Source organism: Loxodonta africana, chromosome 3 (assembly GCF_030014295.1).
Source record: "Loxodonta africana isolate mLoxAfr1 chromosome 3, mLoxAfr1.hap2, whole genome shotgun sequence".
Lineage (NCBI taxonomy): Eukaryota > Metazoa > Chordata > Mammalia > Proboscidea > Elephantidae > Loxodonta > Loxodonta africana.
Window position 1 is genome coordinate 168030024 of NC_087344.1, and position 71787 is coordinate 168101810.

Consider the following 71787-nt stretch of genomic DNA (forward strand, 5'->3'; position numbering starts at 1 on the left):
GACTGCCAGAAAAACGAACAAATCTTTCTTGGACGAAGTACAACCAGAATGCTCCTTGGAAGCAAGGATAGTGCAAATACATCGTACATACTTTGGACGTGTTATCAGGAGGGACCAGTCCTTGCAGGAGGACATCATGCTTGGTGGAGTGAAGGGTCAATAAAAAAGAGGAAGACCCTCAAAGTGATGGACTGACACAGTGGCTGCAACAATGGGCTCAGGCATGACAACAATTGTGAGTATGGTGCAGCAATGGGCAGTGTTTTGTTCTGTTATACACAGGATTGCTATGAGCCAGAATCGACTCGATGGCACCTAACAACAACAGTGTGTCTATAAGCATAGAAAGAAGTCAGGGAAAATGTAACAAAATGTTTACAGTGATTTTAACCAGGTATAGAATTGTGTTGTTGGAATCATAGGTGAATTTTATTGTCTTTTTTTTCATTCTAAATTTCTGGAACTTTTAGGATAATAATATATCATTGTTACAAAAATCATAAAAGCTATTTACAAATACTATTCAATAGGCCAAAAGGGAATAAGGCAATATAGGGTTATGTAGCATTCCAAAAGCAATGCTTTGTATGTTTTGCCCTGAGTATGACGCTTCAGTACCGCACTGTGATTTTCTTGCTGTATTCCAGAAGTAGTGACCCATAGCAACAGATACAGTGATGAAAAATTGTCAGATGCCGTCTTTTCAGCAGTTGCTGGAAGCATATGAAAGATCCTGTGGTATACTGCAAAAATGGCAACAAATTCTTTCCATCCCTATATGAATGCCCTTTGCAACGCGACTTTGTGGGGCCTCCCATCAAAAGGTGGCGTCTATGTCACAGCCTGGTCATGTGACTTGCATTGGCCAATAGAACATTAGCAAACATGAGATGAGCCGAGGCTGGAAAAGAGCTTGCACATTTGGGGCTTGTTCTCACACTGCACTTGGAACTCTGAGACCATCACATAAATGAGTCTAAACTGGCTCGTTGGAGAATGAGAGGCTGATGAAAGAGAACCTGGGTGCCCCAACCAACAGTCTGCCAACTGTCAGACATTTAAGTGAGGCCATCCTAGATCATCTGTCTTGCAATCAACCTACCAGCTGACCACAGTCACATATGAGAGCTAAGCAGAGATCAGCCAATTTGTCTCAAACCAGCAAAACCACTCAGTCAACCTACAGGATTCTGGGCTAAAAAAATAGTTGTTTTAATCCATTGAGTTTTGGGGTGATTTGTGACACAGCAAAAGCTCACCAGTACAGATGATTTTTTTATTGAATGGTTATTCAGGCAGGAGAAATCATTCTGGATTAACATTGTAAGGTTCTCTAGTTAGCAATCCTGTTTAAAATAAGGAGGCAAAGACAAAGAGGGCCTCCATTATTTGACCATCAGAGTGTGAACAAAATCCATTTCCAGAAATTACCTAAATTTCATAGGGCTAAACACCTCCTGGTACTACCCGTTTTTCAGAAGTTAGCCCCTCCAGTGGCTGAGGCAGCAGCGTTGTTGTTGTTAGGTGCTATTTCAACTCACAGCAACCCCAAGTGACAGAGTAGAATTGCCCCATAGTGTTTTCTAGGCTGTAATCCCTATGGGAGCAGACCGCCAGGTCTTTCTCCCACGGAACTGCTGGGTGGGTTTGAATTGCCAACCTTTTGGTTGCACCACCAGGACTCCTTAAGGCAGCATTAAACCCCTTCTTTTTAGGATTCATCCTGAAGATAAAGAGAAACTCTATGAAGTGTAACTGAATACACCAAATCTAGGTATGGGGGGTAGAAGTATCCACAGGGCATTTCCCTGAGAGCTGGTACAATAACTCAGACTCCTCTCAGGTGGAAAGCAGTAGCCATCTCCTATCTAGTGACACTCCTATCCTACCCTAAAATGATACCTGGAAACCTTAATATGCTACCAATTTCAGAGGAAGCCCACCCTGGAAGTTGCTTTCACCCAGACTCTATTTAGTGAGTGATCTGAGTGTTGTCCAGCTTCCAGAATAGAAGAAAACTTGTCCAGCCTTAGTCTCATCAGGTTACAAATCACTGAAAACTGAAGAGAGCTATAAAACTCTAGGTAAACATGACCCCCTGGAGCTCTGAAGAAATGACACTAGATGCAAAGGGAGACTGGCCCATAAAAAAAACTAAAGTTAAGCCCTAACTTGGTATGTCTGGGACTAAAGTGACTATGAGTCAGACTGGATGGCAATGGGTAAAGTGACTAAGGTCCTTCATGGAATTTCAGTCTCTGGAGTTGTTGGAGAATAAGTTATGATTAGCTCACTGGCTCAGAAAACAATTTGACCTTCTCTCATAAAGCTGAATCTTCGCACACGGCACTTCTTGGCTTATACCTTTAAGAAATTTGACCCTGTGCACCAGGAGACAGGTCCAACAATGTCCATAGTAGCATTATTTGAAATAGCAAAGCACTAGTAATCCAACTGTCAACATCAACCAAAATCAAGCCCAACACCAACAGGAGAATGAATTTAAAATGTGGAATATTCGCAGGAAGCAATGCTTCACGGCACTGAAAGTGAATGAAATGCAGTAATGTACAACATGGATGAGCTTAGAAACACAACCTTGAGTTAAAAAAGCAAATCATAGAAGACCATAAAACAGTACATTTTTATAAAGGTCAAAAATAAGCAAAACTAAATGAGATTTTTGTTTGAGCAGACATATGTACGTGGAAAAAAGGAAAAAAAGGTAAGGGAATAAAAAAAAATTTTTTATTTTATTTTTTTTATTATTTATTTATTTTCCAGGACAGCAGTTACCTCTGGGGCTGGGACCAGGACTGGGGCTGAGCCCCCAGGAAGTTTTGTCAGCATTGCGTATATTCTAGTTCTTAAATTGGTGGTGGGTTAATAATTTACATAGATGCTTATGTATATTTAGTATGTGACGATATTGCATAATTAATAAGTTTAAATAATGATTGGGAGTGAGTAGAAAAATGAATGTTATGTTACGAAAGCTGGGGGGTGGGGATTTGGGGATTTTGCCAGTGGGTATGGGGTTTCTTTTTGGGGTGATGACAATGTCTTGTAATTAGGCAGTGGTGATGGTTGCACGACCTGTGAATATAATAAAAACCACTGAATGGTACACTTTAAAGGGGTGAATTTTGTACCATGTGAATTATATCTCAATAAAGCTGTTACTACAACAGAAAAAAGTAATGAAATAAATACTAAAATAGCGGTGAAATGATTTTTATGCTATAAAGTTGGCAAAGATGAAAACAATTCTGGTTTGTCATAGTGGTAGAGAAAAAATTCATACGTTACTCGTAAGAGATTACACTAATTTACAAACAAACAGAAAACCTCTGGAAAGCAGTTTAGAAATGATATGAGAAGCCCGAAAATTATTGTCATGGACTGAATTGTGTCCTCCCAAGATATCTGTGAACTCAGTTAGGCCATGATTCCCAGTATTGTGTGATTGTCCACCATTTTGTCATCTGATGTGACTTTCCTGTGTGTTGTAAATTCTATCTCTATGATATAAACGGGGTGGGATTAGCGGCAGCTATGTTCATGAGGCAGGACTCAAACTACAAGATTAGGTTGTGTTTTAAAACAATCTCTACTGAGATATAAAAGGGAGAAGCGAGCAGAGAGACATGGGGACCTCATACCACCGAGAAACAGGAGCCAGGAGAATAGCACGTCCTTTGGACCCAGGGTCGCTGAGCTGAGAAGCACCTAGTCCAGGGCAAGATTGACGACAAAGACCTTCCTCCAGAGCCTACAGAGAGAGAAAGTCTTCCCCGGGAGCTGGCACCCGGAATTGGGCCTTCTAGCCTCCTAGCCATTAAGAGAATAAATTTCTTTTTGTTAAAGCCATCCATTTATGGTATTTCTATTACAGCAGCATTAGATAACTAAGACAATTATCTTACCCTTTCAACCAGCAATTCAGTTTTTTAGGAATTTATTTCAAGGAAGTAATGACAAATGTGCTGAAATATGTATGTAAAAAGAGGTTCATCTTAGAATTGTTTGTATTAGCCAAAATCTGGAAACCTACAAATTCAATAACAAGGGATTGGCTAAATAATTTCCATTAATGGAATACTATTTATCCGTTTCACTCACACATCCTACTGATACTTACTGAGGGCCCAATATTTTGGGTGTGGTTGATACAACATTAAACAAAACACAAAAATCCCTGCCTTCACAGAGCTTATGTAATAGTGGGGAAAGACAGAAATAAGAAAAATATAGTGTTTTAGGGAGTTACAGGCTTTCTGGAGAAACTAAAACAGAAAATGGGATACTGAGTGGGAAGACATTTCAACAAAGGTCAGAAGAAAGTTAGGGACTAAGCCACTCAATCTGGGGGAAGAACCTTCTAGGCAGAGATAACAGCAATTGCCAATGGCGAGGCACGAGGTAGCCTGGTAGGTCTGAAAAAAAACAAGGAGGCTGGTGAGGATGGAGACGATGGGGAGGCGCACACTGTGTGTTGGAACTTGTAGTCCATTGTAAGTTGTTGGTTTTCACCCTGAGACAGGAAGACCTTGGAAGGTTTTGAGTAGTTGTTGTATGCAATAAGAGTTGATTCCAACTCATAGCACCCCTATAGAACAGAATAGAACTGCTCTACAGGGTTTCCTAGGCTGAAATCTTTACAGGAGCAGATCAACAGGTCTTTTCTCCTGCGGAGCCACTGGTGGGTTGGAACTGACGACCTTTCAGTTAGCGGCACAGCGCCTAACCATTGAGCAATCAGGACTACCTGTTTCTAGCAGAGGAAGGGCAAAATCTGTCTTATCTTTCGTACGTTTTCTTTGCTGTTATGCTGAGAAGAGATGATAAGTGAGTATGGTGGAAACAATGAAACCAGTTAGTAGGCTTTTGCTGTCTTCCAGTTGAGAGGTGATGGTGCTTCGGATGAGGGTGGGTAGCAGTGGAGGTGTAAGAAGTGGTCAAATTCAGGATGTATTTTGAAAGTAGGACTAACATGATTTCTGATGAATTGAACATAGGGAGTAGGAGAAAGTGAGGAGTCAGGATAACTCCAAGGTTTGGGGATTAAGCAAAGGGCGGGGTTGCCATTAGCTGAGATAAGGAAGATTCTGGAAAGCACGGGGTCAACGGTAGTGGGGAGATCAGGAGTTTTGGACATGGTAAATCTGAGATGCCAATCAAATATGTACACAAAGAGGCCATGTATGCAGCTAGATGTACAAGTCTTGAAGTTCATGGGAAATGTCCTGACTGGATATATGAAATCTGTGAGTCATCAGTGTACAGGTGGTGCTTAAAGCCATGAGACTGGATGAAATCATCAAGAGAATGAAAACAGAGGTTCAAGGACTGAGTCCTGGGGAACTGCTAGATTTAGAGTTGGAGGAGATGAGGAAAACCAGCCAAGGAGGCAAAAGAAGAGAAGTAGGAAAAAACCCAGGAGAGTTGGGTGTCCTGCAAGCCAAGAGAATAATGTGTTTCTAGGAGGTGAGAGTGATCACAGCTCAACCAAATGCTGGTAGATAGGGCCTGATTAGGACCAAGATGCTACCACTGGATTGAGTAAGAGTAGTTTTGGTGGAGTCCTGGAGATGAAAAGTGGCTCAGAGAGGATTTGAGAAAGAAAGGGAAAGAGAGGATTTAGAGGCAGTGATTATAGACAAGATTTTCAAGGGGTTTTGCTGTAAAGGGGAGGAATAAAATAGGGTGACAGCTAGAGGGGGAAGTGGCAGCTGGAGGGGGAAGTGGCAACCAATAAAAGTGTTTTGTTTATTTTTTGTTGTTTTTGTTTTCCTATTTTTTAAAATAGGAGAAATAATAGCATGTATGAATGTTGATTGGAGTGATCCAGTAGAGTGGAAAAATTGATGACTCCAGAGAGAAGAAAGAATTGCTGACCTACATTAAGAATTGAGAAGGGATGGGTCTAATGCAGGTGGCCCACGAGTGAAGCCTTCAAGATTAGCAGAGTAGTTCATCATTAAAATGATGTCATTCAAGACATCCTGACATACTGTTAAGTTTTTTAAAAGCAGATCATAAAATAGTAACAAGCTCTAACATATCGAGCACTTACTATATGCTATGCATTTTGCAAAGTACTTTTTAAGCATTATCTCGTTTAATCCTCCCAACGACCCATAAAAGGCATTCCCACTGCTGTTGAGTTAATTCCAACTCATAGCAACCCTATAGGACAGAGTAGAACTGCCCCAAAGGGTTTCTAAGGCTGTAAATCTTTACAGAGGCAGACAGCCACATCTTTCTCCCATGGAGTGTGTAAAAATGGTGGTGTGGGGTCATTGGACCTCCTCCTCTAACTTCACATGGTGAAGGAGAGAGAATCATTACCAGTATCAATATCCCATTGCTATGAGGAGGGGGTCAGACATATGTGCTCTCTACAAATTTTTTTACCAATTCTGACACCAGCCATCCCTTCCCCGGCCCCCACCACAGCACTCTCCACTTCTTCGATGGGTTCTATAAGTCATTGCAACAGCTACGCAGAATTCCCAGACAATACTCATGATTATGGGGTTTATTAGGGAAGTAACAGGTTACAACTCAGGATCAGAAATGACTCAGGATACAGTGCTTCGATCAGGACAGCTTATTTTCAGCCGTGACTACAGGCAGGCCTCTCTCTGGTCTATCAGTCTTTGGCCCCTCGGTCCAGCCTCTGCCCTGTTTGGGTAAGTGTCACAAAGTTCTTTAGCTCCACCAACAAGTGCCCAAAGGCACCCCCCTACACCAGTAAGCCTGAGCCTGAAGGGCTCAGCTCTCTTGCTCTGTGGTTCAGGAAGCCCATCACACTGTCTCCTGCTGGTCTTCTACCAGTTTCCTGGTTCTGCTGCCTCTGTTGCTGCAGGTTCTCTGCCACTGTTTCTTGCCTTCTCTTGCTGTCTTCAGCATTACAGCTCTCTGTCTCCTGGGTCTAGGAGGTTCTCAGTGCAGGTATCCTGGGTCCAAAGGATGCGTTCCACTCCCAGCTCTTCTTTCTTGGTAGTGAGGTCCCCTCTTCTCACATCTGGGATGGCTCATTTTAAGCTTAGCGGGATGGCACAACCGACCAATCCCCTCATTAGGGTTCCATATACCTTATATGCATGGTCCCACCCCCACAAGGGTGCCATGCACTTTATTTGCATCATTAGCAAGCTGCCCAATCCCGTTGGTGGGCCATAAGCACCTTATTGCATAGTCCCACCCAACTGCTATATAAAAGGGATCCATCACACTGCAGAATGGCTGGTAGGTTTGAACTGCCAACCTTTCAGTTAGCAGCCAAGTGCTTAACAACTGTACCACCAGAGCTCCTTTATAGAAGGCAAGAACTACATCATCCCCATTTTCCAGATTAAAAAATGGAGGCTAAGAGAGGTGAGTATCTTGTCCAAGGTAATACAGGTGAAAATAGTGGAACTAGGATTCATTTGCAGGTGCCAGACTTGTACGGCCAGCACTCCAGACCAGCACTGTCCCATAGAAACACAGAACAGCCATATATGGGAGTTTAAATTTTCCAGTAGCCACATTTAAAATAGTAAAAGAAACAAGTGAAGTTAATTTTAATAATATATTTAACTAAATGACCTAAAATCATTTCAACATGTAACCAATATAAAATATTAATGAGATACTTTACATTCTTTTTTGTCCTAAATCTTTAAAATCCAGCAGTTATTTACACTTGACAGAACATCTCAGTTTGGACTCTAAATTTTCATCTAGAAATATTTGATCCCTATTTATATTTCACAAAACTGACAGCTGAAGAAGCAGATTCATATACTCAAGTTGTTCCAAGCACATGTAGAAGTTTTTCAATAACTAAGTGGAGTACCCGTTTTCAATTTTAACTTAATTAAAATAAAATTTAAAATTCATTTCCTCAGCTGCACTAACCACGTTTCAAGTGCATAATAGCCACTTGTGGTGTAGCTACCATATTGGACAGCACAGCTTCAGACTCTTAACCTCTGGCTTCTCTTTGCCAAGTTCTATCAGCTTTTCACTCAGACTATCTTTCACGTCTACTCGTCTTCCTTTTCAATTCAGCACACTTCTATCACCCTTAAATTCTTATTAATGTTTACCATTATAAAGCAATGTTAATTATACCTCCATTAGAATATAGTTATGATTGCTAACATATATTAAGTACTTTCTATGCACCAAGAACTGTTCTAAGCACGTTATGTATTAACTCAATTGTCATATTAGATTAATGAAGTCGAATCTATTAATATCCCCATTTTACAGGTGAAGAAACTGAGTCATGAAGAAATTAAATAACTTCCCCAAGATCATACAGTACTAAGTGGGGGAGCTGGAAGTTGAACTCAGCCCATCCAGTTTTATCCAGACCCTGGGCTCTGTATCATTATTCTGCCTCTCTCAAAGTATACACATAAAAATGATGGCTTGACTCATGAGATTATAGTGGTTTTTATTATCTCCTTTCTATTTACCTACGTATTTCCAATTCGCAAATGAAAACTGTTACTTCTGTAATTAAAAAAAATTTTTTTTTTAAGTAAGTCAGCTAATTATCAGCCTGGTTTGGTTTTAGTATACCTTGAGACAGGAGAATGGATAAAATGACTTCTTAAATGTTTTTAGATGCCGAGAATCTATTTTTTTTCAGCCCCCTCTGGTACCAAATGAAAATAATACATCTTGTTACCCTATGAGAACTTTATGATAAATGGAGAATATTAATTTTTTTTTTCCCTTCACCAAACATGGCAGGGTGTTTTAAGCATTCAATCTCAGTGGTTTCCAACCAAAGGAGCCATTTTAAATCTCACACTTCTGTGAAATATTTCCAGAAAGCTCAGGGATCCTGAATGTTTTCTAGATCTACCCACTTTCCTGAAGTGTCCAATCCTCAAGTAACATATTAGAACCAAATATGGGAGGTAATGTAAGAGCCTAGAAACTATGGTGGTACCACAAAGCTGTGAGCCAGAGCCTCAGAACTTCTCCCCACCTCGTACAGGGCCTGATCATGCAAAAGTAGGAGCTGAGAAAGGCTATCACTCTGCTCCTTAAAGCTGCTCTTTCTGCTTTTGGCTAGTGGCTCCCACCATTCTCCCACTCTAAAATCTTAATAAAATTCTTGACCCGGCCTTCTCCTTCACCCTATACCCAATCAGTTGCAAAATCTTCTGAGCTCTATCTTCAGCATATTTTTCATATTGATGCCTTTCCGTTTATCCCACTACCACCAGCTCAGTGCAGTCCCTTTAACTTCCTCCTTGATCTCAGTAAGATCTTCTGAACTGGCCTCCTTGCCCCCATCTCTCTGCTCTCACCTTTTGTTCTATCTCAACCATGTTTTTTTACGTTCTTGTTAATCCACTCTGAGCAGGCTGCTGTCTCTGCTGGAAATCCTCCAGGGATTTCCCACTTATTTTCTAACTATTCTACTTTATCTGTTATGGTATCCCACACCGACTCCGAATTTCAGCCAACTGGTCTACTTGCAATTCCCAGGCCCACTTGAATTTTTCCACATGTGGACTTCTTCTCAGGTTCCTCTATTTTTCTGGGAAAAGCACCCTTCCTCCATTTCTGCCCATTGAAATTCTACTGATTATTTCAGGTCAAATGCCTACTGTTCAAATAAGTTTTCCTCCCTCTTTTCCTATCAACCTCTATACTGCCATTCCTGCCTTGTTTACCATATGCTTATCATTTCTATGCCATTTTTTGTGTACTTACCTTTTCCGCCTGTCAACATTTCTTAAGCTCCCATGCTATGTCAAGTGTTATAGACACTTTATAAGTGTTATCTGATTTAATCCTCACAACAGCCCTGTGAGTAAGGTAGTACGAGCTTCATTTTAGAAGCCCCGGTGGTGCAGTGGTTAAGTGATACAGCTGCTAACCAAAAGGTCAGCAGTTCAGATCCACCAGCTGCTCCTTGGAAACCCTATGGGGCAGTTCCACCCTGTCCTCTAGGGTTGCTATGGATTGGAATCGACTAGATGGCAATTTTTTTTTTTAATCTCCATTTTATAGATCAGAAATCTGAGGCTGTCAGAGGGTAATTAACTTGCTCGAAGTAGCACCGTTACTAAGTGGCAGAGTCATCATTCATTCAATAAATTTTATTCCAATCCATGTCTGTCAGATTCCAAAGCCCTGAGGACTTTTTAACATAGACTGAAAGGTCCCTTTGGGGGCAATTAGCACTGGAGTTGCAGGGCAGGGCAGATTGTGTTAAAGGCAGTTTTCTGCTCCTCTCTCATTTGATTTAGATTCATTGTGCCATGGAAAAGACTCCTTTGGCTTTCAGTGAGCACTTAAACTGGGCTAGTACAGGGCTAAAGAAATGATTCATGAAGACAAACACCATAAGGACATTTAGCTCTACTAGCGACGCTAATTATTGTAAGACTGTGAAAGGAATTCCAAACCCCAGCACATACCCAGTGATCTAACCCCAAGTTCTCTACCACCTCAGTTTAAGCTTCAGACTAAATCGCTCTTTCATGGTTGGATCAAGCAGGATGCCTCCGCTTTCAGAAACAAGGCAAAGCCCATCAGTAATGGACACCAGGCTGTTACAGCATTGTTGGCATTAGGATCAGCCTTGGCCTGAGCAGAGTCCCTGCCCTTAATACCCAGCATAGGCTCCTAAGAAATTCACGTGAAGATTTAAGAACAGAGAAGGGCCAGTCTGCCCTGAACTGGTTTTCACCATTAAAATTTAGAGTTGGAAGCCCCCCAACTGACCAGATCAGTTCAAACTGCCAAACGAGGAATATTATAATAAATGGGTTTATTCTCTTCCTTATTGTTTTGGAGTTCAAGGGTGTTAGTGGCCACTGTTTGTTCAAGGAAAGTGTAAACAGGACTTGCTGACGCCTGTGGCCAATGATCATGCCTCCTAAGTCATTTTCCCACTGGTGTGGATCAAATGGCAAAGAAGCTGAAGAGGAAAGGGGGTTAGGTAACTCTGTTTTGTGTTTTCTCTTTATTTTCTTTTTCAATCCTCAAAGTGATCCTTTTAGGGTAAGTATTACCATAATACCCATTTGAGGTAAGTGCTCTGCTGGTAACTGAAAGATTGACAGTTGGAACCCGCCCAGGGGCTCTGTAGGAGAAAGGCCTGGCGATATGCGTCCATAAAGATTACAGGCAAGAAAACCCTATGGGCAATCTACTCTGTCACATGGGGTCACTATGATTCAGAATTGACTCGACAGTACCCAACAGCAATAACGTTACTGTAGTACTCATCCTACAGATCCAAAAACTGCCAGAGATGACACATCTGCTAAGGAGCAGGCAGGGACCACCACCCTGGTTTATTGGTCTCCACAGCTTTCCGCTGCCCTCAGCTCACGCTTCATGGCAAGACCTTTTGTTTAGGCAAATATTGGCCATTTAAATAGGACAAACAGCAAAATTTGTATAGAGTTTGAGTTCTCAAATATTAAAATACTTTCCTCTTTCCAAACTAATATAAAGTGTTTTATTTCTTAAATACCTCATATTTTCCATAGTTGACAAAGATTCTCAAGAAGAATTAGTGGTTGAACAATGATATCCTTACCTTCCACTCAGGAGACTTCCATATTTGGTTCTTAGGCAAGCGGACTTGCTTGGACTGGTTATCTCAGTTGGTCAGACCACAGGCCACCAAAGCCACTGAGCCTCAGTCACTGACAAAATCATTCTGTTCCTAGCCATTTCTAAGGCTGGTCATAAAGTGTCTGGGTGGAAATGTAGATGACCCAGGGCAGGTCATCACTGAGACTTATGAAAGTTATCAAATACCCAGTGACTGGGGGCCGCTTGTGTCATATTCATGAATTAAGTCAAACATATTCATTCATACAAAAATTCTCTTCCTCTCCCTCCTCCTTCATGATCTTATGTTGTAGTCTAATGGGTAGAACACCTTCAAAATAATATATCTCCATATGGGATGGGGTGTTGTAGCTAATCAGTTAACGCTGACAACCTATTAAAAATATTTCAACCTCTCAAAACCTTACAGCAAGTTTGACATTTGGGATTACTTCCACAGTTCCAAATTCTTGACGTATTATGAAGTCTTTCACATTTTACAGAGGTAAGAAAACAACTTCTATTTTGCCTTCCCCAATGTAGTTCTTATAAATATGTTATTGCTGCCATATGGTTAAAAAGAAGTTATCCAGAGCGCAACCAAAAGCAACATTTGTTATTTCAATAATATAGAAACTACAGAGATTTGTTACTCATAATACCTTTTTTGTCCCTCCAAAAAAGAATTTTCAAAAGCTTTTTTTTTTGAAGCTATTCACTTCCTATTGTCTGAATTATATTGCCAATATTTTAGAAACACCTTGAAAAGAACTTACAGCATATGTCAGCCACAAGTCCAGAGAAGGTAAGCGGAGAATGGCAAAAAGTAGATATTAAAGAAAAGTCTGGACAAAGGTGGGTCATGTGCCATCAGGTACACTAAGCAAAGTGCATGGGAGGGAGGAAAAGCTATAAAGAGGATCCACATATAGCAGCCTGCAAGGTAACTGAATGTTTAATACGGAAGGGAGAGAGTTGATCGGATCCTCTCTCTCACCCCTCCTACCCTGACACTCCCCTCTCTGAAGCCATGATAAGACCACAAAGCTTCCCATTTTTCTCCACTACTTTTCTGTGGCCTTCCTAACTCCTTTCTCATCCGAGTTCTCCCCTCTCCCACTTTGTATTTTGGACCCTCTGTACCTAGTCTTTTGTATTCAACCAATTTTAAGGTCATTTCAGCCCCCCCCCCCCCCCCCCGCCGCTGGAAAACAGCCCACGTCTTCTTCCTCCCTCTCTCCCAAGCCCAGGTCTCTCCTCTCCTTGGAGCTAGACCTCTCCCCCTGAGCTTAGCAGCCCAAGCTGTCAGGATGATCTATTTCTCGAGTCCTACAGTGGGTTGGCCTCTCCATGACGCCAGCCTGCTCCTCTGCCCTCCCCCCATGCGTCACCCCCAAAGAAACCCAAACTCCTTGGTCTCTGTAACTGTCTGTGCCTGGGTACTCCAGGTCTCCGCCTGGGTTCCTTATTTTTCTGACCCAAGCGGAGCTGGGTCGTGGGGGACATACCTCTTTGCAGGCGTGAAGCTCCTGTCCCGTTCCCTGGGTCACCTGGAAGGCGGTTCCAGCCCAGAGCAGCAGCCGCAGAAGCCGGGGTGCGCGCGGTTCAGTTCTTCCCCTGCCTCTGGCAGAGGGATAGAGGCTGAGCCCGGGCTCAGCCATAACGCTGTCCTGAGCGAGCGGCAGCAGCTGCTCAGGTGCTGCGGCTGCCACTGCTGCGAGCCCGCAGAAGGCGGAAAAAAGGGGGAGGGAGGTACACAGCGGGAGGATGCAAGGGGCTGGGCTCAATCCAGTCACCTCCCTGCGGCTACGCCAAGGCCGCCCATCCTTCCTCCTCCCTCCTTCTCCTCCTCCTACCCACGTCGCCTTGGCAACCGCCTCCTCTTTCCCTTGGTTCTGGTGGGGCAGGGACCACGCGCGCCTCTGCCGCTCACCTGCCGGTCGCCATGGCAGCCGCCGCAGCTGGCGCGCGCGGATGGGAGTGCACGAGCCCAGGGCTCAACCGGCCCAACAGGCGGGCGCAGGGCTCGTGTACAGAACGCGGGAGCAACATCCTCCAAGCCATCGCCGCCAAATCCATGTTCATTACTGCCCTTTCGGGCCATGGGCTACTTACGAGCATCTCTCGTTTTGCAAAAGGAGCCCTGGCAATACAAAGGTTAAGCGCAGGCTGCCAACCAAAAGGTTAGCGATTTGAACACACCCAGCGGCTCTACGGGAGAAAGACCTGGCAATCCGCTTCTGTAGAGATTTCTGAAAACCAAAAACCAAATCCGTTGCCATCATTAGATTCGGATTCATAGCGACTCTATAGGATGGAATAGAACTGCCACATAGGATTTCCGAGGATCGGCTGGTGGATTCTAATTGCCAACCTTTTGGTTAGCGGCTGCGCCGATTACAGCCTAGAAAATCCTACGGGGCAGTTTTATCCTGTGAGTCAGAAATTCACCGGATGGCACCTAACAACATCAATTTTGCAAACGTGGTGTTGGGCAAACACTTAGTAAGCGCCTAGTGCGTGTGAAACTATAGAAAGAAGATTGAGATGGCTCTCTTACCCTCCAAAAGTCACAGCCTACAAGACTGGCCCCAGTAGTTGTTACCTACTGCTACAGCAGTTTCCCGAGATCTGACTTCTAAGCCGCCAGCTCCATCTGTGCTTTTACAACTGGTTCTGTGCGCAGTCCTGAGGTTGGTGTAGTTAAACCGAGTTTAAGCAAGGAGAGTTTGCCTCGGCCGGCAGTTTTCCAAGCACGAACATGCAGTTTTCCGTCTCTTGACATCCCAGTCTCTCTCACCGCCTTGAAAATCGGAAAGACTTTTGCTAAGTGCGAGAGAGAAAGAAATTTTCGAGTCATCTTTCAGGACTCTTTTCCTCAACTGAAGACCTTTGCAGAAATCCTGTACGGTGAGAAGCCGGCGTTTTTCAAGTGAAGCCCCCTAGTGCAAATCCAGGGTTCCCAGGCACGCTCTGGGGCGCTGTCCTTGCGCACTCCTGCCAGCTTCCTGTCCAGAGGACTCCCGCGTTGAACCGCCAGATGGCGCTCTTCTCGAAGGCCGCTCAGGTCAGTCATAAATGGCCGGGGAGTTGCCTGGCAACCGTAACTGGGTGTTCCAAACAATTGGGACCCGGATCCTCCGCGAATCAAGGTTGTGCTGCGGCTGCGCTGACCTCTCAGCCCTCGTAAGAGCGTTTTGCTCAGCATTTAACCATGCCTCCCACCCGAGACCCATTTCAACACCCTGTGTTGGATAACGATGACTCATACCTGGGAAAACTGCGAGCTTCCAAGGTACGGTGGTTTCTGGAGCAGATTCCCGGTAGGGTCAACACCACTCTTTCTGTCGGCGTGACAGAGATGCTAATTTAAAGGACTCTTTTTTTTTTTTTTTTTAGTGAGGACGCTGGAAAACCTGGTGGCCTAGTAGTTAAGAGCTGCGGCTGCTAACCAAAAGGTCGGCAGTTCGAATCCACCACGTGCTCATTGGAAACTCTATGGGGCAGTTCCGCTCTGTCCTATAGGGTCCCTATGAGTCAGAATCGACTCGCCGGCAGTGGGTTTGGCGTGGTTTGGTTTAGTGACGACACTTGAGTCAGATACCCGAGAAGTCTGTTTTCTGCCTGTCCCCACATTCAGGTCAGCTGACGTTTCAGAGGTGCTTTTGAGCAGAGGGACACAGCTCTAGTCTAGAGGAACAAGTGGCTGTCGCAGCCAATCATGCTTTAAACATTTGTCCAGGGCCAGTTTAAGGCATGTGAGGGCCGTAACATGTCTTAACCCAGCCCTGGACAGATGTTTAAAGCATGGTCGGGCCGCGAGGGCCGTAACGGTGGAAGAAAGATGTGGCAGTCAGGTTCCTAAAGATTACAGCCTTGGAAACCGTATGGCGCAGTTCTACTCTGTCCCGTAGGGTCTCCATGAGTCATAATCGACTCAACCTGGCAGTGAGTTTGATTTTTTTTGAGGGCTGTCAACATTTTTAAAAGATTTTTGCTGTATACTGCATTTTCTACAAAAAGAATATTCCACAAAAAAAAAGTCAGTGAGCTTAATTGTTTCAACAATCAGTGTCCAATTCTATTGATCTCCCACAATGAAAAATTGGCATTCACTAATTTTGCTTTAAATAGCTCATACTTCAATTTTGATGTTGGTTTCATAATAAATGCTATAATTAGAAGCGAACAGATGAAAAGATGTCATAAAAGAAAATTTAATGATCAGAAAACAAATATTACAGCAAATTACTATATTTTATTTTTAGATAGATCTTTCATCTCTAACACGTTATAATTAAAAACTTTTCTTTCTATTCTTTGCTCTTATAAATTCTTCAATGATTTTGTCACAATTAAGCTGCTGAACAATATCTACTTTCATACATAATAAGGATAATGAATCGAGTCTTTCTCGAATCCTTGTTGTATGCTGAGGTTTTTGAGTCTCTTTAGGGATGAAAATCTTAGTTCTGTTGTGCAGTTTGTGATCATTAAAGTTAGGAATATACTTAAAGCAATTTCAACATTGGGAAATATGCATTGTATTTTATCTTCTGTTATGGAATCATACACGCCTACATGAGTTAAATTTGTCTTTCCTGAATCTGTAAACTTAGTTCTCATGTAAGAATGAAAGTGTCACACTTCTCTGTAAAGATTCTTATTAAAGTCATCAGGATAAACCTGCACTCATTTCTTGGATGCCTTCATATATTCTTCATTAGGTGTATCCACATTGTATAAGAAGGAAAATCTATACACTTTTGCCCTGCTTTTCACTCAAGATTCAAGTGTGTCACTGATGGTGCAGTATGTCATTACATGAAATTGATCTCTGGAACTCAGTACTTCTGGAGCATTTCCGTCATTTACTTATTCCTTTCTAATGCATCTGTGATGATGAACTGCTTGATAACCAGTATTTGGCAGTGTGATTGTTAAGGTTGTGTGTCAACTTGGCTGGGCCATGATTCTCAGAGGTTTGGCAGTTATGATGTAGTTTGACAGTCATATAATGATGTAATCACCTCCACGATGAGCTCTGATGTAATATTATCACCTCCATAATGGAATCTGCTGTGAGTAGCCAGTCGGTTGAAAGGGAGTTTCCTTGGGGATGTGGTCTGTATCCAATATAGGTGGACTTTCTGGCAAGGCTGGTGGCCTTTGCTAACTCTGGATCCTGCAGCTGGCTCCTGTTCACTTGACCTCCCCTTCTTGGGACTTGAGCTAGCAGCTTACCTGCCATCTTGCCTGCTGATCTTGGGATTCATCAGTCTTCGCAGCCCATGAGCCAGGGCCCTGCTGTCTGATTCGCTGATCTTGGGTTCACCAGCCCCTGCAGCTAAGTGAGTCAGGGAAAGCCTCCATCCTGACCCACAGACTTGATATAAATCTCTCTCTATATATATTTATACACTTTACTGGTTTTCCTTCTCTAAAGTACTCTTATACATTTGGTACCAGGAGTGGTTCTAGAGAAGCAAAATTGTAAGAATGGGTTTTCTACATTGGTTCTCAAGCCTGGTTAGTCTTAAAGATGTTGATGACTCTGCTTCCAGTAGTAAAGAGGGCACTGCTAATCATGGCATGACTTGGTGATAGAAATACGCAAAATATCACCACCAGTAGATCAGGTATTGATAAAAGGTGAGGCTCTGGGAGATCACATGTTTGCTACCTTTTCTACAATTTTGTCATAATGAGAAGTTATGACAAAGAAAGCTGGCTGGTTGATCCTACTTTTCGCTAGACAAAGTGGTGAGTGAAAGAGATGAGCTCAGGGCTTCAGAGTCAAAGCTCAAGCGCTGCATAAACCACCTCAAAGTTTCCACTTGTGCCTTGAAAGAAAGCCTTTTTTCTTGTAGTAACAGGGCTGACGTTGTCAAAACCAAACCCAGAGCCTTATTGTAAGAGTGGTTGGATTACAACACCAACTGAATTCCCAATCTCAAATGGTGTCTGAAGTTAAAGTGAGGGCATTGATTGGGAAGAAACAGGATCCTGAAACTTGGGATGGGGACATATAGGTGGATAATCAGGAAGCTGGGGATACCAAGCCCTTAAATTTTGTTGAATCACTACTGCCAAAAGAACCAGCCCTCTCCCATCTGAAGACATTACTCCATCTTTGTCTGCTAAGCCACCCTCCCCAGTAGAACCATTAGCCCCTCTACCCCATCTAATGATATTAACCCATCTGTGTCTAAAGAGCCTTTGTCTGAGTCATTGCCTAGGGCATCCCCTGAGGGAGATACCTTACAAGACAATGCTGAATGTTCCCAAAACACATCCCCACCACCCATTTTTGCTTCTAGACTTGTAACTAGACTTAAATCCAAGTAAGTCCCAAAAGGTGAAGTACAAAATGTGACCCAGAAGGAGGTATGCACGCTCCAAAAGAATTGCTTGATTTTCTAATATCTACAAACAGAAACCTGGGAAGTATGTGTGGGAATGGCTATTAAGGGTGTGGGACGATGGTGCAAGAAACATAAAGATGAATCAGTCTGAGTTTATTGATATGGGCCCACTAAGCACAGATTCTTCATTCAGTGTTTCAGCTTGAGAGGTTAGGGAAGGATCTAATAGTTTATTTGGTTGAGTTGCTGGAGCATGAGTTATGTAGTGGCCTACACTAAATCAAGTTGAAGTACCAGACCTGCCTTGTTATACTGTAGAAGAAGGTATACAAAGGCTTAGGGAAATTGGCATGTTAGAGTGGATTTATCAGGTTAGATCCACAGGCCCACACATGGAGTGCCCAGAGGAAACACCTTTTACCACAACAGTGAGGAACAAATTTGTGAGGGGAGCCCCAGCATTCTTGAATACTGCTGTGATTGCTATTTTATGTAAGTCAGATTTGAGAGTGATAACTGCCCTAATTGAATTAAGACACTTAACTACAATGGGGCTGATTGGACCCCACCATGGTAGGGACCAAGTGGTGTCACTCAATTGACAAAGACAAGGTAGGGGTGGTTACTGTAATGGAGAATGAAGTCAAATCAGTAATCGGAATAGTCTGACTCGTATGGACTTATGACACTGGCTACTTAGTCATAGTGTCCCTAGGAGTGAAATAGATAGGAAATCTACTAAATATTTACTTGATCTGTATAAGTGGAAGAATTCTAGGTCAAGTGCACAACAGTCTAACTCAAATTGCCGGAATAGAGAGTCACAACCCCTCAATCAATTCCCAGAATTGAGCCAGTTTACATACCCACAACACTTTGAATAAAGGGGAGGCTGGGTACCCTTGAGAAAGGACTCCACTACCCTGCCAAAAACTTATACTGTTAATCTTTCTCCCAGTCTTCCCCAAAGTGATCTGTAGCATTTTACTAGAGTGAATGTTCATTGGGGAAAAGGAAATAATCAGACTTTTGGGGGATTACTGGATATTGTCTCCGAACTGACACTAATTCCAGGAGACCCAAAATGTCACTGTGGCTGACAGGTTAGAGTGAGGGCATATGGAGGTCGGGTTATTAATGGAGTCTTAGCTCAGGTCCATCTCACAGTAGGTTCAGTGGGTTCCCAAATCCATCCTGTAGTGATTTCCCCAGTTCCAGAATGCATAATTGGAATAGATATACTCACCAACTGGCAGAACCCCCACATTGGATGCCTGACAAGTGGAGTAAGGGCATTATGATAGGAAAAGCCAAGTGCAAGCCATTAGAACTGCCTCTATCTAGGAAATAGTAAACCAAACGCAATATCATATTCCTGGAGGAATTGCAGAGATTATTGCCACCACCAAGGACTTGAAGTTGCAGGGGTGGTGATTCCCACCACATCCCCATTCAACTCACCTATTTGGCCTGTGCAAAAAGCAGACGGATTTTGGAGAATGACAGTGGATTATTAAAAACTTAACCGGGTGATAATTCCAATTGCAGCTGCTGTTCCTTATGTGGTTTCATTGCTTGAGCTAATTAATACATCTCCTGGTACCTAGTATACAGCTATTGATCTGGCTAGTGCCTTTTTCTCCATACCTATTTTGAAGGACCACCAGAAGCAGTTTGCCTTTAGCTGGCAAGGCCAGGAATACAACTTCAATGTCCTACCTCTGGACTCTATCCACTCTCTCGTCCTATGTCGTAATTTAGTCCTCAGGGACCTTGATCACCTTTCCCTTGCATGAAACTGGTCACACTGGTCCCTTATGTTGATGACATTATGCTGATTGAACCTAGTAAGGAAGAAATGTCAATAACTCTGGACTTATTGGTAAAATGTTTGCATGCCAGAGGGTAGGAAATTAATCCAACAAAAATTCTGACACCTCCCACCTCTGTGAAATTTTTAGGGGTTCAGTGGTGTTGGGCATGTTGAGCTATCCCTTCTAAAGTGAAGGATATCAACTATGTATACAAGACTAAACGGGCACACCAACCCAGGAGCAAGGATAAGAAGGCAGGAGGGGCCAGAAAAGCTGGACAAATGGAAATGGGGAACCCAAGGTTGAGGAGAGAGTGTTGACACGTCACAGGTTGGCAACCAATGTCACAATACAATGTGTGTATTAACTGTTTAATGAGAAACTAATTTGCTCTGTAAATCTTCATCTAAAACACAGTTAAAAAAAAAAGTAGAAAAAAATAGAGTGAAGGGTAAGTTACTGTACCTGGCCCCTCCCACAACTAAAAAGGAGACACAACACCTAGTGGGCCTCTTTGGATTTTGGAGTCAACATTTTCCTCATTTAGGTGTGCTACCCTGGCCTATTTATATAGTGACTCAAAAAGGTGCTAGTGGGGCACAGAGCAAAAGAAGGCTCTGCAACAGGTTCAGGCTGCCATGCAAGTGCTTCTGCCACTTGTGCCATATGATCTGGCTGATCCAATTGTGCTTGAAGTGTCAGCGGCCGAGAGAGATGCTGTTTGGAGTCTTTGGCAGGCCTCTACTGGGGAACTGCGGCACAGAATTTTACGATTTTGGAGCAAAACCCCGCTATCTTCTGCAGATAACTACTGTCCTTTAGAGAAACAGCTTTTGGCTTGTTACTGGGCCTTAGTAGAGACTGAATGCTTAACCACGGGCCACCAAGTCACCATGCGCGGCCTGAGCTGCCCATCATGAACTGGGTGTTGTCTGACCCACAGAGACATAAAGTTGGACATGTACAGCAACACTCCATTGTTAAATGGAATTGGTATATACGATATCAGTCCTGAGCAGGACCTAAAGGCAAAAGTAAGTTGCACGAGGAAGTGGCCCAAATGCCATGGTCTCCACTCCTGTCACAATTACTTTCCATCTCCCAGTCTGCTTCTATGGCCTTATGGAAATTTCCTTATGATCAGTTGACTGAGAAAGAGAAAACTTGTGCTTTGTTTACAGATGGTTCTACGTGACATGTAGACACCACTCAAAAGTGGACTGTGGCAGCACTATAGCCCCTTTCTGGGACCTCCCTGAAGGAGAGTGGTGAAGGGAAATCCTCCCAATGGGCAGAACTTCAAGCAGTGTACGTGGTTGTTCACTTTACTTAGAGGGAGAATGGCCAGATATGCGATTGTATACTGATTCATGGGCTGTGGCTAAAGGTTTGGCTGGATAGTCAAGGACTTGGAGGGAACATGATTGGAAAATTGGAGATAAGGAGGTACGAGGAAGAGGTATGTGGATAGACCTCTATGAATGGGCCAAAGAAGTGAAGATATTTGTGTCTCTTGTGAATGCTCACCAAAGGGTGACCTCAGCAGAGGAAGATTTTAACAATCAAATGGAAAGGATGATGCATTCTGTGGAAACCAGTCATCGCTTTTCCCCACCCGCTCTTGTCATTGCCCAATGGGCTCATGAACAAAGTGCCCCTGGTGGCAGGGTTGGAGGTTATGCATGGGCTTAGCAATATGGACTTCCACTCACCAAGGCTGACTTGGCTACAGCCACTGTTGAGTGCTCAATCTGCCAGCAGCAGAGACCAACAATCAGTTCTTGATATGGTACCATTTTTCAAGGTGATCAGCCAGTAACCTGGTGGCAGGCTGATTACATTGGACTACTTGCATCATGGAAAGGGCAGCATTTTGTCTTTACTGGAATAGACACTCTGGATATGGAGTCACCTTCCCTGCACGCAATTCTGCCAAAACTACCATTGGTGGACTTACAGAATGCCTTATGCATCACCATAGTATCCCACCCAGCATTGCCTTGGATCAGGGGGCTCACTTCACAGCAAGTGAAGTGTGACAATGGGCCCATGCTTATGGAATTCACTGGTCTTACCATGTTCCTCATCATCCTGAAGCAGCTGGATTGACAGAATGATGGAATGTGCCTTCTAAAGAATTACGGCACCAGTTTGGTGGCAATACCTTTCAGGGTTGGGGCAATGTTCTCCAGAAGGCTTTGTATACCCTAAACCAGTGTCCAATATATGGTGCTATTTCTCCCATAGCCAGGATTCGTGGGTCCAGGAATTAAGAGGTGGAAATGGGAGTGGAACCACTCACTATTACCCCTAGTGACCTATTCACATTTTTGCTTCCTGTCCCCACGACTTTATTCTCTGCAGGTCTAGAGGTCTTAGTTCCAAAGCGAGGAATGCTCCCACCTGGAGACACATCACTGATTCCATTGAATTGGAAGCTAAGAATGCCACCTGGCCACCTTGGGCTCCTTATGCCTCTGGATCAACAGGCAAAGAAAGGAGTTACTATACTGGCTGGTGGGAATGATCATTACCAAAAGGAAATCGGATTGATATTACGTAATGGAGTTAAAGTAGAGTATGTCTGGGGAGGCATCTAGGTCAACTGACATAATACAGTTTATAAAGAAAATGTTCTACCTCCCACTTTGGTGAGTGGCGTCTGGGGTCTTAAAAGCTTGCGGGCAGCCATCTCAGCTACATCAATTGTTTCCATCCCACTTGGAGCAAAGGAGAATGAAGAAAACCAAAGACACAAGGAAAATACTAGCACAAAGGACTAAAGGATCAAATGAACCAGAGACTCCACCAGCCTGGAGAATTAGATGGTGCATGGCTACCACCAATGACCACCCTGACAGGGAACACAACAGGAAGTCCCAGAGAAGCAAAAAAATATAGAACACAACTCAGATTCACATAAAAAGACTGGGCTGAATGGTCTGACAGAGACTACGGACCCCGGATGCACTGATAACCCAGAACTGAAACAATTCCCAAAGCCTACTCTTTACCAAAGATTAGATAGGACTATAAAACAAAAAATAATAAACATGAGGAATGTGCTTCTTAGTTCAATCACATATATGAGACCAAATAGGCAGCTCTTGTCCAAAAGCAGAATGAGAAGGCAGAAAGGGACAGGAGCTAGTCGAATGGACACAGGGAACCTGGGGTGGAAAAGAGGAGTGTGCTGTCACATTGTGGGAATTGCAATTAATGTCACAAAACAATGTATAAATTTTTGAATGAGAAATTAGCTTGAGCTGTAAAGTTCCACTTAAAGCACAATTAAAAAAAAAAAGAAGGGTATGTCTGGAATGCAGGAGATGCCTAGGGTGTCTCTCAGTAGTACCATGCTGTCATGGATTGAACTGTGTCCCCCCAAAATATGTGGATCAATTTGGCTAGGCCATGATTCCCAGTATTTTGTGATCATCCACCATTTTGTCATCTGATGTGATTTTCCTATGTGTTGTAAATCCTATCTCTATGATGTTGATGAGATGGGATTAGCAGCAGTTATATTAGTGAGGCAGGACTCAATCTACAAGATTGGATTGTGTCTTGAGCCAATCTTTTTTGAGATATAAAAGAGAGAAGTGAGCAGAGAGAGATGGGGACCTCATACCACAAAGAAACAAGAGCCAGGAGAATAGCGCATCCTTTGGACATGAGGTCCCTGCACTGAGAAGCTCCTCAAAGAGGGGAAGGTTGATGACAAGGGCCTTCCTCCAGAGCTGACAGAGAGAGAAAGCCTTCCCCTGGAACTGACACCCTGAATTTGGACTTGTAGCCTGCTAGACTGTGAGACAATTTCTTTTTGTTAAAGCCATCCACTTGTGGTATTTCTGTTACAGCAGCACTAGATGACTAAGACACATGCCCTGTGATTAAAGTCAATGGAAAACTACAGCAACCCAGTCCTGACATAACTACTAACGGCCCAGACGCTTCAGGAATGAAGATTTGGGTCATACCACCAGGCAAAGAACCATGACCAGCTGAGGTGCTTGCTGAGGGCAAAGGGAATGTGGAATGTGTGGTAGAAGAAGGTAGCTCTAAATACCAGTTATCACATGACCAGCTGCAGAAACAAAGACTGTAATCGTTATGAGTATTTCTGCTTTGTATGTGTGCATCAAGTATTTTTGTTTCCTTCACTTATAAAATATAGGATCTAAACAGGGCTAGTGCATTTTCAGTTGTATATATGTTTGTTTTAACACGTTAGGTGCAAGTATGACTTTATAATTGTCTTCATTAAGTGATTATGTATGGTTTAAGGATATGTGTACAGGTGCTAAGTTGACAAGGGGTGGACTGTAATGGTTAAGGTTGTGTGTCACTTGGCTGGGCCATGAATTTCAGTGGTTTGGCAGTCGTATGATCTTGTGATCACTTCCATGATGAGATTTGATATAATGTGATTACCTCCATAATAGGATCTGCTGTGAGTAGTGAATCAGTTGAAAGAGAGTTTGCTTAGGTGTGTGGGCTACATCGAATATAAGTAGACATTCTGGCAAGGCCTGTGGGCTTTTGCTTGCAGTGGATCCTTCAGTTGGCTCCTGTTCCTCTGACCTCTGGTTCTTGGAACTTGAGCTAGCAGCTTACCTGTGGTCTTGCCTGCTGATCTTGGGATTCATCGATCCTTGCAACCTGTGAGCAAGAGCCCTGCTGCCTGACCTGCCAATCTTGGGTTTGCCAGCCCCTACGGTTACATGAATCAGGAGAAGCCTCTATCCTGACCCATGGACTTGGGACATTCCAGCCCCTACAACTGCATGAGCTGTTTTCTTGATATAAATCTCTCTCTATAATATATTTATATGCTTTACTGGTTTTACTTCTCTAGAGAACCCAGCCTAAGACAGATATATATATATATATATATATATATAATTTAGAGAGACATTTATCTCAAGGAAATGGCTCCCACGGTTGTAGAGGCTGGGAAGTCCCAAGTCCATGGTTCAGGCATTAGGGTGGAGGCTTCTCCTGACTCACATAAAAAAAAAAAAAAAAAAAAAAAACTCACATAGCTGCTGACAAACCCAAATCAGATGGTATGCCGCTGGCTCATGGGCTGAGGAGGCTGACAAATCCTAGCTCAGCAAGTAAGACAGCAGGCTGGTGTCTCACAGGCTGTGGAGGCCAAGGAATCCCAAGATCAACAGGCAATATGGCAGGCTGCTAGCTCAAGTCACAAGAGCCAGAGGTCAGATGATGATGAGCTGGATGCAGGATCCAGAGCAAACGAACGCCAGCAAGGTTTGCCAGAACACCCATATATATTGGATGCAGGCCACACCCCTGAGAAAACTCCCGTTACAACTAATTGGCTAATCACTTCAGACCACATCAAGGAAGTGATTACATTATATCACAAAATAGAGGATAATTACATCATTGCATAACTGCCAAACTACATCATTATATAATTGCCAAACCACTGAGAATTATGACCCAGCCAAGTGGACACAGAACCTTCACCATCACAGAACTCTGGTAGAAAAGACAAACAGACAAGAGGAACAGCAAAAATGCTTACAATAGTTCACATGTGGTGAGAGAGTTATACCCAGGGTGCCCTGAGAACCAGGAGCTTAAAGGAAAGTTTCCTATCCCAGAGCAAGTGAATTTTGACATGCAAATATGTGTTAGCTGGGCCACATGAAGGAGAGGGTGAAATGTGAGCTAGGAGGAAGGAAACAGGAACCAGACATTCAAGGCAAAGAAAGCAACAGGTGCACAAACATGGAGAGGAGAGGGAGGGTGGCCTGTTTTGGGAACTGCAAAGAGTCCAGAATGGCTCAAGTGCAGGCATGAAATGGACTGGGGAGAGCTGGAGCCAGGGAAGTGAGCTGGGGCTGTGCTTTGGCAGGTTGGCTGTACTGTATATGCCAGGCTAATGAACTAGGATTTTATCCTGGGGGTGCTGGGGAACCATAGAAAAATTTTAAGCATTGGAGTAACACAGTGAGCTGGGTGCTTTAGAAAGCACAGGTGACAATGGATTGGATAGGATGGGAGTGGGGCAAGCAGGATCAGCTAGAAGGCAGGTAAAACAATCTCCAGGAGAAAGAATGAGGGATCTAATGCAGTGACAGAGAGGATGGTGATGAGGAGCCAATGTGAGAAAGATGCAAAGGGGAGCAATGGTAGGACTTGGTGACTGATTGGATATGGGCCTGAAAGAGGGGACAAGTCCAGGTAACCCCCAGGTTTCTGAGGGCTTGATTGGTAATATTCACTGAAACAGGGCATCCAGGGGAAGCAGGGGCTTGGGGAGAAAGATGTTGAGTTTAATTCTGTAAGTATTGCCCGTGAACAGTAGGCAATAGGGCCATGGGTTGAAGATGTATATCTGGGATCCTCAGTACACACACAGACACACACACACACACCGAGAGAAAAAGCAGAACTTAGAAGTCTGCTGAAAGCTAACAGCTAGATGGATTTGAGGGAGTTAGAATCGTGCTGCCAGGCTACAGAGGTCAAATAAGGTCAGGCCTGGAAAGGATCCACCTGACCTAGCCAGAGATTCATGGTTTACCTGCAAGGGTAGTTTCAGTGGGTGCCTGAGGCAGAGGCCTGACTGCAGTGGGCCGATGAAGGGATGGGAGCAAGTAGCGATAGTAAATGTCGACTCATGAAAAAGTCTGGCTCTTAGGCAAGATGATAAAAAATAAATTTTTTTTTTTTTTTTTACTTTTTATCAAGTGATAGGGTGGGTAAAAAACAAAAAAACCAAACCCGTTGCCGTCTAGTCGATTCTGACTCTTAGCGACCCTTTAGGTCAGGATAGAACTGCCCCATAGAGTTTCCAAGGAGCGCCTGGTGGACTTGAACTGCCAACCTTTTGGTTAGCAGATGTAGCACTTAACCACTACACCACCAGGGTTTCCAATAGGGTGGGTAGCTAGGTAGAAATAAAGAAAGAGAGAAGCTGCGGTCAAAGAAGAGGGGATACTAGTACGGTTCAGGTCTCTAAAGCACAGGCAAGGGCTGGGTCCAAGGAGGAAGGATTATTCTTAAGTAAAAGGAACTTCCCTTTCTCTGAGATGGAAGGAAAGTGGACATAGCCATGTAGACACTGGCATTCGTGCTTGGCAGTCTTGACTTTCTCCGTGGGAGAAAATCTTAACCTCCTGCTGATACGGATGATGAAGAGTAAGTAGGCTTCAAGCAGAGGGGGAGGAGAGCTGCCCAGGCCCACAGCAAAAGGTGGCAGAGCCTGTGCGTACATCAGATTTGTAGTTTTGGTTTGTTTCATTTTCATTTCTCTTGGTGAATAGCACAGTGTCTGGAACATACCGTTCAATTAAATTGAGGTGAATCACACAGCACTTTGCCATCTTGGGGAGAAGGAAGGTTACGACATCGGATAGATTGAACGAGATTGCTACTAGGTTATAATTTTACTCACTGGAATTCAGTCATTGATTCAACCAATATTTCATTTTTAACATCTTCAATGTGTTAGACCGCTGTGCTAGGTACTGGGGATACAGTGCTGAAAAATATGGCATTTTACATGTAATGAAGAAATCAGTTGTACCCTTTTTGCATTCACGCTTGTGGGATTTTAGAGGACTTTTAAAGCCCAATGGACTTTTTCTTTGACTTTCCTGCAGTCATCAATGACCTGTCCTTCCCTGTTGAGTGAAACTCTTTTTCTCACCTACTTAGACATCGCACTCTCCCCGTCCTCCAGTCTCTGGCTGCCCCCCGCCTTAGAGTCCTCTCCCTCCCTTCTCACCCCCAAGTATAATACTGTGCAATCCTTACAAACCCCCTCTTCCCTGCTGGTCAAACTTCCTTTTTCAGACTTCAACTACAGCTTCATGTGGATGGCTCCCGGGTCTGTACTATTTGTTCTGGCTTTCCCCAAACAAGTTGTACACTTCTAACTTTCTACCAGTGAATTGAATTAGGATGTCTCCACCTTTTCTTGAAACTCAGCATGTCTAAACCTGAGTTCATCATCTTTCCTACCTGCTTCCCACCCTCACCCCCTTGTCCCCCGCTATCCCTTTCCCTGTATTCCTGGCCCATTTACCAGTTCTAAGATTGAAAACCTAGTAGAATCAAAGGATTGGGGAGTCTTGTCCCATATCGTTCCTCTCTTTGCAGATTCCTCTCTGAGATTCAAATAAAATAGAATGAAATAAGGTGGGTGGATTTCACTGAAGTTGCCCAATCAGCAAAGCCTCCTATAACCAGGTCCTGGATGTGGTTTCTCTTTTGCAGAAATCCCAATATAAGAACCCAACTCACCTTGCTCAGCAACAAGAACCCTGGAGTCGGCTCAGTTCAACTCCCACAATCACCTCGATGAGGCGGGATGCCTATTTTTTTGATCCCAAGGTACCTAGCGTTGAAATACTATTCATCATTATATACACTTAAACCAAAAACCAAACCCACTGCTGTCGAGTCGATTCTAACTCACAGCGATCCTACAGGACAGAGTAGAACTGCCCCATAGAGTTTCCAAGGATCGCTTGGCGGATTTGAACTGCTGACCTCTTGGTTAGCAGCCATAGCACTTAACCACTACGCCACCAGGGCTTCCTTATATACACTTAATAGGACCCGTTAATATCCTTTTTCGGAAGGTATTCCATCCGTGACTGCTTTGGCGTCTTTCCTTTTGTCCCCAATCCAAGACCCTACCAAATCCAAAACCAATTTATCTGGCCTCTGGGAAGTCAGAAGGCTTGGGTTTTGCTCCAGGCAGTTATTTGGGGCAAATCATCTCCTCACCAGACTTCTCACTCTTTTTATTAAAACAAGGGCTGAAAATAACCATGAATGAGGTATGGTCCATTCAGCCCAAGTCAGGGACGGTATGATTCCCATATCTCCAGTGAGAGCTCACCACTCAGACCAAAAGAGAGACAACTCTGAATTGTCAAGAGTTAAGAAGTCACTATATAAAACAAGTTAGTGTGTAAAGAGGTGGTGGAACTCAGCCCCAAAAGGGGCTTCGCTATGCTTTTGGGGAAGAGTATAGAGTCCAAAAGAAACTGACTGGAGTATGGGCAGAAGTAGCTGAGTTGGCCCTGGGGGGATTTACTTCCTCTGTAGATATCCTGCGTGGCATAAATGGTAAATGCTTGGCTGCTAACCAAAAAGTTTGAGTCCATGCAGAGGCGCTTTGAAAGGCCTGGCAATCTACTTCTGAAAAATCAGCTGTCCTATGAAGCACAGCCCTACTCTATGGCAACTCGTTTGGTTTTTGGTTTGGCAGGTACCAAAGGATGACCTGGATTTCCGCTTAGCAGCCTTGTACAACCACCACACTGGGGCATTCAAGAACAAAAATGAGATATTGGTACACCAGGAGACCATTCAGGATACCCATGGGTAAGTGGTACAGGCTGAGCCTTTCTACACTGAGGATGCTGCCATCCGATCACATAAGGTAAAGTGTTACCTGGCAAATAACAAAGACAATAAATAGGTACTCATTTGTATACAAATGTTATTTTTGTTTAAAACATCTGTATCTGTAAGGCAATTTCTGTGTTTTTATAGTCTACAATAAACAGAAATCCTTCATGATCATGCTCACCTGCATAAAAAAAATAAAACCTTCAGTTAATTCCACAAAGGGAAAGGGCCTTTGGTTGTTTTACTTCTGAGGCCATACGCTACTACTGTTCCCTTCTCACCTTTCTCTGATTTCACTCTCCCCTCTTCTTCCCCAACCATCTTCTAGAATTGTCAAGATGCCAGAAGAATTTTTACCACCTCCCCCACCACTCCCTATCACATCCCTGGCTAACATCAGACACTGGATCAACCCTAAGAAGGAGTCCATCCACAGCATCCAGGGTTCCATAGGTAAGTGTTACAAGACTGGGTGGGCAGACGGTGGTGTAAGACCCATTTGCCATCAAGTCAATCCTGACTCACAGCGACCCTACAGGATAGAGTAGAACTGCCCCATAGCGTTCCCAAGGCTGTAATCTTTAACGGAAGCAGACTGCCACATCTTTCTCCCACAGAGCCACTAGTGGGTTCAAACTGTCGACCTTTCAATTAGCAGCCAAGTGCTTAACCACCACACCAACAGGGCTCCTTGGTGGTGCTTCTAAATAGACCTAGGAATCAGGGAGTTGAGGTCACTGGCTGGTAGGAAACATCAGGGACAACTGAGGGTCGTGACAATAGTGACTAAGTTGGAACATCTCAGACTAATCCCAGGGGACATGCTGACTACAGAGCTAGGAAACGAATTTTATTTTTCAGAAACTTTTAGCTCAGCTTTAGATCTAGGGGACAAAAACTTCCGGCAAGGGCAGGCAAAGTATGGAAACCTGGGAGTGGAAGACCTGTAGCTACCTCCTGTTAGTCCTCCATATGCTAGTTTCCCCAGCTATTATGAGAACCTTCTCCACAGTGCCTGTAAGCACATGGGTGATTAAAGGTTCCCGGAAAAGGCAAAGGATCTGAAGTTCTGTCCGTTCTTACCACGTTCTCTTCTCTCCATAGTGTCCCCTCACACTGCAGCCACCAATGGAGGCTACTCCCGAAAGAACGACGGTGGCTTCTTTTCCACCTAGTATTGACAAGCTTCTGGATTAATCACAATGGAACATCCTGCCACCCACCTCCATTAAACAGACTCATGCAAGATGAAACCTGATGTGTCTGTTACCTATGGACTACGAGTTGCCGTTTGACTAAATGAGAGAAATTTCTCAACTTCTAGCAACTAGTCCTGTTGGGTCTATTTACAACTTGGAAAGCTATTATGCCAAGAAGATAAGAATCAGGGCAGAACAGTGCTGTCTTTGGTAGGAGACAGGTCTTCATAAAAACCCAGACCCAGTGCCGTCAATTCCGACTCATAGTGACCCTATAGGACAGAGTAGAACTGCCCCATAGTTTTCAAGGACCCCTGACAAATTCAAGCTGCCAACCCATTGGTTAGCAGCCCTAGCACTTAACCTCTACACCACCAGCGTTTCCCAGGTCTTCATATTTTGTAAAAAAGAATCACTCCAACATACAGATCCATTCATTCAACATTTATTGCAAACCTAGGCGTGTCAGACATTGAACTAAGTGTTGGAGAAACAAGAATGAGCGTAGGCTTTCTCTTAAACAGCTACACACACTCTTTTTTCTAGCTTTAAGAAACAGTAATATTTATGCCAAGGCCATGCTCAAGATTTCAAACACCCTGGGTTCAGTCATCTGCTGGGCTCTCCTGTTCCACCAGTGCTCCATCTTCCTAGTCCTGGTCCCTTCCCACTGTTCATTCTCTAACTCTGCTGTCTGCTGCCTGGGAGTCAAATCCCTAACAATTTGAATTGCTTCACAGCCCTAGTTCTTATACACATGGTTCAACAATCTGGTGTGTTGCATTTGAAGGTACCTAAAAATTGATGCATTAAGTTTCTAAAATTACAAGTCACTCACAGGAATCTGCTGTGCCATAAAAACAAATTGGTTAGGCAAGAAATGGCAGACCTTTTAGAATACTGCACAATAAATTCCCATTCCTATAAGTTTGGACAGGATATGCATTAAGAAATTCAGATATGAAAGTTTCTTCTGGTACTCAGGTGCAAAGTCCTTAAAATACCACAGAACTGTCACAGCTCCTCTTCTGCTGGGACACTCCAAGCCATTCAAGTACTATCTGCTACCAAGTGGCAATGTAAGTTTCAGTTCTCATTACTTAGAATGGCCTAAGGTAGTGGGGAGGAGTTGCTCTGATGCACCTCATGCAGACTACTTGAGATACTAATAAAAACAAACTAAAAATTAGCACTGCAATCCATGCCTTGAGGCTTTAAAGATTCCTAGGCATCCCAGGGAAGCCCTGGTGGTGCAGCGGTTAAGAGCTAGCTGCTAACCAAAAGGTCAGCACTTCAAATCCACCAGCCGCTCCTTGCAAACCCTATGGGGCAGTTCTACTCTGTCCTATAGGGTCACTAAGTCAGAATCGACTCTACCACAAGGGGTAGGCCTCCCAGGTGGTTTTTAAATTAGTAAATTTGGGTGGGTCCCTGTGACCTTAATTTTTAAAAGCGCTCTCAAGTTCTGGTATGCATACACATATACTATTGTGTGTGCTCCGGCAGCAAACGCTCTAGTGCCTCTGGCCCTAGGAGCTACCGGTGTTGGTACCATACAGCCACCTTGAAGAGCCCGGCCTAGACCAAAAAAAAGAGGGGGCTAAGGGCTAAGAGGAAACCCTGGTGGTGTAGTCGTTAAGTGCTACGGCTGCTAACCAAACGGTCGGCAATTCAAATCCACCAGGCGCTCCTTGGAAATTCTATGGGGCAGTTCTACTCTGTCCTACAGGGTCGCTATGAGTCGGAATCGACTTGACCACGCTGGATTTTTTTAGGGGCTAACAGTGCCCCTCTCCAACCCCAGCCCTCGCCCCCGGGGGCGGGGCGACGGCTCTTTCATCCTCCGTCTCCATCCATCTGCAGGCGAGGCCAGAGCCGACCGTTAGCGCGCGCGCCCCTAGCCACCGGCAGCCGGCCACTGTGTTCTGCGACCGGGCTCAGATCAGAATCGCCTCGATAATCAGCGGCCCGGGACAAGCCCAGCCTCGTCTATCTGATCAGTTCATCATTTCTGAGCGCCGGGCCCCCTCGGACCGGCTCCGGGACCTCGGGGACCGCAGCGCTACCGCCGCCCAAAGGGCCTCGCCGCACAGCGCCCCGAGGGGCTTCGCAGGAGGGGATCTTTTCATTTCGGGTTGGCCCGGCGGGGCTGGGGTCACGACCCGATCAAATAAGATCAAGGTGTAGGCGGGAAGAGGGGCGCAGGAGCGGGTGCACGCACTCCTCTTGCACTCTCCACGCGCGCCCACTAGCACTCGCGCATCCACTCACACACTCGACACGCACGCGCCTTTCACGCGACACAGCAGAACTCCATTCAAACCTCACCCCATGCCTCTCTCCCGTAAAGAAGCGGAAATCCACCCTTCTTTTAAACACTCGGAGGATTCTGGGAAGAACCACTGAGCACTGGCGGCGGCTACAGCACGCGGCCTCGTCGAGGGAGCGCGTTACTGCCCCCGCGCGGATCGGAGGAGAAGCTGTGTTCCAGGAAAGGGAGGAACAAATTCCCACAATACTGAATCGCCCTGGTTGTCTTTGGATTTGTCTGTAGCTACATATTTATATTTTTTTACATATTTATATCCATATCCATACTTTTTCGTTGATCTTGACTTTATTTTTCTTTGTCTTAAATTTAAAAACATCTAGATTCTGGTATGAGATCTTTCAATCTCAAGAGATTTATAGGTGAATGGGTCCTTTCCCATGGAGACAGCAAACCAGTAAGAGAATTGGTTCCCTTAAGGAGTTCCTCCTCCCAAGGGAGAAGGCAAACATCATTTTACCAAAGGGAAAAGTGAGGAACAGATTATTTAAACCCGAGGTCTAGGTGATCAGAATATCTGTGAAATGGGGTAAAGGTAGGCAAGCATATCCTTCTCTCCTCACTTACACAGCCCTCTGGCTGCCCAGAATTTAGTAACTGTGGTCATCAAATTGGATTGCCAGGATGTGTATGATTTTCATACCCAGTAAAACATATGTAACTCAAGCCCCAAAATTAGTAGAGTAAAAAAATAGTGGCAAATATATAGTTAACTGGAAATGCTGGTGACATAGTGTTTAAGAGCAACACCTGCTAACCAAAAGGTCGACAGTTTGAATCCACTAGGTGCTCCTTGGAAACCATGTGGGGCAGGAGTCTGAATTGACTGGAGGGGAAAGGGTTTGATTTTTTTTTTTTTTTTAAAGTATAGTTAGCTCACATTAGCCAGGACAACATTAATGTTATCAGTTCCTTCCTCCTCCTTTTTCAGTGAAATAGGAATAGGGAATCAGGAATACGAGTGAATCAGAATTGTCCTATTTTGAAGATTACTGGAAAATGAAATGTGAAATTATAATTTGTACTTGTGCCAGTGTCACTATGCATGTGGAATAAACAAATGGGGGGAAAGTACCTATTGTATGGGCCAGACATCCTATTGGCTCAAGACTTTTCTAGGTGCCTGACTGTTTAACCTGATAACCTCATTTGAATGAAGTTTATGGCTGGTAATGGCAGATGATATTTCTGGTAGGTAAAACGTATTGGGGAGGAGAAGGTTAATAGTAGTGGTAGGTAAAATCCTTAATAAACCTCAGAACTTACCATATATTTTGTGTGTGTGTGTGTGTGTGTGTGTGTGTGTGCGCGCGCGCGCGCGCACGCGCACGCATGCGTGCGTATCAGCTCCCCCTAAGGCGAAAGCCCGGCAGCACAGGTTCTGAACCATATCATGTATTCAGTGACCACAAGAGGATAACAGGAATGGTGGCATTCACTAATGTGAAGTGAAAAGGTATTCTGTGGGCAGAATTGAGGGGAGTATTCCACAAGGTTCAACAAATTCAGCACGTGACAAATAAAATGGACAAATACTGTAGGGAAAGAAATTTTATTTTCAAGGATTTATGCAGACAATGGTGAATAAAAAATTGTATTTCAATTATAAAAAAGGAGCTGACTTCATTCCACCCTGACACACAGGGTTTATGGTGATGCCGGTTTGAATCTGAGGCAATATTGCTATCCCCAGTCCTTCACCTCTAAAAGACTCCCCCAGAGAACAACTTCCTACAATTTTAGTCAAAAATGTATAAGACACATCAACCAAAGTAAAAAACAAGTTTCTGCTTATCTGCTTACCTCAAGTCAAGAAAAGAAATAAGCTGTGTATTTGTTTCTTGCTGCAAATTACCTTCACCCCGCGTACTTTCTGGTACACTGTGGTATGAAAGCATTTCTTTAGGTCAAGATCAGCCCATCCAGAAGGCTGTAAAAATTGGTATGAACTAGAACTGTGAAATGGAACTAGTTTAAAATGTGAAGCAGCTTAGCGACATCAGCCTTATTAGAAAACAAAAGTCATTAAAGCTACAAAATAACAAGTGCAAAACATGCTGAACCTGTATTTCCAGGGAGTGGCTTTCCCTTTGGTGAACAGGTCCAAACTCACACCCACAAGGTGTAAGTCTTCCTTCCGGTTCCACTAGATTTCCATGCTCCTATGAAAGATCCTCGGAAATGACCATGGAAAGAAAACAACCTGAAAATTTACCCTGTGGACCAATTCCTGACGAGGTGACAGCCACAACTCTGAGAACACATGTAGTGTTTACTTGATGACTTTCTACTACTTCTAGAAACCCTCAAAACACTAAATTGCATATTTTAGAACCTAAACTTTCTAGCAGCTTTTGCTCTTTTGGAGTAGGTCGACAAAAGACATAATTCACTGCCACATAGGGGTCAGGGGTCAACCACTGTTAACCTGTTCACAGATAATTCAAGGATAAATTCCCTTGTTTTCACCTTTGTGGGCAACGTAACTGGTAGACCTATGTCTATGCTTCTTATTTAATTTTTAAACCTACTCTTTTTTTAATAGAGAAGGTCTAGGGTTCGTAAATATAATGGTTGATCCTTTTACAGATGAGTGGGAGGGAATGGAGAGGTCTTTCCTTCAAATGCTGGGTCATCAAAAATGATCTGCTCAGGACTTACCATACCCTATGAAAAAAATCCATCGATCTCAATTGCAAACCTGTTTTCCTTCAGAAAACATGAAAACACTCTCATTTTATTCATGGAGTCTATGATCTGTCCGAACAAGCCTATCAGCAACCTCTCTCATTCAAATTTTTCACGTTCTCATAGTAAAGAGAGTTTCCAAAGAACAGCTAAAGAGTACTGTAATATGAAGGAAATTAAGAGATGGCTAGGAACAATCAACTAAAAATTGCTATAACAATCTACACGTAACCAAAGAAAAAGTTTGCATCTTAGATAACATGACGAAACATCCATCTAACATCATAACAAATTCTTATACTAGATGAATTTACTAGTATACGAATTAATGCACTATATTTCTTCTACCTTAGCTGCAAATATATTAAACAATTATTTCTTCAATAGCTTCTCTTTCCCCTAGTGGAGGCATTTAAAACTGCTTGAGTAACAGTATTTAGCACTAAGTAATTTAGAAAATATAAAAAGGCTTTAGGAAAATAGCAACGGTTGATTCACTCTCCACATAGCATTTGATCGGGTGAAGTCTCCATCTGAGGATATCGCTGAGCAGGAATATTTTTCTTGTTTAAGTCACTATTTTCTGGTCTCATCACAGATTATCATTTCTCAAACCTTATGTACGCCCAGATTCTCTTGGCAAACCTCCCAAGCTACCAGCACACAGCACAGCTACTTCATGTGTTCTCTTTTTGCAATGAGGGCCATGTCTGTCTCTTATGTTCCCAGATGGGTTTATGAAAGATAAATTTCTAAAGCCAAACAATTTCTTGGCACTGCACCCAGGCCTCCCCCGAGTTTCCTATTTGCTCAATCCAAATCAAACAGGAAAAGAAGTCAAGTCTTGAAAATTATCCCCTTCCAGGAGGTCTCAACACAGCCTGTGTCCTTCCCTACTGAGTCTCGGTTTGAAAAGATCCTGATGAGGGGCTGAAGAACAAAACAAGTGACATGTTTGTAAGCAAGAGGTATACAATCTTATCTTGCAATTTATCTGGACATCATATGCTCTCTGCTGAGGAGTGATCTGCATGTAAATCAAAGGAAGTTGGCTTTCTGGAGTCCCCTGAAGCATAAACAATGTTTGTGACCATGAGGAGTTTTCCCCACATGTGGTAAGGTCGGATGCTGTGGTGTCATCCTGGCGACTTTGATGATTTTAGCTGAACTCTGCTACGCTGGGCCCAGGACCCCAACAGGTTCTTCACCCCCATCCCCTTGGTTGGCAGTTGATGAGTTGGATGCTGAGGAATTCATTTTATAAACAGGACGTAAAAGGCCATTACTACACAGGCGATTGCCACTGCCGCATGCAGCCTGGTTCCAATCACTGCGGCTGGGAGGCAAAAGTAAAAAGAGAAAAGAAATCACACTCTGCTCTCCAAAAGTCTTCACCTTCAAGGTGATATTTGTAAATCTCAAGTCACAGATGAAGAGACCTATCACAGATGAAGGGTCTCAAGGACCCTGGAATGTATTTAAATGCTCCTCTGAAGCTCTAGGTTCTAGATGAATATACTATTTATGTTTTGTCCAATTTTGAAAAAGATTTAGGTTGTAGGATTCCAGGTGAAGGTATCCAAAATGAAAAGTAAAAAAGCATCTGAGTTAATTAAGTCAAAACTTTAAACAGATTCCAATATATTCTTTCCAGAAAATCAGAAAAACTTTTCGTTGGGGAAATATTCCTCCCAACAGATTCCAACCCAGAGTAAAACTGTTCAACGCACATACTTTTACTTCATGGAGAATACGAAAATCGCCTGGATACTAAAATAAACAATTATTTTTTAAAATAACAGCAAATTCTAACATCTACCTTTCCCCTCAGCTTTAGAAAATGATTATTTTAGTTTTATAGACTCTCAGGCTCAATCTCAGGGATCTTCTTCAAAAGCTGAAGCAAATACAATGCTAGTCCATCCCTGTCTCCCACTTTGTAGCACCTCACTGTCCAGAGTTGGATATCTCCTCTCCCTGTTGACATATAGACTTACCTTTGTAAAACACACCCCAAACTCCCTTCTTCTCTGATAGCAGCCAGGATTTAAGACGAGGTACCTTCTTGAAGTAGGCACAGGTACAAACAAAGAGCAAACCAAATACCAGAATCCCATCCAAGGAGTACACTGTTAAAGAAAGAAGAAAAGAAAGTCTTTGATACTGATCTAGCCTGGGACAGGTGATCCCATCTGAGAACTCTGAGGACAGAGTGTGATATAATATCAAGGTGATAACCTCAACGAGCAGTGCCAGCCCTTGACAAGAGGGGGCCAAGGTCCTAGCACTAACAAGGTTACATTATCGTTCTCTAAAATTGCTTGAGGACACCTCCCTTGCACCAATTTCAGTGCTCCCTTCCCTCTTCTTTCAAAAACTACAAATTTTGGTAGTTTCTGTGGAATCGCCTTGCCAGGAGTGGCTAGCATTGGCAGTAGGTTGAGAGAGCTATAAGAATCTTTGCAGGCTGAGCAGGGAGATTTAAACACGTTCTTTTTATAAATCACTCAAGTGATTAAAAAAAAAAAAAGTAGAGCTAGATATTCAGCCAAGTTTGTAGGATCTGCATCTGGTGGTGAAGAATATGTTAAGGCAAAAAGTAAAGTTTAACGAAAATTGCAGGAGGCAGGATCCATATGACTAAAATTTTCCTATTCCTATCTTACACTTCGTGCACGATATTCTACTTAAAAACCAAAATTTCTGCCAGAATAACAGATTCTTGTCTAAAAAAAAACTATCTGAAGCTTCAACACAGTGGAGATACCTGAACTTTTAGTTCTATTTTTTACGTAGGTAAACTGAGCTATTTCTTGTACATGTAAGCACAATGTTTACAAAAAAAAAAAAAGATATCTGACCACAAAAAAAAGAGACAGTAATATTTATTCAGCATTTACCACGTGTCAAACTACTCTCTTATCTCCCAGTTCAGATTATTTCTTCCTCTGGCTGATGTCTCTTCTCTTACTGTGCCTAATATCCTCAAGCCTCTGACTGCCCAGGAAGCTCCAACAGAATATTTGATAGAACCAGTATCTGCCAGTTCTGGGCCATTCTATCTCCCTCTAGTAAACTCTCCCGCAGCTAGGTGTCACAGGAGAAAGGGCCCAGTAAATTACAGCACACACTAAGTTGTTTATGATCAACGACACCTTTATGTGCTACTTTTCTCCTGTAAGTTTGTGCAGGCAATGCTAAAATTCACAAGGACGTGAAATTTGAGTCTTCAATGCCTGGCCTATGGGGAAGGTACTTTTGAGAGAGAACTGCTTTCCTGTCAAACTGCCTAAATGGCCTTCTCTTTTCCTTTCCTGAAAGGTTGACTCTAAATTAAAGACCATAAAGGTCCTGCTTCCTGTCTTTGGAATCTGGAAATCATGTCTATAAAGTGTTTGAAGTGGCCTGGAAAATTAGTTCAGATAAACGGATGGCAATCGCCAAATCATTTAGAAGAGGCGGTGTCTAAATCTAACCCTTGCAACAATAACCAGAGTCTCTAGGTGGGCTCACCCAGCCAAGTACTACAGAATCAAAGAAGAAAAGACTTCACAGTATTTTTTTTCAAAACCAGAACTCCTATTAGGGTCTGCATTCATCCCCTAAAATTGCAGGGCTTGAAATTCTGACTTCTAGGTGCCCCCAACGAGGCGACTGTCTGAAAGTATGAGAATTTAGGGAACTGGGGGAGAGTACTCTTTTCCCTGGGGTTAACGCAGTAGTTCTACGAGGACTGGCCTCCCCAAGAAGATCCTAAGGGCCAAAACGAACTTCTAGGAAGGGGAGGAGAATGGAAAGCACAAGATCAGGACCGAAAACTCGGGGTGTGGGCATGTGAAGCACTGGGAGTCCTGAATGGGCACCACACGGGGGAACCCGCGGAGGGGTACGGGGGCAAGAGTTAAGGAAGCCAAGAAGCGAAGGGGGGCCGGACCGGGAGGGGGCGGGGAGAACGGACACGTCAGTCCCGGCCCCGCCCGCCACGTTTCACCTCATCCCTCACTCCCACTGTCCCCGCTGGACACCGGCTCTCACCGTTCGTCATGGCGGCTGGGCCCAGGCCTGTTAGGGGCTCTGGGGTCAGCGGTGGTAGCGACGAAGCGAAGGCGGGGGAAGCCGGCTCCCGCTTGACACTTCCCGATCCGGGCCGCGGCGACCAGCAGGAGCCGTAGGACGCAGACGCAAGGGCCGCGAGGCGAGCACCGGACGCAATCAGGGGTGGCTAGCCGATTGCCGAGCTAGGGGGGCGTGCGTGGGCGGTGCTTGCGTGCTTACGTAGGCAGAGCGCGGCCCGGGAGGCGTCCTACGTGACCAACGAGGATTTTGTTGTTGTTGTTTTAGTGCCCCTGCGGAGTTAGAGTTGGGGCGTAACTAGACACTCTCCCTTCGGTTTGAAAAGGGAAAGGTTTGCAGTTTTGCGGCGGCTGGGTTGTGTGTGTGTGTGTCCCGAAACTAGAGGGCAAGAGGTGGCCCTGATGAAAATCAGGATAGTCAAACTGCATATGCCGGTTTAACATGAGTAAGGAATTTTAGAACCAAAACAAGTCGCATATTTCAGATCCTCAAGCTCCACGTTGTCGGAAAGATTTAGATAACTGCCTCTTTGTATTTTTCTTTCCCTTAAACTATCAGGGAATTTTCCATTATGTCCTATATTTAGTCCGTGCTGGGTTCGCTTTAACAAGCAATCGGCAATGTCTGGACAGCGCGTCTTGGAAGACACTTGCACGTCGTCAGCCTAATGGTGGGGGTGGTGCGGAGGAGTCTGAGCCACAGATTCAGTTTTGTAAATTGGAGTCCTTAATTGGACAACAACTTGGCCTGCTTTACTAGGATCCGAGTGAAAGCGCGACTTTTGTCTGAGTTCTCTGAGGGTGTTTCAGGTTAGAAGTCCGCAGTCTTGTCGAGGACTGAAAGGGACTCTCTGCCTCTTGCTGCAGCGCCATCTGCTGGCTGGGGCTGCTTCATTATGCGAAAGAAGAAAAGCTGCCTTCTAGAAATAGAATATTACTCAGCAATAAAGAGAGCTGTCAACCGCAAGAAGAGAAACCGTAGATGCATATTGTTAAGCGAAAAAAGCCAGTCTGAAAAAGCTACATACTGTATGATTCTAACTATATGACATTCTGGAAAAGGCAAAACTAGAGACAGTAAAAAGATCAGTGATTGCCAGGAGTTAGGGAGGGCAGAGGCGGTAGAGATGATCAGTAGAGTGCAGGGGATTTTCAGGGCAGTGAAACTATTCTGTATGGTACTGTAATGGTGGATACATGACATTATACGTTTGTCAAAACCTGTGGAACTGTACAACACGAAGAGTGAACCTCATTGTAAACTATGGACTTAGTTAATAATGAACCAATATTGGTTCATCAGCTGTCACAAATGTACCAGAGGAATGCAAGATGTTAAGGATAGAGAACACTGGATATGGGAGAAGGAGTATATAGGAACTCTATACTTTCTGTTCAATTTTTCTGTAAACCTAAAACTGCTCTAAAAAATAGTTAATTAAAACAAACAAATGACAGAAAACAAATGGAAGAAATATGTGATAAAACCTAAGACGCGGACAGTCAACCATTCGGGTTATGTGTGCGTGCACATATATACACGAACAGATCCCTCTGCCGAAAAGAACTAATGAGGACCTCTAAAAAATAAAACAAAGAACATCCTAGTTGTCTTGGCCTTTGAACTTTTGTCAGTCATCCCCTAAAACACAGTAGCAATTGTATCATCACTAGCAACTGGCTGCTTCCTGCACCAAGGGTGAATAAAGGCACAAAAGCATTTTATCGAGGTTCTAAACAAATTCACGCCCCCTAATTTGTACTGAATCATGTAGCTCATCTCCAGAAAAGCAAAAAACTGCACCGGCCTCACTGACTTGTTCCTAATCATTATTTTTAGCCAGGTTGTTCTCCCACCTAAATATAGATGTTCCTAGGATGCCAGCCCCCCTTTTTATCCTCATTATTAACTCTCACTTGGTGGACCTATTCTATTCCATGCTTCAACTATTATCTCTATGCAGAGTTCTTTTTTTGTGGTAAAAAGATTATGTACTATCTTAATCATGTAGTGCTGTTGTAACAGAAATACCACAAGTAAATGGCGTTAACAAAAGAGAAATTTATTCTCTCACAGTCTGGTAAGCTGTAAGTCCAAATTTAGGGCATCAACTCCAGGGGAAGGCTTTCTCCTATGCCATCCTCACAATCGTTGCTATGTTTGACCCCATTGTTGCAGCCAGTATGTCAGTTCATCTTGTTGAGGGTCTTCCTCTTTTTCGCTGACCCTCTGCTTTACCAAGCATGATGTCCTTCTTCAGAGACTAGTCCCTCCTGATAACATGTCCAAAGTACATGAGCTGAAGTATTGCCGTTCTCGCTTCCAAGGAGCACTCTGGCTATATTTCTTCCAAGACAGACTTTCTCATTTTTCTGGCAGCCCATGGTATGTTCAGTATTCTTCGCCAGTACCATAATCCAAAGGCATCATTTCTTCTTCGATCTTCGTTAGTCATTGTCCAGCTTTTGCATGCGAGGCGATTGCAAATATCATGGCTTGGGTCAGTCACACCTTAGTCCTCAATGTATAGAGTTCTCTCTATACTTTTGCCAATTCTAGGTGGGTTCATACAATATTTGTTCTTTTGTGACTGACTTATTTCACTTTTTTTTTAATTTCACTTAGCATAATCTTTTCAAGTTTCATCTAGTCATAGTATGTATCAGAACCTCATTTCTCTCTATGTCTGAGTAATATTTCCTTGTATGTATATACCACATTTTGTTTATCCATTCAGTTTTGAAGGACCTTTACGTTGTTTCCATCTTTTGGCTATTGTGAATAATGCTGCTATGAACATTGGTGTACAAGTATCTGTTTATGTTCCTGCTTTCAATTCTTTTGTGTATATACCTGGGAGTGGAATTGTTGGGTCATATGATAACTCTGTGTTTACTTTTTGAGGAATTTATGCAGAGTTCTTGAATTGATATCTTACCTGAGCTCTAGTCCTACATTTCTAACAGATGTTCTTCTGACATCTGAAATGTCTAAAACCAAACTCATTTTCCTCTGAAATGAACTTCTCCTTTGGATTTTCCAATTTCTGTGGTTAATATTTATCCTAATCACTACATTTAAAATCTATAAATAATCTCTGAAATCATGCAACTCTTTTTTCAAAATGTCATTCAGTTTGCCCCTTTTTCATGCCTATAGCCATCACCTTAGTGATTGTACAATTTCAGCGTTTGTTAAACATCAGTTGTATCATCACAACAATGAAAACTCAAATTTGTATAACATTTTGACACTTTCAAAGCAAACATCTTGTAATAAGATATTTAGCCCTCAAAACAGCCTTATTATCCCTACTTCAGGGAGAAAGAAACCCCAGTATAACAACAGAAACAATGCATTGCTGTCAAGTCAATTCTGACTCACAGCAACCCAGGTATAGGACTGCCCAATGTCACACTCCCACAACCATTCTGGTCTTCTGAACTCAGGACTAGAAAACTGCTCCAAACCACAACTGCGATTTCCTTTAGTAGCAACCAAGTGCCTGCTTGTGAATGTCTGACCCCTTAGTCTGCTATTCATGGCTCTCCAGGAGCATTTCCCTATACTCCCCTACGTGGACTCCAAGTTACAGCTGAAAAAGACTCTTCCATGTTCTTCAAGTATAGTCTTTGCTTTCTCACTTTTGTGCATGCTGTTTATTTATACGGTGACACTTGTGAGAGCCAGAACTGAACAGGACTGCCTTGTTTTTCCTGGTCTCACAAGTTTTCAGCCTTTGACAGGGTACAGTCTTTCCACTTTTCTATCCTCTCTATTAGTGGAAAATATTTGGGTTTTGATGCTCACCTGACTGCTGCTGGCTCTGTGTGAAGGTGCCAGGGCCACCATGGTCTCAGATGAAGATGAGTTGAGTCTTCTAGTAATCATAGTTGATACCACCCAATTTGGCGGGGGAAAGCAAGCATTAAAAGAATCTCAGTTTACTTTATCAAAATGCGTAGATGCTGTGATGGTGTTGGGAAATTCCCATTTATTCATGACTTGTTCCCAAAAACTTGCTGTGATAGCAAGTCACATTCAAGAAAGTCTATTCTTATATCCTGGAAAGAATGGCAAACTGGGAGACCTCTTTGGAGAAGTCTGCAACCCTCTTTCTGAATTTAATCCCTCAGGAAGTGAAGATAGAAAATATGAGCTGTTAACAGCAGCAACTGACGTTATTGCTGAAGAGTCTAAAGACCTAATGACCAAGAGTGACATAAAAGGGCAACACATGGAAACTCTGCTGGCAGGGTCCCTCACCAAAGCCCTCTGCTACATTCCTAGAATGAACAAGGAAGTTAAACATAATCAGGAAATGCAGTCAAGGATTTGGGTGACTATGGCTGCAGAAGACAGTGCATTGCAGTATATGAAATTCATGAATGTAATCTTTGCAGCACAGAAACAGAATATTTTGATTGATGCTTGTGTTTTAGACAATGATTCAGGACTCCTCCAACAGGCTGTGACATCACAGGGGGACAGTACTTGAAGGTGTCTCAGACGCTCTCTTCTGCAGTATTTGCTGTGAGTTTTTCTTCCTGATCAAGACCAGAGATCTCAGCCCCCGATTCATGCTGACTGCGGGGCTACCTACTTCTGTCATTGGAACCGCACTGAAATGATTGAAATCTGTTCTGCATGCTTGTCAGTATTCTGCAGTTCCAGCCCTATCTGCACTATGTGCGAGACAGCCTTTAAGATTTCTCTGACTCCCTTGCTGAAGGCCAAGAAAAAGAAACTGAAAGTATGTGCTTGAGAATAAAACACTTTTCCCACCTTTCAGAGCTAGTAGTAGAAATTATATGGCGGAATCTTTTCTGGAAAGGGTCTGGAAAAATACAGATATGTAGGTTATATTTAACATGGCTATTGGTTTCTTACAGGAAATATTTCTAAAACAGCCTTCTCATCTTGCACTTCTAGGGGACTGATTTGTTTGGAGGAGTCATTCTGTGGAATATATTTTTTAATCTCTTCTGGCTGGATTTTGTTCAGAAAGGGGGAATGTCATGGATTGAACTGTGTCCCCCTAAAATATGTGTATCAATTTGGCTAGGCCATGATTCCAAGCATTGTGTGATTGTCCCCCATTTTGTCATCTGATGTGATCTTCCGATGTGTTGTAAATCCTACCTCTATGATGTTGATGAGGTAGGATTAGTGGCAGTTATGTTAATGAGGTAGAACTCAGTCTACCAGATTGGATTGTATCTTGAGCCAATCTCTTTTGAGATATAAAAGAGAAACAGAGGGACCTCACAGCACCAAGAAAGCAACTCTGGGAGCTGAGCATGTCATTTGGACCTGAGGTTCCTCTGCAGAGAAGTTCCTAGATCACGGGACCTTCCTCCAGAGCCGACAGAGAAAGCCTTCCCCTGGAGCTGGTGCCCTGAATTTGGACTTCTAGCCTACTACACTGAAAGAGAATAAACATCTGTTTAAAGCCATTCACTTGGGGTATTTCTGTTATAGCAGCACTGAATAACTAAGATAGGGGGAAAGCACAAATTTGTGACTTTTTTTCTTGCAACTTATTAATTTTTCCAGTATGTTCTTGAATAATCTTTTTGAGTTCTTCAACAGTTTTATCAGTGTGTTCCTTGGCTTTTTCTGCAGATATCCCAATTTCATTTGTGATATCATTAAGCATTCTGTAAATTAGTTTTTTATATTCTGTATCTGATAATTCCAAAATTGTATCTTCATTTGGGAAAGATTTTGATTCTTTTGTTTGGGGGGTTGGAGAAGCTGTCACGGTCTGCTTCTTTAAGTGGTTTGATATGGATTGTTGTCTCCGAGCCATCACTGGGAAACTAGTTTTTCCAGAAAATCCGCTGCGAGCAGTCCAAATCCCTGCGGGACGGTTCCCCGGCTCGGATGCTGCTCTTTCTGCTCCAAGATCAGTCACTGCCTCCCGGGGACTTCTCCTACCGGCTGCGTCCCACGCCGCCCGTGGAACCGGCTGGTCCCCCTCCCGGGGTTAGTTCAGGGGGGTGGAGCAGGTCTCTGTGCTTGTGCCGTACCTGACTGGTACGCTGGCTCCAGGCTCTGGAAACAATCGCTGCTTCCCCGTATTAGTTCGTTCTCCGTCTCTAAATCCGTGTTTGTTGTTCAGGGTTCGTAGATTGTTATGTATGTGATCGATTCACTTGTTTTTCCGTGTCTTTGTTGTAAGAGGGATCCGAGGTAACGTCTGCCTAGTCCGCCATCTTGGCTCCGCCCCTAATTTGTGACTTTTTTAATGGGATGATCATATGTCAGAGTTTGACTGTTATGACTGATTATAGGTTTAGAGCATATGAGCCAAATCTAGTTCCTAACTGTGGAATGTACAGTATGTGAAATTTAAACACAGTTTAGGGAAAAAAAATTTACATATGGTTACTTATGGACGAATGGCACTAATCAAGATAAAACTTCTTCCTTAATCAACAGTAAACTTCAGCAATTGTCATGTAAATAAACCCTTTATTGTCTAAATTGAGACTTACTCATCTCAGTTTTCAGATATTAGCAGATACTTTTTCTTTTGCCTGACATCGGTACATGTTTGGACAAAGTTATCCAAAGAATAGTATTGGTCTGTCACTGAGTAACTACAGAATCTGGTTTTAAATGGGTAGGAAGAGTGAGTGCAGTAGCATGTTAGAGAACTTTTCTTCAAAAGCACTTGTGTTAAGAATTTATTTGTGAAAGCTAATATCTGAGCTCTGAGAGGAAGTTTCTTGGAGAGGATGGACTCTTAACAATTAAGTGTGATACCAGATAGAATTCTTTTCTTTTTTAATGGAAAAATTTAAACAGCACTAATTTTGGAGAACTGTTATCTAGAAGCTTTGGACTGAATAGTGAAAACTTCTACCAGTTTAAAAGAGTTATTTTTAATTTCAACAGTACAAAAATTATTTTTCTATGTAACCGTGAAGTTGTTAAACATTCTTTAGCATTTCAGCATAGTGTAGAAAGGTTTAAGGAACAGCAGCTGTTTGGGTTTGTTTATAAAGTATATTGACAGAAACTATTTGCATATGAAACCTTATATGTAAATAGGATGAAATTTTCTCTTTATATAACCTCAGAAGCTGAGTGTCATTTAAGTAACTGGGTGTTTGGTTAGATAATTTCTGGTAGATTTCATATTCTGGATTTGTGGTTTTCTTACAAATGCACAAAGATTTTGACAATTCCTTTGCAAGTATTTGTGTTGTAAATCCTTGAGTCGGAGAATCCTTCGTTTGAGAATCTGTTCGCATATGTTGCCTTTTAAAAATGATATTTTAGAGGGAACAGGAAAGTTGGTAATAGGGAACCCAGGGCTGAGAACGGAGAGTGTTGACATGTCGTGGGGTTGCTAACCAATGTCATAGAACAATGTGTGTACTAACTGTTTGATGAGAAACTAGTTTGTTCTGTAAACCTTCATCTAAAATACAATTAAAATAAATAAATAAAAATATTTTATACCCTAATTAAATGTAAAGGAAATAGTATTGTAAGCCTTCATGTGAAGTAAAACATATATCTAAAAGATTAATAATTCAGGCAAACTTTTTCATTTGAAATGTTTTATGTACTTCACCTCTGTTTTAATTTTTACTGTTGTATTTGTGGTTTATTTTATATGTTTTTATAATAGAATACTCTGAATTTTTATAGTCATTATTTTGTCTCACACTCATTCAACTCTTCTTAAAGTATGTACTTTTTAACCTGAGTTAATCAAATGCCAGACAATTTTTCATCCAACTCTGAAGAAATTTAATTTCAAGTCTTACCAAAATTATAGCAATAATAGGTTGGTATGAAGTATCTAGGGAGCCCTGGTGGTACAGTGGTTGAGCACTCAGCTGCATAAAGAAAGGTCAGCAGTTTGAACCCACCAGCCACTTCGTGGGAGAAAGGCCTGGCAATCTGTTCCTGTATAGCACACAGCAACGCGAAGTATTTAATATAGGATTTCTAAGTTAAAAAAAAAAAAGTATTTGAGTTTTCCTTTTCTGACAGGTTTCTGCCTTACACAGGTTCTGTCTTTCACAGGTTTTACTGCACCTGCATATCTTACTAGCTGAAAACTTCTCCAGTTTTTGTCATGCTCTGAAAGATAACTCTCTCCCCTATCACTCTCAAAGTTTAGGGATAAAGAAATCACAGTTGGACAGCTGGAAAGAGCAACTGATTGGCTAGTTACTATTTCAAATGACAGTGATAGTCTATGATCTTATTCTGCTTAAAGTGGTTGTTTTTTACCTGACTTAGAACTTACTCTTTTCTGTTTCTTTTTTTTTCTTCTTCCTACTTTTTCTTACCACTCCTATATTTCCTTGCTCCTTTTACCATATTTTTTCTTTTTCAGGTTCTGTGAAGTATTTTACCTTTTTTGTAGAATAAAGTGAATTTCACGAGATTTTTATATCAAAATTAGGTGTACCAAGAATTTTATACTCTAAAAAATAATATTACGTTTTCTTCTCTGTAAAATTAGGTTAATAACAATAGCTGGTTCCTGGGGTTGTTGAGGTTTAGATGAATTATTATTTACAGCAATAGCTGGCTTGATGTAAGTGCTCCATAAATGTTAGCTATTGTTGCTGTTGTTGTTCGCTTGTTAGAAAATATTTACCAGTGTCTTTTTTTTTACTATGTGCTGGGCACGGTGCTTGATTTTGCAGGAATAGAGGGTCAAAAGGTGAGTCCTGCCCTAAGAAAACAACATGTACTGGGGAAGATACATGAATAAACACAGGCATTAAGCACAGGCTTTGTGTTGGATGTTTTAAAGACATTATCTCTGATCTTCAGCCATGTGCAGAATACTTTTAACAATGAGAAATCTGAGGTTTAAAGAGATCACACAACTAGTTAGGATCCAACCCAAGCCTGTCTGACTTCAAAATTCCCTTCTTGTTATAAAAAAAAAAACAAAAAACAAAAGAAAAACCCTTTTGCTGTCTCATAGCAACCCCGTAGGTCAGAGTAGAACTGCCCCGCAGGGTTCCCAAGGCTATATATCTTTACGGAAGCAGACTGCCACATCATTTTTCCCCTAAGTGACTGGTGGGTTTGAACTGCTGACCTTGAGGTTAGCAGTTGAGTGCTTTAACCAGTGCACTACCAAGGCTCCTCCCTCTTGTTAATCACACTGCCTCAAATCAGGATGCTTTCAGCTGATACTGCTCTTTGATGGTTTTGTTCCATGCATCAGTGTGTCTGTCACCATGGAAAGCCCCAAAGCCTCACTGCCGCCCATCCCCTCCAGTCATGCCCCCATCAGGGCAAAGCCTGGGCTGCTGGCTCCTGCAGCCCAACTTTAAGGGATAAATAGAACCCCATGGGCTGGCGACTCTCAATTCAAACAGTCCTTCCTTAGTTCATTTCAGCCTGTACTTGAGAACCAGCAGTTGTTGCCAAATGCTCGTCAGTCAAGAACAGTGGCCTGTTTGTTAGGGTTATTGTGGTCACTGTGGTAAGCGCTAATCATCATGGGGACCATGACTATGACATTCTGGTTTTACCAAAGTTCAGTCCCAAAGGCACGGCTTGCCACAATAGCTTCCTTTGAATTACAATGTATTTGAAAAGGGACGTCAAACAGGCATTAATTTATGCTACAAATATTTGTTCCAGGACTTCTAAGCCTAAGGAATGTGTTAGCCTTTGGGAGCACTAAGAATGAGAAACCGACTCTGTCCTAAATAAGTTTACAATTTTGTAGAAAAGATAAGCTGTGTGTATAAATAACCAGAAAATACAGCAAAAAGTGAGAAGTGCTGATGGAAAAGAAAAACTAAATGCTGTGGGAGTATTTAGAAGAGACTGCTTTCAGCTGGCGAGCTCACATTTTAGCGGGGCCTGAAAGGCAAGCAGCATTTCAATAGGCAAAAAGGAAAGGCATTCCAGGGGAAGGAATAGAGCTATCAAAGGCATGAAGAGGGGAAAGTACAAGACAAGTTTGGGAGACAGCGCCCTTTCCTACTGTCTTCACTAGCTAAATCGTACTCGTCTTTCAGTTCTCAGCTCAAGCCTCACTTGCTGAGGAAGGCTTCTGTCTTAGTTATCTAGTGCTGCTATAACAGAAATACCAAAAAGGAGAGGCTTTAACAAACAGGAATGTATTTTCTCACAGTTTAGGAGGGTAGAATTCCAAATTCAGGGTGCCGGCTCTAGAGGAAAGTTCTCTCTGTTGGCTCTGGAGGAAGGTCCTTGTCTCTTTCAGCTTCATGTGGCTTGGCACGTATCTTCCCCATCTCTGCTTGCTCACTTGCTTGCTTAATGTCTTCTATGTATCAAAACAGATTGACTTAAAACACGTCCTGTACTAATTCTGTATCATTAACATAACAAAGAAAACCCATTCCCAAATGGGATTATAACCACAGGTATAGGGGTTAGGATTTACAACACATATTTTTTGGAAGCAACCCTAGCCGCTCAGTGGTTAAGAGCTACAGCTGCTAACCAAAAAGTCTGCAGTTCGGATCTACCAGCCGCTCCTCAGAAACATGGGGCAGTTCTACTTTGTCCTATAGGGTCGCTATGAATTGGAATCAACTCAATGGCAATGGATTTTATTTATTTTTTTATTTTAGAGGGACACAATTCAATCCATAATGGCTTCTCTCTCTGATCTTGAGCTCCCCTTTTCCATCATAAGCCCTAAAGCACCTAATATTTGTTTAATGCATGTCCCCCCCGCTGCACTATAAGCTTCATGAACTGTGGACTGTGTATTTGCATTGTTTGTCATTTTACCCACAGTCCCATAGCAAATGCTGAATATTTTGCAGTTACTGGGTGAAAATTTGTTGCATGAATAATTGGACTTGGCCTTGTGGAACTGGATCAGAGGGTTCATGAAGGAGAACCACAGCAGATAATGCCAAAAGATAGGTTCTTGAGTAAAAACAACTGACTTATGAAAGGTTTACTACTTGCCGGGTACTATCCAAAGCATTTTATAGACATTGACTCATCTAAGTCTCATAATCTTATAAGGTTAGTGTCTTAGTTACCTAGTGCTGCTATAACAGAAATACCGCAAGTGGATGATTTTATCAAACAAAACTTTACTCTCCCACAGTTTAGGAGGCTAGAAATCCAAATTCAGGGCGCCAGCTCCATGGGAAGGCTTTCTGTCTCTCGGCTCTAAACAAAGGTCCTTTATCATCAATCTTCCCCCAGTCTAGGAGCTTCTAAGCACAGGGACCCTGAGTCCAAAGGATGCATCCTGCTCTTGGCACTACTTTCTTGGTGGTATGAGGTCCCCCTGTCTCTCTGCTTGCTTCTCTCTTTTATATCCTTTAAGACTGAGGCAGCTCTGCTTCCTGTGTTCAGCTGTCTGCTTCTGGTTCCTTGGCCTCTTAGCCCCTCAGGACCCACCCCTCACATCCACCTTCTGGGGCAAATGTTCCAAAGCTCCTTAGTTCCACCAATAAGTGTTGAAGGTACCCCACTCCACCCGTAAACTTTGGCCAAAAGGCACTCAGATCTCTCGCTCAGTGGGTCAGCAAGCCTAACTCCACCCATAAGTGCTCAGAGGCACCCCACCCTGCCAGGAAGCCTCCTGCACAAAGGCACACAGCTCTCTTGCTCCATGGGTCAGCTCCAGCACCATCTTGCCCTGATCTCCTGGTTCTGCTGCTGCCATTTCTCTGATGCTGCTTCTGCCAACTGCGCTGTCTCCAGTGTGACAGTTCTCCTCACTTCCTTCTGAATACTCATCAGAACTGTCTTCGATGTCCATAATTCCACCAACAATCTCTTCAAGGCAATCTAGGCTTTTACTATTAGGCATTTTAAACTCTTCTAGCCTCTATCCATTTACAGTTTCAAAACTGCTTCCACATTTTGGAATCTGTTAGAACAGAATCCCACTTCTGGCACCAAATTCTTAGTTATCTAGTGCTGCTATAACAGAAATACTACAAGTGGATGGCTTTAACAAACAGAAGTTTATTCTCTCACAGTCTAGTAGGCTAGAATTCAGGGCACCAGCTCCAGTGGAAGGCCTTCTCTCTCTGTTGGCTCTGAAGGAAAGTCCTTGTCATCATCCCTGTACAGGGGCCACATACCACCAAGAAAGTAGTGCCAGAAGCAGAGCATGTCCTTTGGACCTGGGGTCTCTAGACCAGGGGGAGATTGGTGACAAGGACCTTCATACAGAGAGGGACAGAGGGAGAAAGCCTTCCCCTGGAGCTGGCACCCTAGGACTTCTAGCCTCCTAGACTGTGAGAAAATAAATTTGTTTGTTAAAACCATCCATTTGTTGTGTTTCTCTTACGCAGCACTGGATAACTAAGATGCTGTCCAACTATACTTTGCCTCTTTAACTTCTTGTAATCTGGCCTCCACCTTCAACACTTCCTTCAAACTATTTTCTCCAGATTATTCTCCCAACTACTAACTGTCACATCCAGGGTTTTTTTCTTAAATCTTTCAATCTCTTGATCTCTGTGCCATTGAGCATTCCTGACCACCTACTTCTTTTTCCCTGTTAAAAATTATGTATTCTTTTCTATTCTTTGCCAGCAAACTGTTTTGGAGATGCAATCAGTGTAGATATAACTGTATTATGATTTTTTTCTCATTAAATGTCAGAAACATTTCCCAAGTTGCTGTATAATATTCATGATTGCTTGTGTTCTAATCTTTTTTATTTATATGAAATGCTTATTACAGCAGATACATTGTAAATTTTTTTCAAATAATCCAGAAAAGTACAAAGGAGAAAGTAAAAATCATCTACCAACTAGAGATAATAATTAATATTATGATCTTTGTACCCATACATATACACATACATTTCAGTATATAATTTTACATAAATGGATTCATATGTATATATATACAACCACCTCCTTCTTTTTGAAACATTGTCTTTTTTGGCTTCCAAGATATATTCTTCACCTCCTTCCCCTCCTTTGCCTTTTTCTTCTCCTCTTCCTCCTCCCTCCTCCTTTTATCTTTTTCTACGTCTTGAATCATTCTGTCTCCTTGATGTACATTTCTAAGAATCTTCTCTTTGCCTCCCTTCCCTTCTGCCGTTGTTCCTGTGTAATCTTTCAACCATCACCTTTGTTTGTTTGTTGATGTCTCTCATATCATTTTCTCTAGTCCTAATTCTTTTGTGGATTTCCAGGCCTGTATTTCCATCTGTCCATTGGACAGAGCCCTGGTGGCACAGTGGTTAAAGCTCACCTGCTAACTGAAAAGTTGGTGGTTTGAACCCACCAGCAACTCCGCAGGGGAAAAGATCTGGCGATTTGCTCCCTTAAAGATGACAGCCTAGGAAACTCTGTGGGGGCAGTTCTGCTCTGTCCTATAGGATCTCTGTGAGTCAGAATCGACTTGATGACACACAGCAACAACACTGGACATCTCTAGACTCTCCAGCACAGACTGAATTCATTATTTTCCTTCCTCAATTGCTTTCCTCTTTTACATTCCCATTTATATTAATGGTATGCTATCCATCTGGATGTAAACCTGTCCATTGCTCTCAGAACCATTCAGTCACAAAGTCCTGTAAATTATACCTTCTAAAATTTCTCTTGAATCAAGTTTCTTTTTCTTCTTCCCCTGCCACCTTAATTCAGGTTTTCATTATCTCTTATCCTATGTGGTCTCCCTGCTAAAGTCATCTTTAAAAAAAAAAAAATATGATCACACCTAAGTGGAAGATATTCAGATATAGTTTTAACAGAAGTTTGTGCTAGAGATGCAATGCATGCTGCAAATGCTCCTCTTGTGTTTTCTCGTGATTTGTTTTTATGGCTAGGAAATTTGTCTTCATGGGCCAGACAAGCCTTTCAGACCGTTGACGTATGCATTCACATCTTTTACAGGTGTCCCGAGCTTATGATGGGGTTCCGTTCCAATGACTTCACCCTAAGTCGATTCTGACATAAGTAAAATACCTTTTCTTTTTTTTAGTTTTTAATCATTATTGCCCTTTATTATCAATATCTCTGTAAATCCAATCTTTGTTTTTGAGGGTTGGAAACATTACATATACACTTACAGATATCTTTTCATATATATATATATATACATAAAAAAATTACACAAATCATAAAAATTTACTCCAATGATGAAAAAGAGTTGGATGATGTTGACATTTTGTCGGTTGTGGCAGTAACTCCACTTGTGGAAGGTTCTGGATCATCTGGATTATCCCTGGGAATGAGGATGGGTTTCTAGTCAGGAAAGTAGTGAGTGTTGCCTGTATGGTCCTTTTCTTTTTCCTTCATATATTTCACAGTAACATCTCACTGCTTCCTGAATCTGCCTGTCAACTTTAGCATAGTGATCAGCATTTGGGTCCATGTTTTCAAGCAATTGAAGCCCCTGATTTAGTTGAGAAAAGACTAACATTAGCAAATTAACGCATTTCAACGTAGTGTGTCATACATACAGGGGCGGATTATCCAACAGGCAGCACTTACCTTGCTTAGCAGAACATCTGTAGTGAACAAGTTCACATTTTTCACGACATCAAAGATTATTGCTGGTATCTGTCTCTCTTCCAACCCTAAAGTACCTTCTTAGATAGTCAAAACCTCTTTTTAAATTTGCAATCCTGGATAGGTGCAGATGACAAGGTAAACAAGGTAAGCACACATTTACTTGTGTTTATTTACTAATCTGTAGTGAAATTGTTTGCTACAGATGATCTGGTAAGCAAGGTAAACACTATGGTTACTTGCTTAGTGGATAATCTGCCTCTCAGTACATATTACTAACTGTAAGATGTACAAAAAAAAAAAAAAAGAGGATGATTGTAAGTGTGGTTCCTCCTAACTCTAATATGTCATTGAGGGACTACCTGTATATTATTATCAAGCTACTAAACTATTTGACGTAAGGAGCGCAGGTGGTACACTCGGCTAATAACCAAAAGGTTGGTGGTTTGAACCTACCAGCTGCTCTGCAGGAGAAAGATGTGGCAGTTTGCTTCTGTAAAGAGTACAGCCTTGGAAACCCTATGGGGCAGTTCCACACTGTCCTAGGGGGTCACTATGAGTTGGTAACAACTCAGTGGCAATGGGTTTGTTTTTTGGGAAGCTGCTTGGCATCTGGGGTCTTAAAATCTTGTGAGCAAGCAGGTATCTAAGGTACAGCAAATGGTCTCCATCTGACTAGAGGAACAATGAAGAAAAGAAGCTAAGAAACCAATTAAAATAATGTTTATTTCACAAAAAGTTACCCCACCAGAGGCATAGCTAGGGTAATGAATGCCCAGGGGTCATCTCAAGTCAAGGCCTTGCACAGTCTAATCCCAGCCTCATCCCAGCTTCATTTCCTGTATCCCTACCCAACAAACTTGTCTCTGGCAACCCATCCAGAGCATCTTGTAGAAACATGCCGTGACTTTTCATTCTGTGTTTTATTTCTGCTCTGCTCATCGTGCTGCAACTTTTTTTTCACTTTATTTTCTATTTTGGATTTCAGGTTCAGTGTATAATTATTCATGCCCCATGGTTTGTGACTATTGTAACTGGCCCTTCCAAAGCCCTTCTCATGTTATTTAGCTATTTATTTCCTTTTATCCCTATTCCTATTCCTCCTACCCTGCAACGTTTCCAATGTGTTTAATGCCTATGCTTTTGTTTATATGTTCCTGTAAAATGTATATTGTTTTGTGTGCATATAATTTTAATTTACATAAATGGTATCATGCTATAGTTCTCATTGTGTATTGTTTTTTTACTTAAAAAAACAAACAAACACTGCTGTTCCATCAATTCCAACTCATAGCAATCCTATAGTACAGAGTAGAACTGCCCTATAGGGTTTCCAAGGCTGTAATCTTTATGCAAGCAGACTGCCACCTCTTTCTCCTGTGGAATGGCTAGTGGGTTCAAACAGCTGACCTTTCAGTTAGCTGTCCAGCTCTTATAGCCACCACACCAATTAGCTCTATGTGTTTAAGCTGCATCCATGTTGCTAATATTTTCCTTCTGACTGCTGCATAGTACCCCTTGGTGTGCCCCCAGCACAGTTTACCTATCCACTCCCCTGAATGAACACTGGTGTCTTAGCCATCTAGTGCTATTATAACGGAAATGCCACAAGTGATGGCTTTAACAAACAGAAACTTATTCTCTCACAGTCTAGGAAGCCAGAAGTCTGAATTCAGGGCGCCAGCTCCTGGGGAATGCTTTCTTTCTTTGTCAGCTCCTGGGGAAGGTCCTTGTCATCAGTCTTCTTGCTGATCTAGCAGCTTCTCTGTGGAGGTACCCTGGGACCAAATAATTTGCTCTGCTCCCAGCATTTCCTTTTTTGGTGGTATGAAGTCCCTCTCCTCTCTGCTCGCTTCTTTTATATTTCAAAAGAAATTGACTCAAGATACAACCTAATCCTGTAGATTGAGTCCTGCCTCATTAATATAACTGCCTCTAATCCTGCCTCATTAACATCATAGAAGATTTACAACACATAGAATAATCACATCAGATCACAAAATGGTGGACAACTGCACAATAACAGGAATCATGCCTAGCCAAGCTGACACACATCTCGGGGGGACACAATTCAATCCCTAACAACTGGGAATATTTTATACCTGACCCCCTGGACAAGTCCAGTCTTTCATTACTGCCTAATATAGTGGTTCTCAGTCCTATCGGACTCAATACCAAAAAAAAAAAACCAAACCAAACCTGTTGTTGTCTAGTCGATTCCAACTCGTAGTGACCCTGTAGGACAGAATAGAACTTCCCCATAGGGTTTCCAAGGAGTGGATGGTGGATCCCAACTGCTGACCTTTTGGTTAGCAGCCAAATGCTTAACCACTGCACCACCAGGGCTCCACTGAACTCAATAATCCCCCTTAAATAACAAATATAATGCCCCTTTTATTATCCTGAAAATGAAATTCACAGATAATAGGATCTACTAGGGTAGGTGGCTTCTAAGACAGCCCACTGTGATCCCCGCTTCCTGGTATTCTCACCCTATGTTGGATATCGCTTCCAAGATTAAGTTCCAAAAAGATTGTGTCTTCTGCCTTGCATAGTCTCCCTGGCTGTTTTGCTCACCTTCTTTGAGAAAAGCCAGCTGCCTATGGAATCAGTTCATATGCCTATGAATTGTCCTATGGAGAGGACCATGTGACAGGGAACTGAGGGAGGACTCCAATAGCTGATGAAGAACTGAAGCCCTTAGTCCAACAGCCCTCAAGGAATTGAATCCTGCTGACAACCACGTGAGTGATTTTGAAAGTGGATCCTTCCCCATTGACGCTTCAGATGAGACAACACCCTGACTGCAACACTAGAGAGACCTTGAGTCAGAGGTGCCCAGATAAACTGCATCCAGATTTCTGACCCACAGAAATTGTGTGATAGATGTTGTTTTAAGTTAGTACATTTTTGGGTAATTTATTACACAGCAATAAATAGCCAATACACCTACTGTCTTAGTCATCTAGTGCTGCAATAACAGAAATACCACAAGTGGATGGCTTCAACAAACAGAAGTTTATTCTCTCAGTGTCTAGTAGGCTAGAAGTCCAAATTCAGGGTGTCAGCTCCAGGGGGAAGCTTTCTCTCTCTGTCGGCTCTGAAGGAAGGTCCTTATCATCAACTTAGTCTGGGAGCATCTCAGTGCAGAAACCTTGGGTCCGAAGGATGTGCTTTGTTCCTGGCACTGCTTTCTTGGTGGTATGAGGTCCTCATGTCTCTCTGCTCACTTCTCTTTTTATCTCAAAAGAGACTGGCTGAAGACACCATCTAATCTTGTAGATCTCATCGATATAACTGCTAATAATCATCTCATAGCGATAGGATTTACAACACATAGGAAAATCACATCAGATGACATAGATTGGCACAATTCAATCCATGACACCAACCAATTTCGGGGTGCTAGCATTCCTAGAAAATTCAATGTACATTAAAAGTGTAGGGAAGTATTTTTGTATTTATGTTAGCAAAGCTAGGTTCTAAGCTCAGATAATATAGTTTTTTCACTCACATGAATGTTCAGTAGGACATTCAGAAATCGTGTGTATTATGGAACAATTTTCACATTTGGCATCATCTGTAGCATTGCAGGACATCTCATATTCCTAGCCCTGGCCCTCTAATGATCTCGGTTTTCCTAATCATTGTTACGTCCAAAAAAGCCAAAACCTATCGCCCATTGTCGTGGACTCACAGTGACCTTATATAGGACAGAATAGAACTACCCCATCTGGTTTCCAAGGCTGTAACCTTTAGGAAGCTGACTGCCACATCTTTCTCGGGAGAAGCGGCTCGTGGGTTGCAACCCCCGACCTTTAAATTAGCAGCCCAGCGCTTAACTATTGAGTCACCAGGGCTCCTTTTCATGATCAAAAACCCTAGGAGGTGGTATCGCCCCTTGAGAACTAGTAGCGAAGCACAATATCCCCAATAACTAACACTGTACTTGGCAATAAATGATAGTGGAACTGTAAATGGCTGAAATTGTTTAAATACACCTTCAAACAATTCAGGAGCCCTGGTAGTGCAGTGGTTAAATGATATATGGTCGCTAACCAAAAGGTCGGCAGTTCACATCCCGCAGCCGCTCCCTGGAAAACCTATGGGGCAGTTCTACTCTGTTCTATAGGGTCGCCATAGGTCTGAATCGATCGGACCGCAACAGGTTTGTTTTTGTTTTTGCTTTCCATCAGTTCAAGGACTGCTGGCTTGTCCCTCAATGGCACTACCGAATCAGGAAAACAGTAGTTCCCAACTTAAAAGCAAATGTAGGCTGACGACGAAATACACGCCACCTAGACATGACTGCCTTCTCTCTGCTGTTTTTTAATTCTTTCCTCGGAAGGACGTACCTCGCCCTTCTTTCGTTAGAGATTGTTCCCGTTAGGCCTCCAAACAGGACTACGGGCACTCCTTCCCGGCCGCTGCCCGGCTAGGCCCCGCCCCGCGCCGCGCCTGACGTCACAGGAAGTGAGGAGGCGGAAGTAGTAAAACCCATTTAGAGCGAGAGGTTGGCTGACTGATGAGATGGCAGATGAAGAAGAAGACCCTACCGTGAGTGAGCGCCTCTGTGCCAACTCTCTCTTTTCTTCACTCCTTCAGGCTCAGTAGCGGCGGCTTCTGAGGCCGAGTTCAGAATCAAGTCTGTTGCCTTAGTGATTGAACCAAGAAAGTTTGGGGACCTCGCGCCTCGCCTGCCTCTCCCTTAAACAAAAAAGAAGGGAGCCCTTAGGATTCATCTTTTTAGTACGTGGGGCAAGACGTGAAGGAAGAGTAGGAAGGTAGCACCTTTCCCTTTGGTTTTGGTTCATATCTTCCAGACACCTTTTGGAGCGTGTAGAGAATCATTAGAGTTCAAAGCCAATATTTGTTAGAGCTCGTTATGAGCCAGCAGTTCAACTAACAGAACTTTACTTACTTTAAAGTAGTGAAAAAATAATGAACCGATATCAGGGAGCTTGGATTTCAAAATTTGTTTTCTCTGTGAGCAAGTTATTTAACCCTGAGCTTCGGTTTCCTTGTAAAATGGTGTTAAGGCTTACTTAAGTAAAGCTCCTAGTACTATGCTTAGTAAATACTAGTTTTGCTTACTACAGTGAGGTAAACTTCGATTCAGTACAACTCTTTTTGACAGTAACACTGTCTACCAATAGGTCAATTTAGTTGGTTAAAAAAAAAAAACTTACAGTCATTGGAACTCTTCAGGAGAGCCAGTGGGATTATTTGTTAGGAACAATGTAGAAAGCATTCCTCATGAGTCAGAAGTTGGACTAAATAGTCTTTAAGGCCTTGTCATTGCTAAGGTTTCATGATTTATTGCTTCTTGTGGGGCTTTCTGGTCTGAGACCAGTGTTGATAATGGGAAAAAAATTGGTAATCATTAAAAATCAAATGCAATGCAATCATATGACATTTCAATATATACATTTTAACTTCTAGTTTGAGGAGGAAAATGAAGAAATTGGAGGAGGTGCAGAAGGTGGACAGGGCAAAAGAAAGAGACTTTTTTCTAAAGAATGTAAGTTGTATTTGACAATGATTTTATTATAGATGATACAAAGTTTTGGACACATCCATTCATCAAAGTAGGTTTATCGTTCTGAATATGTTTCCCTGTAGGTAAAATGTTCTCACACTTGCCTATAACATCCTGTTTAACTTTTGGATAGTAATGATCCTAACCCCAATTTTTATGTATATTTTAAGGAGGAAATGTGACCAGTGTTTCAATTCAGGGCGTAAAAACATATCGCCATTACTTTTCCTGTCCTTCCCTTTTGCAGCAGGAGGAGCAAAAACTCCTTTGACTGTAAGTCACAGGTGAATCCTGGGAACACATGTGCTTGAGAGTAGGAACAAAATTGGGGATTTGGACTGAGGTGGTGGACAAGGCAGGAGGGCAGGTGAACAGTGTGAGGCATTACAGTGCCACAGAGATAAAATGTATCGATTCTCTATCCTGCTCACTCAGTAGACAGTTTTGACCCTTTTTGGCAAGAGGGAAGGAGAGCTGCTGTGAGTACTGATCATCAAGACATACCCCCCTTGTCCAAAGGCACCATGAGAATGTGCTCTCCATCTCCCATTCCAGGGTCTTTTAAAATGTAGCTATGACCATGGGTATTGACAGATGAGGCAACACAGATTTATGAATACCTGGTGTATTTATCCTGGATCAGACATGAGCAGTTCTCAAATACTGTTGAAATCACAGGGTCAGTATGCCTTTTTTTTTTAAACCACATAAATCCTTCTCTGTATCTCAATTCCTCCCCTAACGCAGAGCTTACTTGACCACTCCTTATTCCATCTCTGATGCTACTTATGCCATTTGTATGCGGTTTTAATAACTATTATGTCAGTATAAGAAAGGGGACCCCACAACAGAGCATCTGGGAGTGATGCTTGCATAATTGGTTCTTAGCAGAGACTTTGTTCCACGTCAGTTATCTTTGTGATGACAAGAATTTGGAATCTTCACAGCATTCTTGTCTTACCTGAGTGTTCATATATCTTAGTGATCAAGAGCTGTTTTCCTGAATCCTGTTTTTAGAAAAATTTTAATATAACATGAGATGTTTCAGAGCATTCACTGGGATTTGTTCATGCCTTTATAAACCCTTATACCAAATACAGTTTATATACTTCTAATATAAATTACCCTTTTCCAGAGAAACATATTTCCCTACCGGTGAATTCCACCCATCAAAATGAGAGCAAGAAAATAATCTCTCAAGATATTTAAGGAAAAATAGTAAATTTACAGGGGGCAAATCCTGGCAGATATCACTTTAACCAATTAATCAAAGTTAACATCACCAGTAATATATACTGATACGATATGATGCATTGAGAAAGGCAGATAGCCTCCCCTGGAATGCATAACCTCAACCTAATCATGGGAAAGCATCTGACAAACCCGGTATTCTTCAAAAGTGTCAAGGTTATGAAAGACAAGGAGAGACTGAGGAGCTGTCATAGATGGTAGGAAATGAAGGAGGTATGACAGCCAAATGCAGTGTGGGGTCCTGAGTTGGATCCTGGAACAGGATAAGGACATTAGTGGAAAACTAATATCATCTGAGTAGGTTCTGTGCTGTAGGACAGAGGTGAACTGCCATATGGAGTTTCCAAGGTTGCAATCTTTTTTTTTTTTTTTATTGTGCTTTAAGTGAAAGATTACAAATCAAGTCAGTCTCATACAAAAATTTATATACACCTTGCTATGTACTCCTCGTTGTGCTCCCCCTAATGAGATACACATTCCTTCTCTCCACCTACTCTTTTTCTGTCCGTTCAGCCAGCTTCTGACCCCCTCTGCCTTCTCATCTCCCCTCCAGACAGGAGCTGCCCACATAGTCTTATGTGTCTAGTTGATCCAAGAAGCTCCCTCCTCACCAGTATTATTTTCTATCCCATAGTTTAGTCCAATCCCTGTCTGAAGAGTTGGCTTTGGGAATGGTTCCTGTCTTGGGCTAACAGAAGGTCTGGGGGCCGTGACCTCCGGGGTCGTTCTAGTCTCAGTCAGACCATTAAGTCTGGCCTTTTTACGAGAATTTGAGGTCTGGATCCCACTGCTCTTCTGCTCCCTCAGGGGTTCTCTGTTGTGTTCCCTGTCAGGGCAGTCATTGCTTGTAGCCGGGCACCATCTAGTTCTTCTGGTCTCAGGCTGATGTAGTCTCTGGTTTATTTGGCCCTTTCTGTCTCTTGGGCTCATAGTTACAAGGCTGTAATCTTTACATAAGCAGACTGCCATATCTTTTTCCCGCAGAGCAGCTGGTGGGTTTGAACTGCCAACCTTTTGGTTGGCAGCTGAGTGCTTTAACCACTGTGCTGCCAGGGCTCTTAGTACTTGTATGATACCAAGGTTAATTTCTTAGTTTTTAAAAGGTTTATGGTTACATAAGATGTTAAGGGGAAGCTGAACATAGAGAAAGTCCATATATATGGGAACTTTGTACAATCTTTGAAACGTTTCTTATATTATCTCAGAAAAAAGAATGGAGGACCAAAAAAAAATTCAGAGTCCAAAAAAGAGAGAGAAGTATTACCTCTATGTTTCTCTTCTCCCTTCTGTGTCGTCCAAGGGCTCATGCCAAGGTAAACCCTAGGGATACTTCTGTGTTTCAGGTGAGCTTCTAAGTCATCCCTTTTCTTTCCTTTGGTTGGTCTACTTCTCTTTTCATTTCTACCAGTTTTGCTTCTCCTAAATAGGAGTTATTCTTAATGTACTCGTTCCTTTCTTTAGATGATTTTTAAGAGTTTCTTCCTTTTTTTTTAAATGTAAAACTTAGATACAATAAATTATACAAGTCTTGAGTGAACAGCTTGGTGAATTTTACGTATGTACGTATATGTACGTACGTAACCAGAACTCAGATCAAGATACAAAACATTTCCAATATTATGACAGTTTCTTAACATTTTTTTCATTTACATACCCCTTTGAGAATCTGATAAAAGTTATGATTCTTTTTTCTAGAAAAATACACATATACAGATAGTATATACGATTTTTGTATACAGTTTCAGGAGGGTTCCAGTACTTCTCAACATCAGTTCACAGACAAACTTGGAGTTTATAGACTGTAGGGTAAGAATCCATACAGGATCTCATCTGTCCTAAATTACCAAGAAGCATAAGACTGCTGTGGGTAGCAGTATAGGCTGTGGAGCCAAACCAGTTGGGTTCAAATTTAGGTTCCATCAGTTACCAGTGGTGTGACCTTGGGTGACTCACTTAACCCTCTGCCTTAATTTTCTCATCTATAAAATTGGAACGATAATAGTACTTACCTCAAAGAATTAAATGAGTTATATATTTAAAGGCTTAAAACAGTGCCCGACATATATAGTAGAGGCTGTGTATAAGTATTAAAGTGGTACAGTGGTTAAGTGCTCTGCTGCTAACCGAAAGGTTGGTGGTTCACGTCCACCCAGTGGCTGTGTGGAAGAAAGACCTGGCGGTCTTCTTCTGTAAAGATTACAGCCAAGAGAACCCTATGGGGCAGATTTGGTCTGTCACATGTGGTTGCTAAGAGTTGGAATCAACTCAGTGGACCCAACAATAGGTAAGTGTTAGCAGTTATTTTTGTTACTCTATATTAGATTTTTCCTGTCTTTTGCATTGTCTGTGGTTCCTTCAGATGAGGGCTGAAAGGGCCTTGCGAGCAGTTGCATTGATCTAGGAAATGAAATGTCAAGATTCTTTGAAGTAAGCTTTCTGCTTTTGACTGCCCTGTTTCTTCCTATAAGAAAGTAATTGGAGTGCTTTCTCTCATGTCCTTTCCCCTATGGTAGTATCCAGTGCCCAACAGCCCCACACACTCACACACAGAAAACACTCCTGTAAAGGGTAAACCATTGTTGCCCTGCCTGTTCAGACAGTCTCCTACTTAAAGGTACTCTGGGGATGCTGTGGGGAAAGGGGAGTATTGTTGGAGACCGTTGTTTGGTGCTGTCAATTTGAATTCAACTCATAGCAACCCTATGTATAAAAGAACAAAATGTTGCTCAGTCTTATACCATTTTCACCATAGTAGGTATGTTCGAGCCCATTGCTGCAGCCAGAATGTCAGTCCATCTAGTTGAGGGTCTTCCTCTTTTTTGCTGCCCCTCGATCTTACCAAGTATGATGTCCTCCTCCAGGAATGGGCCCCTGCTAATAACATGCCCAAAGTAAGGGAGACAAAGTCTCACCATCCTAGCTTCTAAGGAGCATTCTGGCTGTACATCCTCCAAAGCAGACTTGTTCTTCTGGCTGTCCATGGTGTATTCAATAATCTTTGCCAGAACCACAATGCAAATGTGTCAGTTCTTCTTCAGTTGTCCTTATTCATTGTCCAGCTTTCGCATGCATGTGAGGCTATTGAAAATAGCCTTGTTGGAGGTTTAAAAAAAAAAAAAAAACCCTTGCTGTTGAGTCAGTTCCAACCCATAGTGACCCTGTAGGACAGAGTAGAGCCACCTCATAGGGTTTCCAAGGAGCAGTTGGTGGATTTGAACTGCTGACCTTTTGGTTAGCAGCCAAGCTCTTAACCACTGTACTACCAGGGCTCCATACTGGAGGTAAAAAACCAAAAACAAACCCGTTGCCGTCAAGTTGATTCCGACTCATAGAGGTTAGGTAGGAACAATTGGTCATAAGACTGTGATTAAAAGTCTTTATACCAAAATCCGTATTTGGAGACAATGAAGACAATGTAAATATGTTTTTATGCCAGTATCATCTATAACTTGGTTCAATTCTGGTATACTTGAAAAAAGTATTGTTACAAAAATTATTAAATCTGTTCAATAAACAAAAGTGATTTGTTCTTTTATAGTACGATGTATGATGTATGGGTTTGGAGATGACCAGAATCCTTATACTGAGTCAGTAGATATTCTTGAAGACCTTGTCATAGAGTTCATCACTGAAATGGTAAGATTCTTTTGTAATTGGTCTTAGTTCATTGAAGATTAGATTTGAAATTCTTAATGTTAGATGGAACTAAAACTTACAGCATCCTTTTGGGATAAGCTATCCACTTGAGTGCTTGTTTTGTGGAACTACTGGTTACTATTTATCATTATAAAAAAATAAACAGTTGCCATCAAGTCAGTTCCAACTCATGGTGACTGTATGTGTGTCAGAGTAGAATTTTGTTCCATAGGGTTTTCAATAGCTGATTTTTTGGAAGTAGATCGCCAAACCTGTCTTTTGAGGCACCTCTGGGTGAACTTGAACCTCCAACCTTTCAGTTAGTAGCTGAGTATGTTAACTGTTTGCACCACCCAGGGACTCCATTTATCATTAAGCGTGGTTATATACGTATTGGCGTGTGTGTGTATATATTGTCCCCCTTTCCCCTGAATTTTGTTTCATAAAGTCATAATTATAAAATCCTTGAATAAAATTTAAAATACAACCCATAATCTATCATCCAACATAAGTATTTTTTAAAAAAGGCATATAGCATTCTACATATTGGTGATCATGGTAAACATTCTTTTTACTCAAAGTTTTACAATACATATTTTCTGTGTTCTAATCACAGTTATTTTAGTAGCTACATAAAATTCATTCAAATTGTTTTCTAATTAACCATTTCTTTACTATGTTATTTATAAGTTATTTTGTGTTTAACTGAACAGTGACTTTTTTTTAATTTATTTTTTGAAAAGTTACTCTCGAATGACCATAATCATGGAATTTCCTCCCCTTTGGATCTATTTGCAGGAATCAGATTACTGACTTTGGTTGTATTTAGTTTTTATGAATTTTTACCCTGTATTTTGGATTATTTCTTTAGTACAGAATAATAGCAGTAAAACTACTAGGTCAGAGTATGCATTTTTAAAAAACCTTTATTAAAAAATTTACAATAGTAATTGCCATCTATTAAATAAAATTTAGAAAGTATAAAAAATTCAGGGGAGAAAATAAAATCTCTAATCCGTCCACTTGAAACCAAAAACCAAACCCATTGCTGTCGAGTCGATTCCAACTCATAGCGACCCTATAGCACAGAGTAGAGCTACCCCATAGAGTTTCCAAGGAGTGCCTGCTGGATTCCAACTGCCGGCCTTTTGGTTAGCAGCTGTAGCACTTAACCACTGTGCTACCAGTCTTTCCATCCTTCCAAATAGAGACAGCTAATGCTGATATTTTGGTGAATAGCCTTTTTGTCTTTTTGTATATTTTTCTACATAAAAATTTTACATTTTATAAATTTTTTTTACTTTCTGTAAAGTTAGGATCATATAGTATATACAGTCTTAGAACCTGATTTTTCATTGAGATAAGTCTAGAACATTTTCCCTGTTTCACTGCATAGTACTCTATAACATATTCAGTGACTTCATAATATTAATCGAATCGGTGTACTCAAATTTGTTTACCCAACATTTTATTATTAAATACTTAGTTTCCATCTTTTTTTTTTGTTTGTTTTTTTGTCTTTAGAAATAATGCTGTGCTGAACGTATGTTTTTGCACCGGACAAGTATAAAATGATAGGGGGGTGAGATTTATTTGTTTGATTTTAAGAAAATCCACCAATATTTATTGACCATTGAAATGTAAGATGACTCAAAGCATAAATGAAATGGGTACTTGTGAAAAAAAAAATTATCAAACTATTTTATACAACTGAAGACAAGTAAAAATTACATATATCAAAAACAAAACAAAAAAAGTCAATAAATTTGATAGTTTTAATGTTCTTAATATGTAAAAAAAATGCCTATAAAGGCATTAAGGAAAGCATTGTTAATGCTTCAGTAGAAAAGGGGCGAAGGACGTGAATAGAAAGACAGTTCACAAATAACTGCAGTGGTTAGAAGAGAAAATCTTCAGTCTCACCGATTTTGTGAAAGCAAATTAAACAATAAAGTACTAGATTAAAAAAATTGAATTTGATATGTTTATTTGTAATAGACTCACAAGGCAATGTCAATCGGAAGACAAGGTCGAGTACAAGTTGAAGATATCGTCTTCTTGATTCGAAAGGACCCGAGAAAGTTTGCTAGAGTTAAAGACTTGCTTACTATGAACGAAGAATTGAAAAGAGCTAGAAAAGCATTTGATGAAGCAAACTATGGATCTTGACACATTTATGTATTTTTTGAAGCTTGATTATCTTCTGGAGAAAGTATATGTAGTAACTGTATATTTTCTACTGTAAGGATCTGATATCTAACCATGTAAATGAAAGATGAAGAAACACAAAATCTTCAGCCTTTACTTTTATGTCTTTGATCTTAGATTGGTATTTGAGCCTGCAATTGCCTGCCTTTGTATTAAATACTTGAATTACTCATTGTATTTTAATGACCACACGTAAATTACTTTCTGACTTATGACTATATAAATGACAAAGTAGTATTTATGTGTTAGGTGTCTTTGTGCCATTGTATTGTAGACTGTACTGTAGCTATTTAATATGTGAAATCCAAATGGCACCTTTGATCCTATGAGCTGAAATGTATTTCATGTATTCTCAAGTTTCTAGACAACAGTAGTCTGAGAGATTGTTAAAGATAGGGAACTGGTTTGTGTTTCTCTTAAGTGGAAGATGACAGGAAAATACAGACTTTGCAGGAATGTTTATCTGTCTTAAAAAGATTATTTCATAGTCCTCTTCAGATAACAAGAGTGATTTTTTTGAGAAACTAAAAGTTTCATGTGAATGTTTCAGTGTTGGTAGGCTTTTTTGATTGAAAACCTTTGGGACTTATACATACTGTTTGTCACATTTTAGGAGAACTCATTTTTCCAGATCAGAGTGTATCTATTAAAAATAAATACTTTCAGTATCAGGAATGGCATTAAAGCATTCGAGATAGCGTTTTATTAACACATTTGTTAGTTCTTGTTCATTGTGGAAACGTATACTTAGCTAAAACCATATGTGGCTATGGAAACGCCTTTTGTAGTTCAGGATAGACAGGTTTTGGGTGGATTTAGCTATATTGTATTAAATCATTAATTGCACCAAGCATAAAATAAGGATTGAAATTGCATTTAAAGGGATCACTGAATATTCACAGTTTGTGAAACTGAATGGTTTGTGCACCGCTTATAAACATTATCTATAAATCAGTACTTGGGAAAATTCTACTTTCTTAACCTATTGATACAAGGAATAAAGTATGACAAATTAAACAGATTAATGCTTGAACTTGACTGATTTATCAGCTTCCCCCTCCCCCCACCTTTACCCCTCCCCCTGCCCAGAATAGCATGCATATTACTGATTATGTGATAATTCTAGCTGCTTAATCTTGCTAAAAACTTTTTTCTATCTTATTCTTGTAATGGTGCTGAATTACAAATTCAGTTCAGTGCATAGCTGGGTTGATCTTTTGTTTTTTAAAAAAGCTAAAACAAATTGAAAAGCTACCCCAATCTAAGGTTAGCTGAAATCAAGAATGGGAGTAGAATAATCACAGATCAATATATTACTGTTGTTTTTGATTTTGCTAACCAGGGCCTGGCAGTAACTGGCACTAGGGGAGTTACACTGGGAGCCATTAGTCTGTTCTTACTTACCTTAGGTAAAGGGAGGGGAGCCCTGGTGGTGCAGTGGCTAAGCGCTCAGCTGTTAACCAAAAGATCGGTGGTTCAAACCCACCAGCTGCTCTTCAGGAGAAAGATTTGGTAGCCTGCTTCCATAAAGATTACTGCCTTGGAAACCCTATGGGGCAGCTCTACTCTGTCCTATAGGGTTGATATGAGTTGGAATCAACTCGATGGCAGTGGGTTTGGGGGTAGAAAAAAACAAAAAACATGTTGCTGTTGAGTCGATCCCGACTCTTAGCGACGCTATAGGACAGAGTAAAACTGCTTCATATGGTTTCCAAGGAGTGGCTGGTGGATTCAAACTACCGACCTTTTGGTTAGTAGCTGAGCTCTTAACCACTGCGAGAGGGTACTGTATATTCACTGACTGAGTCGGGTCCCTCAAAGTTGTTCTGAGTGTCTTACCATTCAGCTAATGACCCTAGCATATGAGAAGTTTTTTTTTTTTTTTTTTTTTACCAGGAACTAAATAATAAGGGCATTGAATTAGGACTTTTCGAGATTACAAGTAATAGAATGCAGCTCAAACCTAGTATAAGCACAGGGCTTCAAACCCATTTGTTCGGGCTCGAACCACTGCTGAGAATGTGCATTTCCATTCCAGATATACTGAATGAGAATCTACGTTTTAACAAGATTCCCAGGTGATTCTTATGTATAATAAATTTTGAGAACAACTGCTCTACTAGTGATTCTCTGAACTGGTCCTCAACCAGCAGCATCAGCATCACCTGGGTGCTATGATTAGAAATGCAGATTTTCAGCAGGGGTTCAAACTGGGATGGTAGGAAGCCCTGTGGTTCCAGTTCAGACCCATGTATAAGCAATAAAAGAAGAATTTATTGGCTTACCCAACTGAAACATGGGAAAGAAGGGATGGGGCTGCCTTCAGCATTGGCTGGATGTAAGTACTTGAGGAATATCAAGACCCTCCATCTTTCATCCTAATTTTGGTTTTACTCTCAGGAACATCAGTGTGGCAAGGGCTAATGGTGGCCAGCAGTTCTAGGGTTCCATCCTTAAAACTTCTCATTGAGGGAGCTACTTCTTCACTGCTAATACAGACAGTTCCAGGCAAAGATTGAGATTGTCCTGACTCTGGTCATTTTCCTTCTTGGACCAATTATTGTGGCCAGGAAGTACAATGCCCCATCTCTGTGGTAAAGAAGGCTTGGAGTACGGGTGCGGGGTGGGATCTGGGTATTGCTATTACCAAGAAGTGGAAAGGGAGGCTAGGCAGACAAAAATAACACAGTCTTGATTCATGAACATGCTTATTAACTTTGAATTCTTACAGGAAACCTGATTTTCTTCCAACATCCAGAACTGTGCTGTGTAGTATGGTGGCCACTAGCTACATGTGGCTACTTAAATTTAGTGAATTAAATTTAAGTAAAATTCAGTTACTCAGTTCCACTAGCCGTATTTCAAGTGTTCAGTTGCTCCATGTGGCTACTGGCTACCACATGAGACCGTGCCGATACAGAACTTTTGCCATCGTCACATAAAATTCTTTTGGACAGCACTAATCTAGAGTATTCAGATACTCTCTCGTAATTCACTTTAAAAAAAACAAAAACTTAGTGGGTTTCTATGAGTTGGAACTGACTCGATGGCAATGGGTTTGGTTTTGTTTTTTTATGGAAAAACTCAAGCATACACAATAATGGAATTATGTAATGAGCCCCCAGCTTAAACGACATTTTGTCAATTTATGTCATCTATAAAATTTTTTTTTTTTATTCCCTTACCTTTTTTTTGGTGGTCAGACTTACTATTTTAAAGCATGTTCCAGATATTATTGTATCATTTCATTTGTAAATGCTTCAGTATGTATCTCTAATGAAATTCAAAAAGCAGCCCCAGTACCATTATCACACCCTAACAAAAATAGTTCTTCAGTATTTCATCTAATTCCATTTAATACCCAATCCTTGTTTAAATCTTCCTGATTTGTCTCAAAATACTTTTTGAGTTTGTATATTAGTTTTCTACTGCTGCTGTAAATTAACCACAAATCCACTGGCTTAAAACGACACAAATTTATTATCTTAGCAGTTCTGTGGGCCAGAAGTCTCAGTGGGCAAAAATCAAGGTGTTGGTCAGGCTATGTTCCTTTCTGGAGGTAGGAGAGAATCTATTTCCTTGCCTTTTTGAGCTTCTAGCTGCTCCCCACATTCCTTGGCTCATGGTCCCCTTCCTCCATCTTCAAAGCTAGTGGAAAAAAAAAAAAAAGGTGTGGTGTCATCATCAGACCTCCTCCTCGGCTAACTTCAGGAGTCGGGAGGAGAATCACCATCAAAAGCATCGGCCCAAAGCTGATGCCTGTGAGACATATCTCCACTCTCCAACCTTTTTGCAAGGTCTGACACCAGCCATCCCTCCCACGGCACTCTCTACTCTTCTGCTGGGTTTGATGATTCGTTGTAATGGCCTCACACAACTCACAGACCACACTTACAGTTATGGGGCTTATTAGGGAAGTAACAGGTTATACAATTCAGGATCAGGCACAACTCATGATATAGTTCTTTGGTCAGGACAGCTTATTCTCAGCTGTGCCTGCAGGCAAGCCTCTCCTTGACCCTTGGCCTCTTGGCCTGGCCTCTGCCCTGCTTGGGCAAGTGTCACAAAGCTCTTTAGCTCTGCCAGTAAGTGCCCAGAGTATCCTACTCTGCCAGTAAGCCTCGGTCAGAAGGTGTTCATCTCTCTCGCTCCGTGGGTTGGCAAGCCTAGTTCTGCCAAGTGCGTGGAGACATCCAACTCTGCCAGCAAGCTCAAGCCTCGTGTCTGAAGGCACTCAGCTCTCTTGGCACAACCACTGTAGCCACCTTGCTCTGTAGGCCAGGAAGCCCACTGCACCCTCTTTTGCCAGTTTCCTGGTTCTGCTGCCACTGTTTCTCTGCTGCCGCCATTTTGCTGCCACCACTTCTCACCATCTTGCGCTGCCTCTGGTATTACAGCTCTCTTTCTGTCTCCTGGGTCTAGGAGGTTCTTGGTGCAGGAACCCTGAGTCCAAAGAACAGGCTCCATTCCCAGCTCTTCTTAGTTGATGGTAGTGAGGTCCCCTTTCTGCTCTGGGATTAGCTCTCTTTTTAAGCCTAGTGGGATGGCAGAACTGACCAGCCCCTGCAAGTGTTCCATAAGCAACTTAAATTTTGCATTGTTAGCAGGCTGTCCAATTCCCTTGGTGGGCCACAAGCACTTTATTTGTACAGTCTAACCCAATTGCTGTGTGGGAGTCACAAAGAGTAAGGCTAGAAGAGCCATTTTAAGTAATTCACTGCACTGCAGCTAGCAACGTTATATTTCTGATCATTCTTCCGTTGTCACAGTTCCCTCTGTCCACAGCTGGGAAATTTTAAAGAAGCCATGAAATTATATTGGGCCACCTGAACAATTCATGATAATCTCCCCATTTCAAAGTCCTTGGTTTAATTACAACAGTAAAGTCCTTTTTGCTATGTAAGGTAATATATTCACCGTTTCCAGGGATTAGGACCTGGACATCTTTGGGGGACCATGATTCTGCCTACCGCAGTGTGTTTGAAATAGAATCTAAGTAAGGTGTCATTCATTGTATTTGGTTGGTATGTCTAAATTTCTTTACTCTGTAATAGTTCCCCTACCCCACTTTGTTTTAAGCGAATCTCTCTTTAAAAAGATTATACCTTTTATTTTTTTAGCTAGCTTATTTGACACTCAGAGTATCTAATATATATCTTATGATTGTACGTGGAATGTTTGGTTTTACTGTGTTTCAACTGGTGGTCTTGAGTGAAAACGGGAACATT

At 42.1% G+C, this 71787-nt stretch overlaps 3 protein-coding genes, 1 non-coding gene and 1 pseudogene across 4 annotated transcripts; 3 read left to right on the top strand and 2 right to left on the bottom strand.

The window, feature by feature from the left end:
- Window positions 1-14280: 14280 nt before the first annotated feature.
- Window positions 14281-30762, top strand: CFAP276 (cilia and flagella associated protein 276). Its single transcript, XM_064282455.1, is given in 5 exon segments — window positions 14281-14881; window positions 28022-28138; window positions 29025-29153; window positions 29506-29620; window positions 30272-30762. Coding segments are annotated over 5 exon segments (513 nt in total). The 5' UTR covers window positions 14281-14800; the 3' UTR covers window positions 30343-30762.
- Window positions 30763-32303: 1541 nt separating this feature from the next.
- On the bottom strand, window positions 32304-32720 carry LOC111750547 (small Cajal body-specific RNA 2). The gene has a single exon (XR_002785651.2). It is a non-coding gene; the product is annotated as a small Cajal body-specific RNA 2 (non-coding RNA).
- Window positions 32304-39555, bottom strand: TMEM167B (transmembrane protein 167B). Its single transcript, XM_003409542.4, has 3 exons — window positions 39419-39555; window positions 37381-37512; window positions 32304-36719 (listed from the first exon to the last, which is right to left on the bottom strand). Exons 1-3 carry the CDS (start codon window positions 39426-39428, stop codon window positions 36637-36639), a joined length of 225 nt encoding a protein of 74 aa, XP_003409590.1. The 5' UTR covers window positions 39429-39555; the 3' UTR covers window positions 32304-36636.
- Window positions 39556-39574: 19 nt separating this feature from the next.
- On the top strand, window positions 39575-50635 carry LOC135230783 (general transcription factor IIH subunit 3-like; annotated as a pseudogene).
- Window positions 50636-58390: 7755 nt separating this feature from the next.
- On the top strand, window positions 58391-67580 carry TAF13 (TATA-box binding protein associated factor 13). The gene is made up of 4 exons (XM_003409541.4): window positions 58391-58482; window positions 59368-59446; window positions 64254-64351; window positions 66350-67580. Exons 1-4 carry the CDS (start codon window positions 58456-58458, stop codon window positions 66518-66520), a joined length of 375 nt encoding a protein of 124 aa, XP_003409589.1. The 5' UTR covers window positions 58391-58455; the 3' UTR covers window positions 66521-67580.
- The last annotated feature ends 4207 nt before the right edge of the window (window positions 67581-71787 follow it).

Bases quoted from the DNA above. Each gene is read 5' to 3' on its own strand.
- TAF13 (XM_003409541.4), top strand. From the start codon at position 58,456: ATGGCAGATGAAGAAGAAGACCCTACC. The intron at 58,483-59,367 runs GTGAGTGAGCGC...TTTAACTTCTAG, and splicing joins ATGAAGAAGAAGACCCTACC to TTTGAGGAGGAAAATGAAGA. The intron at 59,447-64,253 runs GTAAGTTGTATT...GTTCTTTTATAG, and splicing joins GAGACTTTTTTCTAAAGAAT to TACGATGTATGATGTATGGG.
- TMEM167B (XM_003409542.4), bottom strand. The intron at 36,720-37,380 runs GTAAGTCTATAT...TTTGCCTCCCAG, and splicing joins TTGGGGTGTGTTTTACAAAG to CCGCAGTGATTGGAACCAGG.